The sequence below is a fragment of the Podarcis tiliguerta genome (assembly GCF_965153285.1).
Source record: "Podarcis tiliguerta genome assembly, chromosome: 9".
NCBI classification, from domain to species: Eukaryota; Metazoa; Chordata; class Lepidosauria; order Squamata; family Lacertidae; genus Podarcis; species Podarcis tiliguerta.
In genome coordinates, this window is record NC_139542.1 from 64,981,489 (window position 1) to 65,053,577 (window position 72,089).

At 43.9% G+C, this 72,089-nt stretch overlaps 1 protein-coding gene across 1 annotated transcript; it reads left to right on the forward strand.

The window, feature by feature from the left end:
* Window positions 1-7,088: 7,088 nt before the first annotated feature.
* Window positions 7,089-38,182, forward strand: LGI2 (leucine rich repeat LGI family member 2). The gene is made up of 8 exons (XM_083458327.1): window positions 7,089-7,514; window positions 8,533-8,604; window positions 13,321-13,392; window positions 17,115-17,186; window positions 18,939-19,010; window positions 22,984-23,153; window positions 28,456-28,620; window positions 36,038-38,182. Exons 1-8 carry the CDS (start codon window positions 7,339-7,341, stop codon window positions 36,853-36,855), a joined length of 1,617 nt encoding a protein of 538 aa, XP_083314453.1. The 5' UTR covers window positions 7,089-7,338; the 3' UTR covers window positions 36,856-38,182.
* Window positions 38,183-72,089: the final 33,907 nt, after the last annotated feature.

The following is a 72,089-nucleotide window of genomic DNA, read 5'->3' on the forward strand; positions in this document are numbered from 1 at the left end:
GGAGAAGGAAGCCCCTACAGGACTTTTCTTCCAGTGAACACTATCCTGGTAGAAATACAGACCCATGGAGGTGTCTTCTCCTACTGGCTTAATCAGCAGCCTTGGGATCAATTTCGACTGGGAAAACAGCATGGAAGGAAAGGTTAAAGTTCTGCAGAATGTTTCCTCCCCAGAATTCAAAGAGGTGAGGTAGCTGTAGCTGCTATATTGTTAAGTTCCAGTCTGAATGGTTTCGTGTGGTTTTTAACTGTAACTATTTTATCTGTATATACTGTATTTTCTGGCGTATAAGACTACTTTTTAACCCAGGGGAAAAAGTCAGGGGTCGTCTTATACGCCGGCTACAGCAGCAGCTCCTGCAGCAACTCTCTCCCCCCCCCCCCAAAGGATAAAACAAGAGCAAATCAGAGGACACCAAGCTCTCTAGATGAAGCAGAAATACGCTTGAAAATTGGCCCCAGAAGCCCCCGGCCACTGGGAAGTGGAGCGGATTTCCGAGCCGGACTGGAGACTGGTTTTTTAAATTTTTATTTGGTGTGCGTTGAAAGAGGGGTAGTCTTATACGGCGAGTATATCCCAAACTCTATATTTTAACTGGAAAAGTTGGGGGGGGGGTCGTCTTATATGCCCAGGCACCTTACACGCCGGAAAATACGGTAATTGTGTATGCTATTGTGGTAACCTGCCCTGGGACCCTAAGGTGGGCAGGTAAGAAATACTGTAAACAAATAAATAAATGGCAGAATGAAAATAAAAAAGATGGGTATGCGCTCAATGCTTCTGTCATGTCTAGTCTGGCCTTCACTTTTGTTACAGAACCGAAAAGACAAAATAGATGAAAGAAGAAGAGTTTGGATTTGATATCCCGCTTTATCACTACCCAAAGGTGTCTCAAAGCAGCCAACAATCTCCTGTCCCTTCCTCCCCCACAACAAACACTCTGTGAGGTGAGCGGGGCTGAGAGACTTCAGAGAAGTGTGACTAGCCCAAGGTCACCCAGCAGCAGCATGTGGAGGAGCGGAGATGCGAACCCGGTTCCCCAGATTACGAGTCTACCACTCTTAACCACTACACCACACTGGCTCGAAAGGACTGAAAATGAAATGGGAAATATGATAGCGCCATCATATAAATGCATGGTGCAGCCATATTTAAAGCATTTTGGTTGCACTCTCATAAAATGTATATAAAACTTCCAAAGGTCCAAAAAGTGCAGCAAAAGATGATAATAAAGGATCACCAACAGGACAACCGATAAAGAATATGAGGAAGAGTGAGATCATTTGTGGCTTCTTGGTCTAAAAAAGAAGACAATAAACCAGGCACACAATGAAAGAGGTCTGCAAAATGATGAATAAATAGAGAGGAATCATTCCCATTCACAATATTAGAACTTGACGTCATCTAGTGAAATTGATTGACAGTAAAGTTCTCAGCAGATGACAGTTAAGTACTTTTTTTGTGTGATACAGGATTAACTTATGAATTAATTGCCACAAGATGTCATTATGACTGCCGCTAAAAAGGCTCTTATATAAACCAGATAAATGCACTAATTATTATAGTTTAAAATGACAGCTCCACATTTACAGTGACCTCCACCCTGTCCTTTGGCTGGGCACTTTTGGAAACAACGCACGTAACCTGAAAGAACTTGATATCGTCCAGAGAGGTAATTTCTACATTTCCTATAAATTTTCAGTAACTGTGAAGAAATCAACAGAAGTATTTTAAAGCACCATTAAGGTATTACGGCTGCTTAGCTCCTGGTTGTGGGATGAACTGCCTTGTGACAGTTTAAAGATGAACAATATATCATGAGCTACAACCTAGTCCTGGGATTCTTGGCATAGGGAAACCTTGGTACCATGCGCACAGAGCAGCCATTACAGCACCGTTAGCTGTGGTGCAGAGGTGCATGCCAGGATAGTTTTGGCTCGCCAGGAAGTCCATCCTAGCCTGCAAGGTCATTTCACCCCCAAACCTCAATTTCCTGTATTGATGGCAGTGTGCCTTTGAAGACCAGTTGCTGGAAATCATGAACGGGGAGAATGCTTTTGCACTCAAGGTCAACATGCAAGCTTCATTCTCATAGGCATCTAGTTGGTCACTGTGACAACAGGATGCTGGACTAGATCTGGTCTGATCCAGCAGGGCTCTTTGTATGTTCAGACCGTGTGAGTCAGTGGGCTGGGTGTTCATCAGTATGCAGATGACACCCTGCTCTACCTCTCTTTTAAATCAGAACCAGTGAAGGCGGTGAAGGTCCTGTGTGAGTGCCTGGAGGTGGTTGGAGGATGGATGGCGGCTAACAGATTGAGGTTGAATCCTGACAAGACAGAAGTACTGCTTTGGGGGACAGGAGGCGGGCGGGTGTAGAGGACTCCCTGGTCCTGAATGGGGTAACTGTGCCCCTGAAGGACCAGGTGCGCAGCCTGGGAGTCATTCTGGACTCACAGCTGTCCATGGAGGCACAGGTCAATTCTGTATCCAGGGCAGCTGTCTACCAGCTCCATCTGGTACGCAAGCTGAGACCCTACCTGCCTGCACACTGTCTCATCAGAGTGGTGCATGCTCTGGTTATCTCCTGCTTGGACTACTGCAATGCGCTCTATGTGGGGCTACCTTTGAAGGTGACCCGGAAACTACAATTAATCCAGAATGTGGCAGCTAGACTGGTGACTGGGAGCAGCCACAGAGACCACATAACACTGGTCTTGAAAGACCTACATTGGCTCCCAGCACGTTTCCGAGCACAATTCAAAGTGTTGGTGCTGACCTTTAAAGCCCTAAACGGCCTCGGTCCAGTATACCTAAAGGAGCGTCTCCACCCGCATCGTTCTGCCCGGACACTGAGATCCAGCACCGAGGGCCTTCTGGCGGTTCCCTCATTGCAAGAAGTGAGGTTACAGGGAACCAGGCAGAGGGCCTTCTCGGTAGTGGTGCCCGCCCTGTGGAACGCCCTCCCTTCAGATGTGAAGGAAATAAGCAGCTATCTTCTCTTTAAAAGACATCTGAAGGCAGCCCTGTTTAGGGAAGTTTTTAATATTTAATGCTGTATTGTTTTGAACACTTGATTGGAAGCCGCCCAGAGTGGCTGGGGAAACTCAGCCAGATGGGTGGGGTATAAATAAATTATTTACCATTATTATTATTATTATTATTATTATTATTATTATTATTATTACTACCCTGATGTGTGGAGTGGACTGCACTGGGGGAATTGTGATTGTAACCGTAGACTCACTCACCTTGGAGCAAATCCCATTGAACTCAATGGGATTAACTGTAGAGTAAGAGATGTCTGGGACTGCTGTTTCCAGAACACTGCAGGGCATGCAGATCAAGTCATGTGCTGTTCCTCCACCTGGATGGATCTCCTCAGGAAGGTGGGACCTGAATCAATTGCATTCAAGTTACAAGAAAGTTAGATTACAACTAAATATATCAGGAAGAACTTTCTGACAGCAAGAACTGTTTGATAGTGGAACAGTCTCCCTTGGGAGGTGGCGAACTCTTGTTTCCTTGGAGGTTTTAAAGCAGAGGTTGGATGGCATAGCTGTGTTGCTTGGCTGCGTTGCTCACCCAGTAAGGAGTCTAAGAACGACTGGGGGGTGGAGCTTGCATGCCTTGTGCTGATCAAATCAGCCGTGTTGCCTGGGGACTCGCCTTTGCTCAGCGCTTCCCAGCGGAGAGGTGACGGTGGTTTTCCTTGCTGCATCCCCTTTGCCGGGTTGCTGCGCTGTGGGAACCACTGCTTGAGGCTTCGTTTGGCTGCTGGCTGGGCTTTCTGCCTTTGGCTTGGAGGGGCTCAGAAGTCAAACATACCTGTGCTCTGAAAATCCCTTATTTTGGCTACTGATCCCTTACTTTCAAGGCTGCTGGTCCCTTATATTCAAATCTGTAAGTTGGATGGCCGTCTGTCATGGATGCTTTGATTGAAATTCCTGCATCGCAGGGGGTTGTACTAGATAAAACTCAGGGTCTCGTCTAACTCTACAATTGTATGATTCTACAACATGTTTCTCAACATGTCATTTGAAATGAACACTAAAGAAGGATAGAACTTTTTTTATGTACGCCACAACAGCAGCAAGAATACTCATCGCAAAGTATTGGAAGACACAAGATCTACCCACCCGGGAAGAATGGCAGATGAAGCTGATGGACTATATGGAAATGGCGGAAATGACTGGCAGAATCCGAGACCAGGGAGAAGAGTCGGTGGAAGAAGATTGGAAAAAATGTAAAGTATATTTACAGAAATATTGCAAAATTAATGAATGTTAGAAGAATATTGGAATGAAGTTATATGGTCTTAACAGAAGTGTTATTAAGAATTATATAAAAATTGATTGTTAATGGGCTAAAGTGGAAAATTTAAAGTTAAACTGTGTTAAGATAAATTATAGAACAAAAATTGAGAAAGAGGGAAAGGATTTGCTGAACCAGCTAATTTGAACTAGAATACAAAAAAGGGAGGCGTGAGGAAGTCGAGGAAACAAGCATATGAAAGATAAAGAAATGAAATTTGGATGTGTTTTTAAATGTTTTTGTTTTTTCCTGTTGTTTTGCTGTATTGTTTTTTTCCCCTATTTTTGATGTATTGTTGGTTAATTTTTTTTACTGTTTCTTTTTTACTCTTTTTCTTTCTGTAACTATTAAATACCTAATAAATATTATTATATTAAAAAAGAAATGAACATTACCTGATGAAGTCTTTAAGAGGACTCACCATCATTCACACGCAAGTCCCCCTTGGAACTTACACCTCTTCCAGCTCAGGCAAAGAAATAATGATTATGGATTTGTCATAATTTGAGATATCTGTCTGTAACAAGCAAAGATTTGCCTTGGTTTATAATTTTCTGTGAAATTAGCAGGGTTTCCCCTCCCCCCCAACTGGAACTCAATGGAACTCGGTTCCGGCACCTCTAAGGTGGATGCTATGGGAGGTGTTCATGGTGAGTTTCGGCACCATTTTTTTTATAGAAAAATAGCATTGGAAATTAGATTTGTCTGTCTGAACAAACTTGAATCAAAAATATGTACAGTGGTACCTCGGGTTAAGTACCTAATTTGTTCTGGAGGTCCGTTCTTAACCTGAAAAGGTTCTTAACCTGAGGTACCACTTTAGCTAATGGGGCCTCCTGCTGCTGCCACACCACCGGAGCACAATTTCTGTTCTCATCCTGAAGCAAAGTTCTTAACCCGAGGTACTATTTCCGGGTTAGCGGAGTCTGTAACCTGAAGCGTATGTAACCTGAGGTATCACTGTAGTAGTGAGAAAGGCTTTTGCAGGCAAAATAAAGAATAGCAGCAAGCATACTCAAGAGGGAGAACGAATGAGTAAGGCTTTGCATTGATATAATGAACAATGTTTGCCAAGAATAATCTGAAATCTGATATTGCTGTGTAGATTATTATCTATCAATAAATCAATAATAATAATAATACTTTATTTATGCCCCACCCATCTGGCTGGGTTTCCCCAGCCACTCTAGGCAGCTTCCAGAATATTAAAATACAATCTATCATGTCATTTACATTCCATCCTTCTTCCAAGAAACTCAAGGTGTTGTACATGGCATCCCCAGTCCAATTTTATCCTCACAACAGACCTGTAAGGTAGGTTTGATCAAGTGGGACTGACTGGGCCAATATCACACTGTGAGCTTTGTTGCTGAGGAGGAATTTGAACCCATGTTTCCCAGATCTGAATCTAACACTTTTCCTCACCCAAGTCCATTTAATAAGAGCCTGCAATAGATACTGGCCATTAATGGATATTTGCCTGCTGTAATAAATATTGGCCTGTTTCTCTGCTTCATGTTGAGTAATAATAAATAAAACCACACCTGGAGTACCACAATTTAAGAAGAATATTGACAAGCTGGAATATGTGCAGAGGAGGACGACCAAGATGATCGAGCGACCAAGATGGAAACCAAGCCATAAGGGTATGTTTAGCCCAGAAAAGAAGAGACTGAGAGGTGTTATAATTGCCTTTTTGAAGTATCTAAGTATCCTGAGAGACGCGGGTGGCGCTGTGGGTTAAACCACAGAGCCTAGGACTTGCCAATCAGAAGGTCAGCGGTTTGAATCCCCGTGACGGGGTGAGCTCCCGTTGCTTGGTCCCTGCTCCTGCCAACCTAGCAGTTCAAAAGCACATCCAAGTGCGAGTATATAAATAGGTACCACTCCGGCGGGAAGGTAAACGGCGTTTCCATGCGCTGCTCTGGTTTTCCAGAAGCGGCTTAGTCATGCTGGCCACATGACCCGGAAGCTGTACGCCGGCTCCCTTGGCCATTAAAGCGAGAAGAGCGCCGCAACCCCAGAGCCAGGCTGTCATGTGGAGGAAGCGTGTTTTCTCCTGCTTCGGAGGCTAGAACCCAATCCAATGGATTCAAATTAAAAGAAAGGCGATTCCGACCAGGAAGAACTTTCTGACCGTAAGAGCTGTTTGACAGCGAAATGGACTCTCTTGGAAGGTGGTGGACTCTCATTCACTGGAGGTTTTTAAGCAGAGGCTAGATGGCCATTTGTCATGTAATTGAGATTCCTACAAACATGAGTCTGACCAAACTGCGGGAGGCCTTGGAAGACAGGAGTGCCTGGCGTGCTCTGGTCCATGGGGTCACAAAGAGTCAGACACAACTAAATGACTAAACAACAACAACAACAACTTTGAATAGGTACCTGTATAAATATAGGTATCATCATCATCATCATCATCATCCCCCACCGTTTGGGCAGCCCTCACTGCGCTATGGGAAGCCGCCCAGAATCCCCCCCCTGCCCCCTTGCTATGGGAATTCGCCCCATAACCCCACCAATGAGATGGACCTTTTTTAAGAACTATTGACTGGGCTGGATGAGGTTGTAAGGCGGGGGGGGGGGGGGTATGGGAAACTCCGATGGAGAGGATGGGCTCCTTGCCTCCGATTGCGCAGGGTCGGTGGGTAGCCGGCGATTTCTTAAAACTCTCCTTTGGCTGAATTATTCATGAGACCAAAAAAGAAAGAAAGAAAAGCAGAAGAAGGGGGGGGGGGAGGATGAGGAGCTGGGGGGGGGGTGGGGAGCGGGAGGCCTCGGCGCTGATGTCAGTCCGGAGGAAGGAGCCTGAGAGCACAGCAGGATCCTGGGCGCTGCTTCCAGTGCTGCAGAGAGGGAGAGAGAGGGGGCAGCTTCAGGGTGCAGCATGCTGCCTGGCTCCCGTTCCAGCCTCTCCAGTAGCAGCGGCGGCGGCGGCGGCGGCTGCATTGCTCGGGCCACGAGCGCAGCAGGGCCAAAGGGGGACCACGCGGCGGAGGCGGCGGCGGCGGCCGAGGGCGCACGATGGCTGGCTGGCTGGGCAGCGGCTGTCTCTGGCTCCTGGCGCTGGCGTGCCTTCTGCAGCGCGCCCAGGTGAGGAAGCCGGTGCGGTGTCCCGCCATCTGCAGCTGCACCAAAGAGTCCATCATTTGCGTCGGAGCGGCGGCGGTGCCGCGGAGCCCCGGAGACATCAGCTCCTTGTAAGTCGAGCCAAGAAGGGTGATGGGTGGGTGGCTGGCGCGCAACGCAGCGCACGGATGGCACCAGACCTTCCCTTCTGGGGCGGCGCGCGTGCATGCTTTACTTGAGATTCCTGCATTGCAGGGGGTTGGGCTGGATGACCCTCGGGGGTCTCCCCCCCCCCTTCCGACACTCACTCCGCGATTCTAGGATTCTGACGTTCAGAGGGTGTTAGGAAAAGCGCAGCACCAAACTTGCCCCCTCCGGCTGCTCCGTGCAAACAGGGCGCATGGGAAGGGAGGCGCCCGCCTGGCGTTTCCGGAGATGCCTGCGCGGTAGCTCAGCCGGGAGATGTTGTTTTAGGGCTAGCAGAAGATGCTGCAGCAGCAGGCAGTTCCAGAGATGACAAAAGACTGGAGAGGGGCGGGTGATGCGGGAGAAAAGGCCCAGCGTATAAAACTCAAAGAATTGGGGAGATGCAGCGAGTAAGTGGCCATGTTCTCACTAGAGGAGAAGAAATGATTTTCAGCTGGTCTTAACTATCTTGGAACAAATAGGATTCAGGGTCCTGGAAGTTAAGAGTGAGTTCACTGCCTTTGGTAATGTAGGACTTTTCAACTTGCCTCGCTTTAAAATCTGCTGGGCTTCAACAGCCTTCAGTTCTGTTTCACTCACTGATTGCTTCTGTTCAGTCATATGTCATCTGTATCTACAGCTATAGCACAAAGGCACACAGATATTACAATGCATATATATAATAGGTAGGAAAATAAATCCATAATATAAGGGGACGAAGAAAGCAGATCCCGATTCACTTTTCAGACAGAGGCAGTCAAATGCACACAATATTTTGGATTAATTGATAAATACGGTGAAAGGAGACCATAGAAAACTTCCGGAGGAGCAGGTTAAGAACTGTAAGGAAGGTCATGGAAAAGCTGTTAAGAAAGAGAGTCATAATGATGATGGTAATAATCAAATAAGAAAAAAGTGTTGTAATTAGTTCCTATGGATTTTCCCTTGTATTTTCCCCCTCAGGAGCCTGGTAAATGGAACATTTTCTGAAATAAAAGAGAGAATGTTTTCACATTTGCCTTCCCTACAGTTGCTGTAAGTATTAAATTTTAATTTTTATTTATAAAAAGAGATGATCAAAGCTCTTGCCTGCGAAGAGGCATCCTGGGACTTTGAAATAACTGTTTCCAAATCACAGACTGAGACCCACGATTGGTGAATGTTAATTTCTAAAACCAAGTAAAGAGCTGAGGAGTCATTGCTTTGAAAGGAAATGAAAGGTTAGTGCAGAATCCAAAATAAATTGACATGCGATTGTAAAGCTTATTCTGAAATCCAGTTTCTTTTTTTTTTAGAGGTGCCCATTACAAACACTTCTCTTGTTTGACATTCGTTGGAAGGATTATGCTAAAATATTGGAAGGAAATTCTGCTCCAACAGCAATGCTACATTGTTGAGAAACACCAAAAGAAACTGGATTCTTAAACCCCCCCCCCCACCACAAGCAACACCTTTTTAGTATACCTACTTAACAGCTTCCTTCTTATATCTCTGCCATAGCAGTATAATTCCCTATTTGGTTCCTTCCATATCCAAGTTGGCACGAGTATGCTTAATTCCCACCACGCTTTCGAATCGCAATACACATTGTTGTCTCAAACTTCTTGGGCCTTCCTTTCATCTGAGAAAGAGAAGGTGCCTCCCAGGCTCTCAGTCGTGGGTGGAAAGGAGACAAGAGCTTGCTTGATGGCTTGGCAGTTGCCAAAATCTACACCCCACGCTGTAATTTTATCTTGGTTTGGGAATTGTTGGTGAAGTTGACTAAACAGCAGCCGTGCTGTCTGTCCTGCCCACCCACTCTTAACAACCAAGGCAGATGACCTGGTGAACCAGCCACAAAACTTGCATGGCCCACAGACTAGAAAACAGGTCATGTATATGCTTCCAATTCTCTAGATGACTCTCTTGGGAGCAATGCAGTGAACTGCCAAGCCATGCAATCAATGCGCTGTGTTACACAACAGTTAACAAAGGGGATAGGCTGAGATTATTGTTGCGAACTGTGAAGATCAGCATCTTAACCTTCCTGTACGATACTAGGCAATGCCCTTCAGGTTATAAGTAATTGTGGTTGACTTTCGTCTGACTGTACTGAAACTTTTGTAATCCTTATCCATTTGATGATTTGCGGTTGCTGTAATATTTGCACTCCTGTTTTGTGATAACTGTATTTTTGTGCGTGTTTAACCAATAAAATGTAGAACTTTATCAGCACAGCGCAGGCTGCAAGCACCAGCACATGCTCGTGATGCCATCAATTTGTGCTGACGTCAGTCGGCTTCTAGACAGACCTAGAAAGGTCTGAAAACACCTGCTGTTATCTGCTGGAGCCTTCTTATGAATTATAGTCCATCTCCCCGTATATAGTGCCCAGTTCCACCCAAACTGGAACTAGGAAATCCGGTCAAAATTTCAGCTTTGGAAAGAATTCAATGGTCAGGGTAGAAATTAATGGTAACTGTGGAAAAGTGACAATTTATCCTTAGAGTTTGTTGGTTCCACAAGCACCTCTGTCCTAGCCTGTCCCTCTGTGGACTTTTGGTCTACAGTTGCTTTACACCAGGAAGAGAGCTGGATTATACCCATCTGAGGATAAGGATGGCACCACCCATCTTTGCTTCCCTTTCCCTTGAAAGCAGAGAGAAGCCCCTAGAAATGTGTTTATGGCCTGAAAGGTGGGAGAGTCCCTGTAGATTTGCAGTGTAGGGTGGTGCTGTGGGCTAAACCACAGAGCCTAGGACTTGCCAATCAGAAGGTCGGTGGTTTGAATCCCTGTGACGGGGTGAGCTCCCGTTGCTCGGTCCCTGCTCCTGCCAACCTAGCAGTTCAAAAGCACCTCAAAGTGCAAGTAGATAAATAGGTACCGCTCTGGCGGGAAGGTAAACGGCGTTTCCATGCGCTGCTCTGGTTTGCCAGAAACGGCTTAGTCATGCTGGCCACATGACCCAGAAGCTGTACGCCGGCTCCCTCGGCCAATAAAGCGAGATGAGCGCCGCAACCCCAGAGTCGGCCACGACTGGACCTAATGGTCAGGGGTCCTATTACCTTTACCTTACAGAGTTGTGGTGCAATTCTGTTCTTTTATGCATTTCTGCTGCACTGGGCTCACTAGGATGAGCTACTCTTTTCTAGTAGTCATAGATTCTGTTCCTCTTATTCTGCTATCCAAGAGCACCTCTAACCCCCTTTTTTAATCCAATAGCGTCATGTCTTGCCACTCTGCTCTTCCAAGGCGGTCCTGGCTTGTTCTATCGAGGTTCTGAGAGCATTTTCCATACAAATCATTATATCAACATTCATATTAATATTTTCTATGGTTATTAAACGATGACCATATTTTGGCATTGATTTTTTTTTGGTACTGTTTTACTCAGCTCTCTTTTTAAACTATAAAACATTAAACGACACTATAGGAATCCAAGTCAGCAGAAATGCTAAATGAATGTTTGACAGTGATGTAGAACTGTGACTAATCTATCAATCAACCAACCAACCCTTTCAATGCATTCCATCGTGGCTTCCCAACACTCTGCCACACCCCAGTGTGGTAAAGAAACAGAACCCAGGGTACAGCTGTGCAGGCAGAAGGGGGAGGCAGAACACCCAGTGAGGTGGCCATAATCCATCATTCAGCTGAGTTGACCTCTCCCTCCTCCAGCTGCCACCACAAGGCTACCTAAGGACCATCTTGCCCTGAAAGGGGGTGGGGGGTGGGAAGACAGAACAGCCTGGTGAGCTGCCCAAATTTTATCTCCTGGTGTTCCAGCTAAAGTGGTTTCTCCCCAAACCGCCAGTCCATGGCTACACAAAAAACATCTTGCCCTAGGATAGGAGAGATCTAACTATATCCTAAATAAATAAAATAAAATCCTATATATAAAATACAGTCATACTTCGGGTTGAAGTAGCTTTGGGTTGAGTGTTTTCAGGTTGCGCTCCGTGGCGACCCGGAAGTAATGGAATGTGTTACCTCCAGGTTTCGCCGCATGCACAGACGCTCAAAATGACGTCATGCGCATGCGCGGAAGCGGCGAATTGCAACCTGCGCAGACGCAGGTTGTGTTTGCTTCAGGATGCGAACGGGGCTCTGGAACGGATCCTGTTCGCATCCAGAGGTACCACTGTAAGTGCCTATCACTCATTCCTATAGGGGGAAGTAAATCACTGCACTTGACGACAACATTCTGGTGGGCCACCAACATCCCCAGTCCCCCTAATATTGAGGTGACCTAGCTATCACATACAAGGCACATCCTGGAAGGGAGCAAGGCTCCACTTTCTCCACTTCCTGCCATTCACAAAGTTGAAAGATTTAGGACAGGGAAAAGGGAAGTATTTCTTCATGGAGCACAGAAGGCAGTGGTAGCCACCAAATCGTATGGTTTTAGAAGGGAATTGGACAAATTCATGGAGGATAACTCTACCGGTGGCTACTAGCCAGAATGGCTGTGCTCTACCTACACTGTGAGGGGCAGTATCCTTCTGAATACTAGTTGCTGGAAACCACAGAAGGGGAGACTTTACTTTGAAAAAATTAGAGTGTTCAAAGCAGGCCAGTCACCAGAATACTCCAGCTAGGAAAAATGGAATAGGACTCTGGTTCTATTTCGTTGGTTTTCGGAACTGGGGCCATGATTAAGTGGGACGGCCGGGGGCATTCATATTGTGCCGCTAGAGGTGAAATTCTTGGACGAACCAGAGCAAAAGCATTTGCCAAGAATGTTTCCATTAATCAAGAACGAAAGTCGGAGGTTCGAAGACGATCAGATACCGTCGTAGTTCCAACCATAAACGATGCCGACTAGCGATCCGGTGGCGTTATTCCCATAACATACCTTTGTTGATATCTACAGGAGCCTGGCTAAAGGAACATTAAAGACTGAATCTTCCTTTTGGACTCAATTTGAATGAGTTTTCTGTTTGTGGCTTCTGCAGTAGATCTTGTACATAGCTCTCTCAATTTTTGGATTATTAATAGAAGATTTAGAACGTAGAATGGTTTGGTAGCATTTTGTGTGCCGCTTATGTGCTGCTTACTTTATACTGGCCTTCCTACTCATGGGCTTCCGACAGGTAGCTGGCTGGTCGCTGTGTGCTGGACTAGATGGAACATTGGCCTGATCCAGTAGGCTCTTAGTTCTTATTTCCTACTACCTACAGAGTTGGGACGCGGGTGGCACTGTGGGTTAAACCACAGAGCCTAGGACTTGCTGATCAGAAGGTCGGCAGTTCGAATCCCCGTGACGGGGTGAGCTCCCGTTGCTCGGTCCCTGCTCCTGCCAACCTAGCAGTTCGAAAGCACATCAAAGTGCAAGTAGATCAATAGGTACCACTCTGGCGGGAAGGTAAACGGCGTTTCCGTGTGCTGCTCTGGTTCGCCAGAAGCGGCTTAGTCATGCTGGCCACATGGCCCGGAAGCTGTACACCGGCTCCCTCGGCCAATAAAGCGAGATGAGTGCCGCAACCCCAGAGTCGGTCGTGACTGGACCTAATGGTCAGGGGTCCCTTTACCTTTTACTACCTACAGAGTCATATTTGATAACAAAGCAATGCGTGCTTTGTTGCACCAAAGCAGGGTGAGAGAGTATTAAACGCTCATTGATGACTTGTTAATGGTTCTTTTTATATGCATTCTGAAGAAACTGACTAAGGGAAATTCAGCTTTGTCTAGCATTTCTTCACAGTGCTTTAAATTGTATGGTGGCCTTTTAAAAACATCCCCCCTCTTAATGTTTCTATTCCGTTTTTTAGACTGCTGAATTCTAACTCATTTACTATCATACGGGATGATGCCTTTGGGGGTCTGTTCCATCTCGAGTACTTGTAAGTTTCTTCTTTTTGTTTAATGTAGTAAACTAAGATTTCTGAAATGGATGATGCTACTCTGATGATTTACCGGTACACTGTCACTGAAGGGAATGTTCCTTTTCTCTAGATGACATTACATGTTGTGATTCAGGCGGGGCAAGTGAATGCATGTGAACGTTCTCATCTTTCTGCTTTCCACTGCAAGATATAATGTGCATACTAGGAGCTAATACAATTCCCCAGCTGGAGATGCCTGGGCTCCAGAAACAGGGAGCTCTTGTGCATTTCTCCTCAGGAAATGTACATGAATTCCCATTTAGCACATGGCAACTTGCAGTGGAAAGCTGATGTGCAATATTGCTTGCCTTTTTCTTTCTTCAGCACTTAACGTCTAATTATTTCCAGAGGGCTAGCTATGCTTGTCTGTTTCAGCAAAACCAACAGTCTTGCGGCACCTTCAAGTTTGCTCGTCTTTAAGGTGCCACACAGCTCTTTGTCGTTAAGCACCGTATAAGGTTTGCACAAAACTGGAGAAGTTATAGCTTACTTTGAACGTGTATTTTGTGTTACGTTTCATGTGTTAAGGGTCAGGACTCCACACACTGCAAAGGGACTTTGAATTGTCTTTTCACAAACAACAGGCCCCCTGCCACCGATGCCACATTGGAAACTGCTTTTAAAACTGAAGGGACTTTCAAAAGCAGATTGTGGTAGGGCATGGGGTGGGGTGTCTGCTGTTGTTTTTAAAAAAACCCACTGATCATGTTCAAGCCCTTTGGTGTGCCTGAAGTAGCTCTTTGGATCCCAGCCAACATGATAATGATTAAGAGCTGGTGATAAATTGGGCACCTCATTCCAGCTGAGACGTATTGTGTGTGGACTCAATAGGAGAGCATTTAAAGCTCACGAAATGTGCCGAATTACTGTGAGTTGAATGAGGGAGTTTCACAGAAAAATGGGGAATTTGACCCAAACAAATATATGTTTTCTAAGCACAGTCATAAAGGGACGCGGGTGGCGCTGTGGTCTAAACCACTGAGCCTCTTGGGCTTGCCGAGCAGAAGGTTGGCGGTTCGAATCCCTGCGACGGGATGAACTCCCGCAGCTTGGTCCCTGCTCCTGCCAACCTAGCAGTTCAAAAGCACATCAAAGTACAAGTAGATAAATAGGTACCGCTCCGGCGGGAAGGTAAACGGCGTTTCCATGCGCTGCTCTGGTTCGCCAGAAGCAGCTTAGTCATGTTGGCCACATGACCCGGAAGCTGTCTGCGGACAAACGCCGGCTCCCTCGGCCTATAGAGCAAGATGAGCGCTGCAACCCCAGAGTCATCCGCAACTGGACCTCACAGTCAGGGATACCTTTACCTAAGTGCAGTCATGTGCTCTGTTGCATTCCGATCATGCATTTCCCCCTCTGTGCCATAGAATTAATGTCAAAAGTAGCAAATAAGGAAGACAGGAATAACTACAGCCCTTAATATTACCACTGTATAGTACTGTTGCTGTTTACATTAAAAAAATGGAAACACAGCCTCAGCTGTGGTGTGTCATCAGCCAACACAGTGGTGCCTTGGGTTACAGATGCTTCAGGTTACATACGCTTCAGTTTACAGACTCCGCTAACCCAGAAATAGTGCTTCAGGTTAAGAACTTTGCTTCAGGATAAGAACAGAAATCTTGTTCTGGCGGCGCGGCAGCAGCCGCAGCAGGAGGCCCCATTAGCTAGAGTGGTGCTTCAGGTTACGAACAGTTTCAGGTTAAGAACGGACATCCGGAACGAATTAAGTACTTAACCCGAGGTACCACTGTACTTACTTCAGTAGCCTCTTAGAACCAGGTGTCTTCCGATTAAACAAAAAAGTGACTCCCCACTTTCTCAATGACCTCCTTTTCATTCTATATCCTAACCACAAAATCAAAATGCTCACATGCATATATCTCATGCTGCTTCAGGAGGCCAATCCATATTACATATGGTTTTGATTAAGTTAATGCCATGATGACAGGGCAGGGTTATAGATTGGGTGCAAAAAGCAAATGTAGTCCCTCTGCCCAAACTTGATTTATACTGTTCCTCCATAACAAAGATCCAACCCAATTCATATTTTAAATGTGCCAAACCCCTGGTTTTATGCCGAATAGTCTTAATTTGCTGCTGGGTTGTTGTTTTTTTTATAAGAAATCGATTTTAGTGACGTAGCCTACTTTAGCTGTGCTTTACACATTTTAGAAGTTCTTTGTATGGTGCTTTGAGTTTACTTAATAAAAAAAAGTAAGGTATAAATGTTGAAATCAGTAAGTCCTTTTCAGTTCTACTGATTTCAGAAGGAGAGATAATGACATGGTTTAATATCTCCCATTGGAACCAACAGTGGCGTAGCGTGGGTTGTCAGCACTCGGGGCAAGGCAAGTAATTTGCGCCCCCAAACCCGTGGATTTTAGCAGGGAGCAGAGAGCTGCGAGTGCGAGTGCGCCCCCCCCAGATGTTGCGCCCGGTGCGGCCGGCCCCACCTGCACCCCCCACACTACGCCACTGGGAACCAGTGGGACTTAAAAGTTCTGGATCATGAATTTCCTTTTATATTGGTTCTAGAATTTTGCAGCTTCAACTCAGGAGAGTGGGGTTACAAATGTGTGAAGAAATCTAACAGCACAAGCCTATGCATGCTTGCTAAGAAGTATGTCCCATAATATTCACTGGGGGTTACTCTCTAGGTGTCCACAGGAGTACAGCTGGGAAGGCAATGTATTCCTTGTGCTGCGAGCTCCTGGTTGCCTTCACTTCTTTTGCACCTAGTGCCTCTTAAAAAATTATGTTTACAGTTTTCTTCCAAAAACAAAAATGTGGCCAAATGTTTGTGCATTGAAACAACACCAGTCCAACATGGTGATGTTATGAACGTAGGCCAAGTGGCAAAGAGTTAGCCACTGTCTAGTTGGGGCTATTTAAGCAGTATATATGTGTGGAACGCGGGTGGCGCTGTGGGTTAAACCGCAGAGCCTAGGACTTGCCGATCAGAAGGTCGGCGGTTCGAATCCCTGAGACGGGGTGAGCTCCCGTTGCTCGGTCCCTGCTCCTGCCAACCTAGCAGTTCAAAAGCACATCAAAGTGCAAGTAGATAAATAGGTACCGCTCTGGCGGGAAGGTAAACGGCATTTTCGTGGGCTGCTCTGGTTCGCCAGAAGTGGCTTAGTCATGCTGGCCACATGACCCAGAAGCTGTACGCTGCTCCCTTGGCCAGTAAAGCGAGATGAGCACCGCAACCCCAGAGTCGGCCACGACTGGACCTAATGGTCAGGGGTCCCTTTACCTTTACTTATGTCTGACTCACAGGGACAGTTGTTACATGATAAGCAATAAAATCATATTACAGCCTGACCCAAAGTCTAGCAAGAGCCCTGCTGCTCACACAAAGCTCCTGAGGGTGACTTTCGTGTGTGCACTGAAATGAGCAGTTTGGTTAATGGAGGCTTTTGTTAATCAGACCACAGCAGACACATAAGCCAAGAAAAGTGGAATAATTGGTGCTATTTTTATAGAAAAAGAGGTGCCGGAACTCACGGCAATGGCACCCACATGAGAGGTGCCGGAATAGAGTTCCAGCGAGTTCTATCTGGGGAAAAAGCCCTGGGAATAATGCTGTTCACCTTTTATTCAGTATTTGCTTTTGTTCTTCTACCAGATGAACTGAAACATTCTCTTTAACGTGTGTCTTTCAATCAAATCTTTCTGCATAGATTTATTGAAGGAAACAAGGTAGAAACCATTTCAAGAAACGCATTTCGTGGCCTTCGAGATTTGACACACCTGTAAGTCTTTTAATGCTACTTTGAATTATTTATATCTTGCCCCAAACTAGATTTTCCAGTACCTGCACTGTAGGTACAGCTATGGTATATTTCTCACTTCACTGCATAAGCCGCAGTGGGCTATGCAAAAATGTGAAACAAGAAATGTTCTAGCCCTCATTGTTGGATAAAGTCATTTTTATTTTTTTGTTAAGACTAAAGAATCAAATGAACCTAGAATAGGTGATAGGAGGCAATGTATTCTGTGTTCTTCATGTGCTCTACAAAACACATAGATTGCAATCACCTCATGGTTTACATATGAAGAGAAACCATAGCTGTCAACGTTTCCCCTTTTTTAAGGGAAATTCCCTTATTCCGAATAGGATTCCTCACAAGAAAAGGGAAAAGTTGACAATTATGAAGAGAAACACATTGTGTGGAGTCAATTTTAGGGTTGTTTCTTTCATGGTAAATAATTATTAGTGTCATAAGACAATGTCTGAATATTTCATGGCTGGTTCAAAATATAAACTATTTTGTAATGTGGGGAGTAAACTTGTCAGATTTTGCCTGGCATTTAGCAACATCATTAAGCATCAGCTGGGGGCTCTGCACTGGTCAAGAGGGTCAGGGTTGGGGGTGGGTTCAGGGGTCTCCGACTCACCAACCCAGAGCACCAGAAATTGCAAATCAACATGATAATTTTACATAGCCTTATCTGCATCTTCCAACATATGCACAAGGCAACATGTACCGTATTTTTTGCTCCGTAAGATGCACCTGACCATCGGATGCACCTAGTTTTTTGAGGGGGAATGCAAGAGAAAAAAAATTCTTTAAAGGGAGCGCTGAGCAGAGCCTGTATGCATCCCAGGCTCTGCTCAGCGCTCCCTTTCACGAGCTGCGAGAGCGTGTGTGCGGCACTTACAGGCTTTTCCCCAAGGAGGAAGAAGGGCAGCCCCCCCGCGCAGCTCTTTAAGGGGAGCGCGGCTCTTGCAGGCTTTTCCGAGAGGTGGGGTAAGGGACTGAGGAGCTGCCCTCTGTCCCTTCCCCCACCTCCTGCAAAAGCCAGGGATAGCCGTGTGAAGCCTCCTCAGGGCTGTGGAATGAAGGCTCCCTGTGCCCTGAAGAGGCTTCGCTCCATAAGATGCACACACATTTCCCCTTACTTTTTAGGAGGGAAAAGGTGGGTCTTATAGAGCGAAAAATACGGTATGTCTAATTACTTGCCCTCCTCTTCATTTCTGGACCCAGTGAGAAGCAGGAAGAGCCATAATGGCTGCTCAGGGGCTTAATGAGGCAGCCAATGAGCATTTCTTGTTGAAAGCAGGAAGAACTTGTTCCTAAAGTTGATTGTGTGAGGGAGGCTGGGCATGTGGCCTAGAAGGAGCGAATGCAAATTCAGCAGGCTCATTACTGTACTTAAAATATGTAATTCTATATGCAACCTTTGTAGGTGTACTTTCTTCATCCTAAGCCACAAAAACAGAACGAAATCTGTTTGATGGCACCTTGAAACTAGTTTTTGCAAAGCTTGTCATTACAAACTTATAAACAAGAGCCGCAACGTTCTATTCTCATGAATTAAGTCAGGAGTGTTAAGGTTTCCATTAACGTTCAAGGGTTTTACGTAATTCATTCATAATCCTATTAGTCATTGTCAACATTGGGAATTGGGCATCGTCCAACGGTTAACATTAGCTAAGTGCTGCTCTATTTAGTGATTATCATCTCTTCAACTATTTTAACACCTAACTTTACTTTTTCCAGTTCTTTGGCCAATAACCAGATTAAAGCTTTGCCAAGGGATGTCTTCAGTGATTTAGATTCTCTGATTGAACTGTAAGTAAAGCCAACCAAACCATTTGTGTTGTTGTTATTGCAAGCCTGTCCTTGTGTGGGTTTCTAAACTCTGAGTTTGGAATTTGGAATATTGAGATTTTTGTAGTTTGAACTGATTCTGAAAATAAATACGTCAACTGGCACTTGGTAGCCTGAGTCCAGATTGCCAAGTGAAATATTTTTCATTACCTTTTTGCTAATGATAGCAATAGTCATGGTAATTAATTCTTCTGCATGGGTGCTTTATCTAACATTTGGATGCATGTGACCACCCACTTTTAAATTATATATTGCTAAGTAAATATATATGTTCTCAAGTAACATGTGCATCACTTGAGTTGCCATCTCTTAATTATTCAACACTTGATGACTGAAAGCTGAATATATGAAATGACCCCACGAAAAGAATGTGCCCTTATCCGACACAAAGAAATGTGTGCAAACTAGAGGCATTTGCACATTTTACTGACTCAAAAGCCCACCAAACTTTTTTCAGATCTCACTAGACACCTTAGAATTCCAGCCCATTGACAGCATTTCCAGTGTACTTCTGGGCCAAATTTGATGTTAAATTGAATTACTTTGTTACTTCATATTTATTTTAAACCAAAAGCAGTACAGTGGTACTTAATTCGTTCCGGAGATCTGTACTTAACCAGAAACTGTTCTTAACCTGAAGCACCACTTTGGCTAATGGGGCCTCCTGCTGCCACCACACCGCCGGAAAACGATTTCTGTTCTCATCCTGAAGCAAAGTTCCTAACCCGAGGTACTATTTCTGGGTTAGCGGAGTCCGTAACCTGAAGCGTATGTAACCTGAAGCGTATGTAACCCGAGGTACCACTGTATTGACAAGCTGCCACGCACGACTGAAGAAGGGCATGTAGAGATAGGCTGCTTAACTCTTGCCTTCATGCTATCTTTCAACTCAATTTTTTTTTTATAATAATATTTGTTAGAAATTTAATAGTTACAAAAAGAAAAAAAAGAAAAAACATTAAAGAATTTAACAAACAATACATCAAAGATAAAAACAAAAACAAAAAACCAATACATCAAAACGACAAAAAAACCAAAAAACATTTAAAAAACACACATCCAATTTCCATTTCTTTGCCTTTCATTTACTTGTTTCATCGACCTCCTCACACCTCCCTTTTTTTGTATTCTAGTTCAATTTAGCTATTTCAGCAAATCCTTTCCATCTTTCTCAATCTTTTTTTTGTTCTATAATTTGTCTAACACAATCTAACTTTAAATTTTCCACTTTAGTCCATTAACAATCAGTTTTTACTTAATTCTTTATAACATTTCTGCTAAAACCATGTAACTTCATTCCAGCATTCTTCTAACATTCATTAATTTTGCAGTATTTCTTCAACTCAAAATTGCCCACCTTGCAAGGAGAAAGATATGGGGACCCTTCATCTTTTCACCCAGGCATGGGAAAGTAGCTGGGCGTGTATGTGGACAAAATGCAGGAATGGAAAGGGTTTAGCAGCCCCCGTCCCCCTCCAGCTGATCTTCGGTTCTCCATTCCAGTCTCTGAGAGAAACAAATAAGGAAGGAGGGTTGGAAAAGAGACCCACAGAAATCTAGTATAGTTGACTGACTTGGTTTCGAAAAAGTGTAAGTGAATCAGGGATGCAATCCTCACAGCCATATTCTGTCTCCAGTGTCACACCAGTCACAATGCCCTAGTTTAAGTGCTTATTCAACAGTGCATTTTTGTGAAAGTGCAGGTATACTAAAAGCCACATTCAGCAGTAACCTTTTAGAGATCTGCTTGGGAGGAGGCTCTGCTCCAAAATTTTAAATGTACTCCAAGGTTTCTTTGCGTGGTCTAGGTTTTTTTTAAATGTCGATAGAAATGCTTGTGATATTTTGTGGTTTATGCAAGAACAGCTGGCACGATGGGGCAGGGAAGTACGATGGTGGAGGCTGGGGCTCTGCGGGCGCCCCACCCTGATAAACAGCAGTGATGCTGGTGTAATAATAATAATAATAATAATTTATTATTTGTACCCCGCCCATCTGGCTGGGTTTCCCCAGCCACTCTGGGCGGCTTCCAACAAAGATGAAAAATACACTAAAATGTCACATATTAAAAACTTCCCTGAACAGGGCTGCCTTCAGATGTCTTCTGAATGTCAGGTAGTTGTTTATCGCTTTGACATCTGATGGGAGGGCGTTCCACAGGGCGGGCGCCACTACCGAGAAGGCCCTCTGCCTGGTTCCCTGTAGCTTTGCTTCTCGCAGTGAGGGAACCGCCAGAAGGCCCTCAGAGCTGGACCTCAGTGTCCGGGCAGAACAATGTCAGAAAAGCAACAATGTCCCGCTACACCAGCCGCTCCTGGGTTTCTGCCACCTAATACAGTGGTACCTCGGGTTACATACGCTTCAGGTTACATACGCTTCAGGTTACATACGCTTCAGGTTACATATGCTTCAGGTTACAGACTCCGCTAACCCAGAAATAGTACCTCGGGTTAAGAACTTTACCTCAAGATGAGAACAGAAATCGCTGCTGCTCCAGCAGCGCGGCAGCAGCAGGAGACCCCATTAGCTAAAGTGGTGCTTCAGGTTAAGAACAGTTTCAGGTTAAGAACGGACCTCCAGAACGAATTAAACACTTAACCTGAGGTACCACTGTATTACCAAAAAGCATAACGCAGGAGGAAATAAATAAATGACTCTCCCATACAGGAAATCTATATTGCATTTACAGTGGTACCTCGGGTTACAAATGCTTCAGGTTACAGACGCTTCAGGTTACAGACTCTGCTAACCCAGAAATAGTACCTCGGGTTAAGAACTTTACCTCAGGATGAGAACAGAAATCGCGCGGTGGTGGTGCGGCGGCAGTAGCGGGAGGCCCCATTAGCTAAAGTGGTGCTTCAGGTTAAGAACAGTTTCAGGTTAAGAATGGACCTCCAGAATGAATTAAGTTCTTAACCCGAGGTACCACTGTACAGTGCTGCCGCACCGCCAAAGCACGATTTCTCTCCTCATCCTGAAGCAAAGTTCGTAACCTGAAGCACTACAGTGGTACCTCGGGTTACATACGCTTCAGGTTACATACACATTAGATTACAGACTCCACTAACCCAGAAATATTACCTCAGGTTAAGAACTTTGCTTCAGGATGAGAACAGAAATTGTGCTCCAGCGGCGCAGCAGCAGCAGGAAGCCCCATTAGCTAAAGTGGTGCTTCAGGTTAAGAACAGTTTCAGGTTAAGAACGGACCTCCAGAACGAATTAAGTACTTAACCCGAGGTATCACTGTATTTCTGGGTTAGCAGAGTCTGTAACCTGAAGTGTATGTAACCTGAAGTGTATGTAACCCGAGGTACCACTGTACTAGATAGATAGATAGATAGATAGATAGATAGATAGATAGATAGATGATAGACAGATAGATAGGGCAACATGCATGCTGTCAATCATCTCACCCACATTTTACATTTACCACAACCCTGTGAGGTAGCTGACACTGAGAGAGAAAGTCCAAGGTTGCCCATATAAGAGTTCATCGGAGGAAGTGGGTAATAAAAATATGGTAACCTTCAGCTACCAATATAATAATCCTTGGAAAGTATTATATTAGATCTCCTAAATAATGGGAAACGATTGTTCCACCAAATTAATAAGTGTGTTCTTTAGGTTATGCACAATATACTTTGTGACAGCTTGTATTCACAGATATATTTACAGCATAGAGTTATCTCAACAAATTTGCAGCATGTTACCATCTAATATGTATTTTTCCTGCACAAAATCCATTCATTTTAACCTCCCCACCCCATGTAGAAAACAGGGTTTGTGGGCTGTCAACATTTTGACCAGAATCAGTTTTGAACTGTTCTAATGTTCTTTGAATTAAATATTACAAGTAACTTGAAGAAATATTTGACTGTTGGCTCAATAACAACCTTTTCAAATCTGTTTATTTATTTTTTATGTGTCCTTTTAGAGATTTAAGGGGAAATAAGTTTGAATGTGACTGCAAAGCCAAGTGGTTGTTTTTGTGGTTAAAGATGACCAATTCCACGGTTTCTGATGTCCTGTGTGTTGGTCCAGCAGAATTTCAGGACAAGAAGTTAAATGATGTCTCAAGTTTTGATGATGAATGCACCACTACAGGTATATTTTTTAGCAAATGAATAATGAGAAGTCTGAGCTATGCAAGTCCACGAACCAAGAACGCTGATAAGGTGTTCTGTTAGCATTGACACAAATATCCTATTTTAAATTGTCCCATTTTATTATTTACATGGAAAGTGATGACAGATTAGTTAAAAAGCTGATCCTTATTTCTCAAAAATCCACTCCTTTGTGTATAAAATGCTCTCCTTCTTCCTAATTCTTAATCTTCTACATCCCTGCTTCCTGATACCTTCTGTTCCGTTGTTTTTCTGAAACACTTACTAGTAAGGCCTAGTAAGCCTTACTTCTGATTAAACATACGTGGTATTGTTAAAATGGATTTGTCTTCCTGGATCTGCTCAGACAAAGGAAGGTAAGACAAGACTAATGGTAGAATTAAAGGTTATGGACAACATAGCTCTGTTGGCAAAAACCATGATCTAGTGTCTCATTCCCAGTAGATGACACAATTACCCTGTGTCACCACTTCACCACAACTGTATATTTTCCCTCTCTTGCTAGTGGCAGCTAATGTAGAGAAGCGGAGTGGGGAAACAGTTTAGGGACCGCATGCTGTGCGATGCGTCTCGCTCAGGGCACAGGGGAGAACTAAATATAGACAGTGATGTTTTCAACACCAGCCCTGTGTCCTTCTGTCGCATCTAGTTCAACTTTAAGTTCTCCGTTTTCCTATAATGAACCTGGATTCAAAGAATGGGCAGCTTTTTCTCCCTGCGCGTGAAGTCAAAGCTTCAAGTGCCATTTAATACTTAATAATAGTAATAATAATAAAGGGACGTGGGTGGCGCTGTGGGTTAAACCACAGAGCCTAGGACTTGCTGATCAGAAGGTCAGCGGTTCGATTCCCCATGACGGGGTGAGCTCCCATTGCTCAGTCCCTGCTCCTGCCAACCTAGCAGTTTGAAAGCACAAAGTGCAAGTAGATAAATAGGTACCGCTCCAGCGGGAAGGTAAACGGCGTTTCCGTGCGCTGCTCTGGTTCGCCAGAAGCAGCTTTGTCATGCTGGCCACATGACCGGAAGCTGTACGCCGGCTCCCTCGGCCAATAAAGCGAGATGAGTGCCAAAACCCCAGAGTTGGTCACGACTGGACCTAATGGTCAGGGGTCCCTTTACCTTTACTACTACTACTAATAATAATTTATTTGTACCCCGCTGGGTTTCCCCAGCCACTCTGGGCGGCTTCCAACAAAAGATTAAAAATACATTGATTAAAAACTTCCCTAAACAGGGCTGCCTTCAGATGTCCTCTAAATGTCAGGTAGTTGTTTAACTCTTTGATTGTGTGCAGCAGGCACACAAACCCACAATAACTCCTGAGTGTGGGGATCCTCCTCTCTTTCACCTGCAGGCATGTCTCTTTTAATATTCTGATATCAGCAATAGTCGAATAGCAGAGACATCACCTTGCCAACAAAGGTCCATATAATTAAAGCTATGGTGTTCCCAGTAGTGATGTATGGAAGTGAGAGCTGGACCATAAAGAAGGCTGATCGCCGAAGAATTGACGCTTTTGATTTCTGGTGCTGGAGGAGACTCTTGAGAGTCCCATGGACCGCAAGAAGATCAAACGCATCCATTCTGAAGGAAATCAGCCCTGAGTGCTCACTGGAAGGACAGATCCTGAAGCTGAGGCTCCAGTACTTTGGCCACCTCATGAGAAGAGAAGACTCCCTGGAAAAGACCCTGATGCTAGGAAAGATGGAGGGCACAAGGAGAAGGGGATGACAGAGGACGAGATGGTTGGACAGTGTTCTAGAAGCTACGAACATGAGTTTAACCACACTGTGGAAGGCAGTGGAAGACAGGAGTGCCTGGCGTGCTCTGGTCCATGGGGTCACGAAGAGGCGGACACGACTAAACGACTAAACAACAAAGAATAGCAGCATCCCCCCCCCCCATAGAATAGTAGGAGAAGGAAATTCTTGGCAAGTCATTCACATACCTTGGACATCAAAAAAACTCTCCCTGCCCCCCCCCATTTGTTCAGGTTTCATAATGGCAAAGGGCTTTGTGCTCTCCAGCATTACAAGAGCAAACTGTCAGAGCTGAGAAATCTTGTTTAGGGGGCGATATAAAAGTAGATTAGTCTTACTATAAACTCCCAAGACAAAATGCGAAATGCAAGTAAGGAGGCAGGAAGATTTAAGCACTCAGTGGGAAATCTTAAGAGTGCCAGAAAATGTACCAAAAGTAAAGACTGAAATAAACTGACATCAAAATGAGAAAGGATTGAAATTTCCCTGGAGTGTATGAAGAAAAAGTGTATATGCATAGGCAAAGCCTGTTGCTATTGGTATGTCTTTACTTTTTGTAGAGGACCATGGTTTGTTGTTGTTTAGTTGTTTAGTCGTGTCCGACTCTTCTGATTTCCTTAAAAATGGATAGGTTTGATCTTCTTGCAGTCCATGGGACTCTCAAGAGTCTCCTCCAGCACCATAATTCAAAAGCATCAATTCTTTGGCGATCAGCCTTCTTTATGGTCAAGCTCTCACTTCCACACATCACTACCGGGAAAACCATAGCTCTAACTATACGGACCTTTGTTGGCAAGGTGATGTCTCTGCTTTTTAAGGACCATGCTTAGGCCATGCAATTATTATCAGTGGTGTATCAACAATGGTAAACTAACTGTTGCGTGTTTAGTAGAGTTACAGCTTCTGTCATTTACTTCTCCAGAAGTGTGTAGTGATTATTTTGAGGTTAGTGGGGGATGTGCCTAAATACTGGTGACTGTTAGATTTCACATGATGGTGTGAAGATTCTTTACTAACAGGGGTCTTCTGCATTGACCGGTCAACATGCCTAGTCTTCCAAGTGCTGTTCAGGTGTATGTACAGGTAGACAATGTCCACCAGAAAGTATGTATACTGGTATGTCAACATCAATAGGAGATTGGGCCTGGCTGTTGCGCAGAACTGACACAAAAGCCGTGCTTATTCGCTGAACCATGTTTGAAACATTTCTGATACTTTCACATTCTCTAGCATTTGCTGACTGTTATCTTCACTCACCAGACCATGTGTAAAATTCCCTGTTGATGCTGTCAGTTGGTGCACATTCTCCTAGTGCCTTCCTGTGAATGTGCACAATCATCTGTGTTCAGTGGCGTAGCGTGGGTTGTCAGCACCCGGGGCAAGGCAAGTAATTTGCGCCCCCCCCACTGCACTGTCCCCCCCCCAGATAGTCCCTCGCTCTCTCTCTGCACCGCACCGCACGCCTGGCACCCTCCCCTCCACAGTGGGCGGCGACCCGGCGGCTCGGATCAGATTCGCACAGCCAGCACTGCAGTGAGAGAGTGTGAGTGAGGCAGGTAGGGGCAGAGAGCTGCGAGTGCGAGCGCCCCCCCCCCAGATGTTGCGCCCGGCCCCCCCTGCACCCCTGCTACGCCACTGCCTGTGTTTATATACATTCACCAATTCATTGATGCTGCATACCTAGTTTGAGGCCGTAGTTAAGATCATGTTCTGTGAGTTGCGATTCTCTGGTTCAAGACCTGACTCAACCATGTGGGATGTCTTTAAGCAAGTAACTATCTCTCACCGAAGGGGCGCGGGTGGCGCTGTGGGTTAAACCACAGAGCATAAGACGTGCCGATCAGAAGGTTGGCGGTTTGAATCCCCACAATGGGGTGAGCTCTCGTTGCTCAGTCCCAGCTCCTGCCAATCTAGCAATTTGAAAGCATGTCAAAGTGCAAGTAGATAAATAGGTACCACTCAGGTCGGAAGGTAAACGGCGTTCCCGTGTGCTGCTCTGGTTCGCCAGAAGTGGCTTAGTCATGCTGGCCACATGACCTGGAAGCTGTATGCCGGCTCCCTCGGCCAGTAAAGCGAGATGAGTGCCGCAACCCCAGAGTCGGTCACGATTGGACCTAATGGTCAGGGGTCCCTTTACCTTTACCTCTCACCACCACTACTGCTCATGGGCATAATATATTGGCCTACTATGCTGTTAGGATTATGGAAAATGTGGGGAAAGTAGTATCTAAATACTAAAAAAAATATTGTTTATATTTACTCCATGTATTGTAACCTGTAAATACCACACAGCAAACTACAGGCTGGTGGCTTGTAGTCTTTGGTGGGTTGAAACTTGCATAGTAACTGACCAAAGGCTTTTTGAACATGGTAGTCAGAGGGGCATCATCCAGCCACACAGCTGATCAACAGCTACACATGAGAATGTTGGATAAAATCAGCGAAATGTGTTCTAGTTTTCAAAACAACTGCAGGAGAAGGAAAATGCTGAGAAAGCAAAGCAATTCTATTAGTGAAGGAACAATCTGACGGCCCACCTCTAGAAAGGAAATGCATTTTTTAATAGAGTGTTCCAGCAGTGTAAAGTGACATTCTTTAGAATCCATACTGTGAAACAAATTGCTGGGATGCCCTCCTTTGCTACTGACTTCTGTCATTTCAGAGCAAACTGGATACATCATTTAAGACTTTCCTTTTCAGAGTCCCCCCACAAAAGGGCAGGACCATCTGTATATATTAGTTAATTCAAAATTTCAAACTTTAAGACTTACAAGATACTGTAGGTATAAGAAACCAGAAGAGGCACAGAGGAGATAGTCACAGAAAGGCACAGTGTGTGGAAACATGTGTCTTTTAGCACATAATATATCACTGGAGTTAAGACCAAAATTATGTAGGACATTGTCAGACTCATGTCTTTAACTGTGGTCTGCTTCTGATCAGGTGAAAGTGACTTCAAGTGAAAAAAAGGAGTAAGGTAAAGGTAAAGGGACCCCTGACCGCTAAGTCCAGCAGTGGCCGACTCTGGGGTTGTGCCGCTCATCTCGCTTTATTAGCCGAGGAAGCCAGCATACAGCTTCCAAGTCATGTGGCCAGCATAACTAAGCCGCTTCTGGCGAACCAGAGCAGCACACAGAAACACTGTTTACCTTCCTGCCGGAGCGGTACCTATTTATCTACTTGCACTTTGACATGCTTTCGAACTGCTAGGTTGGCAGGAGCTGGGACCGAGCAACGGGAGCTCACCCCATCACGGGGATTCAAACCGCCGACCTTCTGATCGGCAAGTCCTAGGCTCTGTGGTTTAACCCACAGCGCCACCCGCGTCCCCCCCCAAGGAGTACATGGGTTTAAATTCATACTTCATTCTGCTGTCCCCCCCCCCGAAGACTGTTCCCCAAAGTAATTTTTCCAAGCCAGGGTTTTCCAGAGAGAAATCAGCACAACGTGTCTGTTTTATGTTTTCTGCCATGTTCAGTTGTAACATTTTTGTTGTTTTTAATTAGAAACATTTCTTTTCAGATTTTGTGGTTCATCAGATTTTACCCTACCAGTCAGTTTCAGTGGACACATACCACTCAAACAATGACGTGTATGTCGCCATTGCCCAGCCCAGCATGGAAAATTGCATGGTGCTAGAATGGGATCACATTGAGAAGAACTTCAGGAGTTATGACAACATTACTGGTAAAAATGAACACATAATTCTTATTTGTTATATTACTTAATTGATTATCAGTGTCTTTTTTTTTAAGTATCTGAGTATCAGGAAAAAATGCATATTGAAAAGAATATCTCTTGCTGATCTCTGCTGAATTTAGGTTGGATCCATTTAAAAATAAAAAAATAGTTTAGTCTAGTTCACTAACAAAATGGTTATCATTATGAAGGATAGAATATGAGTTCATATATTGCAGGATCCTCAGAGGGTCACAAGATGCCACACTCTAGTTTGACCAAGAAATGGAATGCAAAGCAGAGCCATGCAGCAATAAGTAAACTTGATTCTTCAGTATGGAGTACAGTAACACTATAGACCAAAGCAGATGAAATGTTAGAGATCAAATCTCTTTTAACTCTTAAAAAAACAAAAAGCAACCCTCAGCATCAGAGGTGGGGGGATTAAATTCAAACCTTGGAACTTAGATAGGGGGTATTAACCTTGCCATACTTTTTCCCAATATAGGGGGGCGGGGCTTCCAGACTCTCACTATTTTGGGGTGAGATTCAATCATATACTGGCAAATTCAGGGTATGCAATTAAAGTTGATGGGCATTTTTATGCAACAACCCAGCTTGACCCAAATACTGGATATATATTTTTGCTCTAAAGGAAGCGATACAAAGATACACTGGACAGTGTGCTTGATTTGACACAATGTCATCTGACCTCCCTATAAGCAAATTAGAACGAATGCTCATCAGATAGCCAATGTCATCTAATCTCCCTGCAATTAGAGGTGGTGCCATCATAGTCTTAGAGAGACAGCCCCAAATATTGTTGTTTGGCCCTGCCCAGATCAACCAAGCATTCTTTGCCCCCTCTTACCTTGAGTCCTCCTCCTGAAGGTTTGAGCTGGGTGTTTTTTTGGTCTCCAACCAAATCTTCATGTTCCCTCATACAAACACTTTGCTCGCACCTGTGATGAGATAAGGCAAGAGCAGCAACAAAATTGTTGCTTAGAATTGTAGAGTTGGAAGGGACCTTGAGGATCTGTGCAGGTCCCGGGGGGGGGGGGGGTTACCGTGCGGCGTGGTCCGTGTCCAGTCCAAGGCTGAAGAGGGGTCCAAGACAGGGAGTCAGACGTGGTCAGGAACTCTGGCAGAACAGCAGGACAGGGTGCTGGCAGGAACAGATAACCCACAATGTTGCTCCCACAACTTGGGACTGGGGCTGGCCGGCTTTTATCTGCCCCGAGGCATAGGGCAGCCCCGGTCCACAGGTGATTCACCTCTCCTGGCCTGGAGGCGAGCACTCCTCCTGTGAGAACTTAGTTCCCTCCGCCTCTCTGCCCTGAGCCTCTGCAGCTCAGGAGAGGCTGGAGGGTTACTGGACCCAGAGGCAACCTCACCTTCCCTTAACAGGGCTGGGAGAGGAGCACCTGCAGGCAATGGGTCCTTGATCACCTCCAGAGCCAGAGCGGATTCAACTGGTGTCTGCTTCTGAGGATCTGGCACAGGTGAGGGCCCTTCAGGTTCAAGCCCCTGCCCCGGCTCAGCCGGCCCTTGAGGCCAGGACTCCTGTGCAGGCTGGGATTCCTCAGGTTCAGCCTCTGAATCGGATTCCCAGGCCACCACAGGATCATCTAGTCGAACCACCTGCAATGCAGGAATATGCAGCTGTCCTATACGGGGACTGAACCTGTAGCCATGGCATTATCAGCACCACGCTCTAACCAACTGAGCTATCCAGGCTGATGTGCTTGAGAAAAATGAATCACAAACCTTTGTAATGAAAGATGTTCCACTGCATTTATTCATTGACTTCTCTCACTTCATAGGATTCTATCAATTTGGCAAGTAGGAATCCACAATGGCCAACTCAAAATGTTAGTCAATCACTTCCTGCCCCTTTCTTCCTCCCATTTCCACCTTAAGACATGGTGATGATGTTCTCTTCAAATCTTCTCCTTCCCTTCCCATTCTGTTCTCCCTCTTTACACATGACAGCTCAAAACAAGCACTGCTCCATGTTACTAGTTGCTAGATAATAAATGACAGTATGATGCCTATTGAACTGCATTAGGTCTGATTATGATAAACAGGCCCGTTAGCATGCAAGAAACTGTTCCAATTCACTGTCATTCCCCATGCTCTTGGGGACACCTCTGCCAAAAAATCTAGACTCTGAACTAAAGTAGGGAGGTCTGAACTGATCTATCCTTTCATGTCTTAACTAGACTTTAGGGCAGAGATGGGGGAAATTGGAACTCATGAGCAACCTTCTGGGAGCCTTATGCCAGTAGAGAGTGGGACCAGAGGCAAAAGTAGATGGAGCAATGGGTGTGTACAGTACAGCAGGCAACACAAATGTCATGGGTTTACACACACACACACACACACACACACACACACACACACTCCTCTTCATCCTCTATCATCCTCTATCCAAGGAAGCAATAAGTATTATTGCTGTTTAAGGACAGATTTCAGCCAAGCCAAATACTCATTTCGGGACATTTAAAGCGTTCCTGACACCAATGATTAAAAACAATCATGGACATATTGTCACGGTTGCTTCATTTGCTGGGCATTTACCGTATTTTTCGCTCTATAGGACACACTTTTTCCCCTCCAAAAATTAAGGGGAAATGTGTGTGCGTCCTATGGAGCGAATGCAGGCTCCTTGGCTTCAGCGATAGCAACGCGAAGCCTCCAAAGTGCAGAGGGAGCGCTCCCTCCGCGCTCCAGAGGCTTCGCGTTGCTTTGGCTGAAGCAAGACTCTCCTGGCTTCAGCAGAGAGGGAGAGCTGCGCAGCGCCCCTTCAGCAAAGCGGGAGGAGAAATGGAAGCGGCTCCGTTTCTCCTGCCGCTTCACTGAAGGGGCGCTGAGCAGAGAGGGGGAGAATTTTTTTTTCTTGTTCTCCCCCTCTAAAACAAGGTGCGTCCTATGGTCGGGTACGTCCTATAGAGCGAAAAATACGGTAGGCGTTCCATGCATGGTTTGCTACAGTTCAAGCAAGTGGAGTGCTGTAGGATTTCATGAGAGTCTGAAAGAGGAGCTGAGCCTTTTGAAAATGGATGGGATTGAAACAACATGCCCGGTTTTTATGAACACTGACTCTGTAAAACTCCTTAAGGCAATGTGCCCTTTGGTAGAGGCGGAAGACTCAGCCAAAGCATTAATGGAAGGAAGACTTACTAATCAGAAAATGATTTTTCTTCCACGGTGGGCCAAATTTCACCAACTTATGAAGTGTTTGCCAGAACGTGCTTACAATACTGTCATGAATGCCGCCATGTTGTTTCAAATTATTTAAATGATTAAACGATTGGTTAATTCCACAATATGATGGGGGGGGGGGAGGATGGCTATAGTAAGGGGTGTAGCTCAGGGCTATATAGAGAGATTTGAGGGTGGCATTCAGTTCCCCATCCCTTCTTTAGGAGACTGTTGGGACACATCCTTTAGAAGGGTGGATCCCTTATTGCCCTGCAAGGTCAGGGTCTTCACAGGATGGGGGAGTGAAGAAGCATCTGGATCTCTTCAGGATCATTTTAGGTGAGCTGGTCAAGCCAAGGCATCTGACCAAAGGAGTGAGACAACACGGCAAGCCAGAGAAACAGGCTGATTTTTGTTCCTGTGGGCAGGTGAGGAAAATGTAACATGAGAAGCAGGTAGTAGGAACTAGAATCTTATAATAACTACGCAGTTAGGAATACACTGAGGCAAAGCAGACCCTGTCAGCTGTGCTCCGTATTTGCTGTGTTCTGCAGAGCAAGTCAGCTAACAGAAAATGGAGGTTTGACTGGGGACAAATGGCAATAACCAGTTGCACTGGGCATGGGATGGTGCAAGGCCAGTAAAGCTGATTTGGCACAAGAAGGAGGCCTGTAGTTTTAGACACAGCCCATTTATTTACATACTACATATGACAAACTCAGAATGCATTATGCTCAAAGCAATTCACAAAGTAGACAGTTTAAGATCAGTGTTTCATAAGTAAACAGAATACGCTGCAATATACCATATACATTTTAGCAATTACAATTTATTTATAACATATCAAAACAAACCAACGTGTCAGTTAACAGTATCCGGTACCATTAATACTAGCATTGTACCCAAATTAAGGCACCTAGCAATAAGAAAGCTTACCCACACCAAACTAACAGCTAAAAAGGAGAAAAATAATACAAACAAAGTCAAACTACTCTTTTTTATTATTATTACTGAGAAGCAAAGCAGCTAGTAAGCCTGATCTTTATGAAAGCTGTTGCAACAGGGTGCTCCCCACACATGCCTGAGAGAGGAGGAGAACCCTGAACCATACGCACAAGCCCTTATATAGACTTTTGAACTGCTTACCCTGGAGCCCCAAACCACCCCTCCATACATCATAAATACATCACAGAAGGGGTGTAGCCCAAGGCCACCTCCAGTACATCATACATACATCAGAAGGGACGGTCTAAAACAGAATCCTGAGTGTGTTGTTTATCTCCTGTCTGCCTGAGTGTGTTGTTTATCTCCTGTTACCTGATTGGATTACCTGGGCATCCTGGCCACTCTTTTGTTATGATAACTACCGGTACTCAGTTCCTGAATCCAGGCCACAGGCTCACCCTATTCCAGGGGTCAGCAAGGCTTATCGGGCACGCCAGATCACTCCCACAGAGATCCTCCGTGGGCTGGGCCAGCACAGCGCAATGGCAGAAATAGCATCTGCGCATGTCTGCGGTGCTGGAAATTGCTTCTGCGCATGCCCAGGCGGCGGAAAGCGCGCATGCGCAGAAGCGATTTCCAGAGCCGCAGAAGAGAGTCCCTGCGCTGCGCTAAGTCGAACTACTCTTAGCCTCTAACCAGGCATGCTACATCACTATGCACAAATGCAACCGAGATGTCCCAATTAAAAGGAACACTTTTTCCAGATGAGACCCCCTCCCCTCATTTGACCCCACCTCTAGCTTTGAAAGAGAAGGCACAATGACCACAAGGCACTTCAGACAACCCACCCTGTTATAGAAGGAAGCCCTTTTCTCACCAGGTTCCTGTATCCTGAACCAAAACTCACCCTCATGGAAAAACTCTGGTTCTAGACAGCACACCACCAGAAGAGGCAAGATGGAGAAAACTTCTCCCCTGCCCAAGGTCCTCACTGGGCTGTATTAGATGGTCTAGCTCAGTGTTTCCCAACCTTGGGCCTCCAGCTGTTTTCGAACTACAATTCCCATCATCCCTGACCACTGGTCTTGCTAGCTGAGGATTATGGGAGTTGTAGTCCAAAAACAGCTGGAGGCCCAAGGTTGGGAAATGCTGGTCTAGCTCACCCTCACAGTGGTTTTGCTCCCAGAAGATCTGTGGTCTTAGCCTGACAAAGAGGTTTTTAAGAGGTTGACATTGCAATCCTATGAATGTCTACTCAGAAGTAAAACCCATTGAGTTCATGAGACTTATTCACAGGTAAGTGTCCAAGATTGCAGCCAAGGAATTGTTCAGCACTGCCTGTTTGGTGATTCTCAGCGCATATTTTCGCTGACCTTTCACTTGAAACTATCGCACTTGAAAAAAACAAATGCAAAACATCATGTTTGTTGTTTGTTCAAGTTAGTCAATTTATGGTGTTTAGGTGAAATTAGGTAAAAAAATGTTGGGTGTTGTAGAAAGATGATGTTCCCCTTAGCAAGGACAGGAAGTAGGTTGCTGTATGGATAGGGCATTTTTAGGGTCAAATCAAGTCTATTTCAGCATGGTTGATTCTTACAAAGAGTAGAAAGGGCTTTCTTTGTTGATCAGCAGCAGACACCCAAGGTTCATAGAATCATAGAATCATAGAGTCCAACCCCCTGCCAAGCAGGAAACACCATCAGAGCACTCCTGACATATGGCTGTCAGGCCTCTGCTTAAAGACCTCCAAAGAAGGAGACTCCACCACACTCCTTGGCAGCAAATTCCACTGTCGAACAGCTCTTCCTGTCAGGAAGTTCTTCCTAATGTTTAGGTGGAATCTTCTTTATTGTAGTTTCGATCCATTGCTCCGTGTCCGCTTTTCTGGAGCAGCAGAAAACAACCTTTCTCCCTCCTCTATGTGACATCCTTTTATATATTTGAACATGGCTATCATATCACCCCTTAACCTCCTCTTCTCCAGGCTAAACATGCCCAGCTCCCTTAGCCGTTCCTCATAAGGCATCGTTTCCAGGCCTTTGACCTGGAAAGGCTACTATGCCGATTTTAAAATCTGTAAATGTAGCAGTCCTTTCATTCAGTAGCTCTGCACCAGTCACAAATGCTCTTATGCTCTCCAATATGTGTTTCCAAGACTGCTTTGGTGGATGCCTCCAGTCACAACATTTACTGGAAGGACCAGCAAAAATTATTTAAATGAGCTAACAACAGGAGGGGTCCATAAATATGACTGGCAGAGTTGACTCCAGTATTCCTTGTTTGGGACTTCAAGAATCACATGGGTTGGGATATAGCCTGGTGAACTATCATCAATTGGGTTTGCTCAGGCTACGGCTCCCTGTACAGCAGATGGGAAACTGTGGTCCTTCAGTTTTCAGGCTACAATTCCAAGATCCCTGAACGTTGGCCATGTTGGCTGGGAATGATGGAGGGCCACAGGTTCACCATCCTTCCTCTACAGGCACAGAAGTTACTCCTTTTTTGCTGTAAGTATTAGGAATCTGGCCTCTTGCCTTTACCCAATCAACAGAGGAATAATTTGACCTTCCTGCATTACAGGCTCTGGCTACCAGCTCAAGCTAGAGAGTTTTCTAAGAACCTTAGCTTGATTGCCTAGATCAGAGATGAGGAGTCTGTAGCCCTCCAGATGATGACAGACTCCAGTTCCCATCAGCATAATGACTGATGGTCAGAGATTATGGGAGTTGTACTCCAGCAACATTGTAAAGATCTATCTTTTTGCCCTGGCTTTCACTGACCCTTAAGATTGTTTTTGTTTTAATTCCCAGAACTGCTGTTTTAGATGCATTTATACTACTGTTACACTGCTGATTTTATGTTGTATTCTTGTTTTAATGATGTACACCAAGTAGATAATAGTTTTAAAATATTAAGTGGTTTATAAATGCTTTTAAATAAATGAATAAATAAAACAAATGGAGGGCCTGCTTTAGATTTCGATATAGCTGTCTAGAGTATCATACTGACCCAAACATTTCTCCAGTATTGAAGTTTTTAGCCCTACCAACAATGTACTCCATAGGGTCCTCTTTAATGTTGACAGTGGTGCATTTCAGATCTTCAGAGGCAAGGTTAATATGGTATTCTCAGTAGAAAGAAACATGGTCTCTTCATAACTGTCTTGACTGCCTGGATTATGTTGGTTCCATTCAAAAACAATGATGAATTGCTCAATATATTGTGTAAAAGATTTAATTGTACTCTGCTGATATTGCTACTTTGTTTGAGCCAACAGGTCAGTCCATAGTGGGATGCAAAGCTATCTTGATTGATGATCAGGTTTTTGTGGTGGTGGCTCAGCTTTTCGGTGGCTCACACATTTATAAGTATGAGGAAGGCTGGACAAAGTTTGTCAAATTCCAGGACATAGAAGTTTCCCGCATTTCAAAGCCGAATGACATAGAACTCTTTCAGATAGAGAGTGAAACCTTTTTTGTCATCGCAGATAGCTCAAAAGCTGGTCTGACGACAATTTATAAATGGAACAACAAGGGATTTTACTCTTACCAGTCCTTGCATGAATGGTTCCGGGACACAGATGCTGAGTTTGTTGATATAGATGGAAAATCTCATCTAATCCTGTCAAGCCGCTCACAGATTCCCATTATCCTTCAATGGAACAAAAATTCCAGAAAGTTCCTCCCACACAGTGAGATATCTAACATGGAAGATGTGTTGGCTGTGAAAAGCTTTCGAATACAGGACAACCTCTACCTCTCACTTACAAGATTTATAGGCGACTCCAGAGTCATGATGTGGAATAGCAAACAGTTTGTGGAAATCCAAGCTCTGCCTTCCCGGGGAGCCATGACCCTTCAGCCCTTCTCCTTTAAGAATCATCACTACCTAGCCCTGGGAAGTGACTACACCTTCTCCCAAATATTCCAGTGGGATAATGAGAAGCAGCTCTTCAAAATATTCAAGGAAATCTACGTGCAGGCACCTCGTTCGTTCACAGCTGTGTCAACCGATAGAAGAGATTTTTTCTTTGCTTCCAGCTTTAAAGGCCACACGCAAATATTTGAACACATAATTGTTGACTTGAGTTTATGAAGGAGCTGTGGGAGGGAGGTGGGAGGGGGTAACTCATGTACAGTGACATTTTCACATCAAAAGGACAGATTACTCATTTTCTGAAGATAGGATGTGCCTGTGGCATTAGTCAGGAGTTTTCTGAACTTTGTAGAAGTTTGCATATTTAATCAGGGATCGCATTAACTTGGTTAAATGCATGCCATGCCCATTTTACCATTGGTAAAGACACTTTAAAGCCTATAATTACTCAGAAAAAGTGTGCAATGCATTAGAATTAATTCTAACACATCTACGACATTGATGTAAAATCGAGAATGGAGAAGGGAAAGCAAAGGAGGCAGGATAGCCGTGTGCAAAAAGAAAAGAAGAGGGAATAACTCCGGTGTGCCAATCCTCCTGTGAGCTGATCTTGGCAGAAACCATATTTACGGACTAACTCAAAAAGCTCGTTTGGGATTTGTAAAAGTTAGCATCGAGGTGAAATGCTGTTACATCTTCTTTGCTTGATGCTGGTCAAGGAAGGCTGCAAGAAAAGGAGCTCTGCTGTTTGGCCTCTAGAGCAACTGTGATAGGAGGAGCCTCTAGAGAGCCTTGTCTTTTCAATGCTCAAGTCTGATTTAGGGGAGGAGGAAAGAGTGGACATGTGATCTGTTCCCTAAATCTCTCCCAGGCGGCTAGTTCACAGCAGCTCCACATTCAGGACTTCATCTGAACTAATCCAACCCACCTCTGCTAATATTTATGGCCTGGTCACTTGTTTTGGAAGGCATATAGCTGCTGCCAACCCACACCTCTAAGATGTTTAGTAAAAGAAGCAAGTGGCATGATGCCACCACATCCAGCATTTCCATTTTTTTTAACGTTGGCTGTTCCCTCACATGGACCTGGATCTAGCCAAAGTTAAACTTTTCAAAGTACAGTTGATTTCACTGGGACAGAACTACACGTGTGCTTCATTCTCCCATTGGAAGACTTGCTGCTTATCTGTGGCAGGATCATGCCCTGTTAATTCTGCCTAATTCCTTTCATTTGCTTCCTGATTACTTTGGACAAGGCTCCCAAGATGCGACCACGAGAACTGGTGCTTTGGTAGTTTTCATGCTATTGGCCAATTTATGCTTTCAGTTTGTTTAATGCATGCTTGAGAGAATCTCCCGTGCGAAGCTCACACAATCTGAACGGCCTTTTCATTCAAATGTGGACTGCCTGATCAGGTGACAGTGCCACAGAGGTGAAGACTGCGTGCAAGAATCAGCTCAGCTTTCAGCTGTTAAACATTCCGGGATTTATTGTAAAAAGGTTTTGTTTGCATTTAGTTCCCCATATTAAAACAGTGAAATGAAAAGCTGTACTGACATTCAGTGGTTTCAGGATAATGGGGTGGCAGTGTCAGAATCCTATCATTCTTTTTGCTTACAATTTTATTGATCTCCCCCCCCCCCCGAGAAAAAAAAATGTTTATCAACAAGGACATTTGTACTAATAATCACAATGACAGCGACAACTTTAACCCAGTCCCACTGCTCAAAGACTTACAAATATAAGAAAGTTCATCATCATACACTACCAAACTAAACATCTTAATTCTATAACATAGAAGGGATCCCTGTTTTCATAAAATTTGACTCCTTTCTGAAGATTGTGAACCAGATTTTGTTATGCTTGTCTGTGCAGAGTCCATTATGGTTAGGTTTGTATTGCAATCTTGCATGTTTTCTAAACCAAAGAGCACCAGTGATAATGTTGGCAGGTTGCAAAGCAAGAGATCAGACCTTCACCTTTATAGACATTAACATACAGTGAGACAGATTGCTGTATTCCACTGCTCAGCACCATCTTCCATCTTCCTAAAGTAAATGGGTCTTCAGTTTTACCCCCTGGTAGCTGGGACGCTGGTGGCGCTGTGGGTTAAACCACAGAGCCTAGGACTTGCTGATCAGAAGGTCGGCGGTTCAAATCCCCACGACAGGGTGAGCTCCCATTGCTTGGTCCCTGCTCCTGCCAACCTAGCAGTTCGAAAGCATGTCAAAGTGCAAGTAGATAAATAGGTACCACTCCAGCAGGAAGGTAAACGGTGTTTCCGTGCACTGCTCTGGTTCACCAGAAGCGGCTTAGTCATGCTGGCCACATGACCCAGAAGCTGTACACCGGCTCCCTCGGCCAATAAAGCGAGAGGAGCGCCGCAACCCCAGAGTCGGTCACAACTGGACCTAATGGTCAGCAGTGCCTTTACCTTTAGCTAGCTGGGGAAGTAGGGTGACAACGCAAGAAGAAATATAAATTACACAGCACAGTGCCAGCAGCCCTACTTTTTGCTACAGGCAAATTTGTAATTGATGATTTGAAACCTGGCAGCCTTTACTAAAGAACACAAATTATCAGGAATATGTGCACATCATTATATCACCTTAACATGGACTTTTTCAAAAACTGTATTACGGTTCTGTTTTCATTGCAAAGGTCTGCAACTGCATTGTTTAGAAACAGAGCTTTTCAAATACCCACCACCCTTATTTTGAGCACTGTGCTTTACATAACATTTCTGCACCGTGTGAGCCAAATCCTCTTTCTGCCTACCCGTTTTAGTCAAGCCAGTGAAGCGATGGCTGTTCACATCGGTGTTAAATGAAGCACTGAAAATGTTAGCAGTAGGTCACTCCAGGCAATCCAGCTGTTAAAAAGCTATGAAGATGCCAAAACGAAGCAGCTCCAGTGCATGACTCAAGAATCAAACTTTGTTCAGCAGCATTTAAAAACAAATGCTACAGATGAGAGAATGCAGGTTGCGGCCTTCATTAATCATAATTAGAATGGACCTGCAGTGTGTGGCGGCTTTGTTGTAACCGGCTATGAGACCCTAACAAACAGGTTTCGTTTTTCACTCAGGTTATAAATCAAAGCCATCCTACCAGTTATTTGGGCCTTCTCCACACTTACTTTCCTTCTGCTCTTTCCAGGCATAGATCGCAATTTAAAGTTCCATGCCTGAGCACCTTCTCTCCCTCCCCCCCCCTTTTTTTTTTGCTTTGGAGCTTTCTCCATGAAAACCCGCTCTTTAAATCTGAATTGGAGCAAATGTCAATCTGCAGAAAACCTAATTTGATGTTTGGTCTGATCCGGCTTTTAAAAGCGGGTTCTTGCAGGGAAAGCGCAGGACAAAAAATAAAATAAAATGTTTGGACATGCAGTGTTAAAAGGTGGACCTGTCTGGAAAGAGCGGGGCCAAATATGGACAAGCCCTTTATCTCAACAGCAAAAAAGATTGTGATCAAAAATAGGCTTGGCCCAGATGATTTGACTTTCCCCCACCATAGTCTATGGGTTGGAAACCACTCTCAGAGGTTGGATACATCAATATCTGGCCTGTTACAGCAATAAATATTTTGATCAACATTCGGAGAAAACAGCAAAGAATCTTTTAACACCGTAAAGATGAGCAGATTTATTGGGAAATAAGGTAGTTCGAAAGCACGTCAAAGTGCAAGTAGATAAAAAGGTACCGCTCCGGCAGGAAGGTAAACGGCATTTCCGTGTGCTGCTCTGGTTTGCCAGAAGCGGCTTAGTCATTCTGGCCACATGACCCAGAAGCTGTATGCCGGCTTCCTCGGCCAATAAAGTGAGACGAGCGCCGTAACCCCAGAGTCGGTCACAACTGGACCTAATGGTCAGGCATCCCTTTATCTTTACCTAAGGTTTGTAGACTAGAGAACACTTTTTTCAAATGCAGTTATGAAAGCTTATGTCAACAGTCCTAGTAGTATTCAAGGTGCCATAAAGCTGTTATTTTTACTGCAGCAGACTTAAGACAGCTTCCCCTCTGGAATCCAGAGAATATTTAACAGGTTTATATCCCAGTGGAATCAAAGAGAACCAAGCAATTAATTCTTCCATTCTGTTTATTTCAATGGGCTACATATGTACCCAATTATCTCTGGATTGTAGCTGAAAATTCTCCCTCTGCGCCATTCCATTACAAATTAACTGTGAGACTTTCTGCAATACCGACAAATCAACTTAGAACCCCCTCTCTCCACAATCAACCATGCTATTGAACAGTACCTCTGGTTGACCTCAGCTTTCCAGTTCATGGAAAGGGAGTACATATGGTCCGCTCTAAAAATGGTTCCTGACTTCTGTGTTATGATACATGGCATGTGAACAAATAGGTCACAAATTACAGAATAGTATTAGATAATAATATGAAACCTGAATCCTTATATTAAAATGGAGCCTGAATTGTTTTGTGTTTGTATTTGTATTTTCCAATGCACGTTGGGAGGGATCTACCGTATTTTTCGCTCTATAAGACGCACCAGACCACAAGACGCACCTAGTTTTTGGAGGAGGAAAACAAGAAAAAAAATATTCTGAATCTCAGAAGCCAGAACAGCACGAGGGATCACTGCGCAGTGAAAGCGGCAATCCCTCTTGCTGTTCTGGCTTCTGGGATAGCTGGGCAGCCTGCATTCGCTCCATAAGACGCACACACATTTCCCCTTACTTTTTAGGAGGGAAAAAGTGAGTCTTATAGAGCAAAAAATACGGTAACTTGTAGGAGCAGTGATTTAGGACACCTTCCAGCCAAAGCTTTAGTTCTGTATTTCAGCTGGAGCAATTTCATCGTAAGCTCAAGAAATAATATGCACATGGTCTGCCCATTTTCTTCTCACAACAACGCTGTTGTGAGAGCCACTAAACTTCCAAGGCTGAGTGAAGTCCTAAACCACTACGCAAACAACTACAGTGGTACCTCGGGTTACATACAATTCAGGTTACATACTCCGCTAACCCAGAAATATTACCTCAGGTTAAGAACTTTGCTTCAGGATGAGAACAGAAATCATGCTGCAGCAGCGCAGTGGCAGTGGGAGGTCCCATTAGCGAAAGTGGTGCTTCAGGTTAAGAACAGTTTCAGGTTAAGAACAGACCTCCAGAACGAATAAAGTACTTAACCCAAGGTACCACTGTAAACCACTGGCTTAGCTCTCACTGAAATCAATGGGAATTTAACTGCCTTTCTGTAACATAGTTTCTTATGTTGCTAACTACAGCGGTACCTCGGGTTAAGTACTTAATTCGTTCCAGAGGTCTGTTCTTAACCTGAAACTGTTCTTAACCTGAAGCACCACTTTAGCTAATGGGGCCTCCCGCTGCCGCCGCGTAGCTGGAGCACGATTTCTGTTCTCATCCTGAAGCAAAGTTCTTAACCCAAGGTACTATTTCTGGGTTAGCGGAGTCTGTAACCTGAAGCGTATGTAACCTGAGGTACCACTGTATACTGGAGATAAGAAGTGTCATGTATGAGGTGTTCTCAATTCCAATAGATTTCTATACATCACTCACTTGCATAGCTGAGTCCTTCATTCAGAATACCAAATCTCCTGTAGCTGGCTATCTTTAACAGGTCTCTCCTGATTCCTTGAATGAGTCTCATGCAGCAAGATATAACAGGCACATGGGAGCTAGCCAGCGGCCTCTTTTCCATTAGTATACTCCTGTTAGAAAGCCAAAGGTATTGAACATACATCATTATAAATATATGAATGGCTACCATTTAAAGCTAGGAATTCTCAGTAAACATCTTTCATAAAGGTCTATGGCACTGTAATCCTAATCACTCTCTTGGAAATAGGCTCCATAGATTTCGTCAAATTGATTTCCGTGTGTGCAAGCTGTCTAAGCAAGGATTTACAAAGTGAGAATACATTGGCCCTGATCCAGTTCTAGTTACAGCAAACTAGATGTGCATGTTAACTGTGGCCCCAGATTAGTGATAGATCAACCAGTTCATTTCTAGTCTGTGTCAGTTTTGCACGTGTTAACCCACAAATCCATTTCGGCCCATTTCTGTATTAATCCATTAATAGTTTTAAAAAAAGAAATTCACACTAAGATTCATATTTAAATACATATTTATATATTATCGCAATTTATTTCTATATCTATTTTATCTCAAGTACACATTTTTAATGCATTTTGGTACATTTGTTGAGCTAAGAACACTACCATAAGGTTCAGAGAAATGCAAAATCCAAAGGATTCTGATCCTCATATTAGTTGGGGTGTGTGTGAGAGAGTAAAGGTAAAGGTAAAGGGACCCCTGACCATTAGGTTCAGTCGTGACTGACTCTGGGGTTGCGACGCTCATCTCGCTTTACTGGCCAAGGGAGCTGGCATACAGCTTCCGGGTCATGTGGCCAGCAGGACTAAGCCGCTTCTGGCGAACGAGAGCAGCACACGGAAACGCCATTTACCTTTCTGCCGGAGCGGTACCTATTTATCTACTTGCACTTTGACGTGATTTCGAACTGCTAGGTTGGCAAGAGCTGAGATCGAGCAACGGGAGCTCACCCCGTCGCGGGGATTCGAACCGCCAACTTTCTGATCAGCAAGTCCTAGGCTCTGTGGTTTAACCCACAGCGCCATCCATGTGTGTGAGTGTGATTGACCAAAATCAAGTTCTCCAAGCTTCCCTATCCCATTTGGGAATGTGCATTGGAAAATGCGTCAGGACATATCAAATCAATGTTGTCCAGCTACAGGATGCCAATTCAAATCTTGCCTTTGTCCTAAACTCACTAGATGGCCATAGGCCTCAGCACTTTCACAGCCAATGTGGGGTAATAGTCCCCTACCCTCCAGGATCGCTGCAACAATTCAAGATAATATGTATGATGCACTTTGTGCACTCAAAAATGCTGTACAACTGATATTGTTAATTATCATCATAATCTATTGTGGATTGACTAATAAATTCTGACAGATCTGATTATCTTCTTCTTCCAGCTGTGCATCTATACTGATTACATGCATGAAAAGCTGTTTCCATGTGTGTGATCTCTGTTGCTGGATTGGGCATAATCCAGAAAAAAGTTAGTTGCCAGAAAGGGCCACTGAAAACAAGGTTGTGGTTAACTGGGGTCTTTTTGATTCAGCACAATCCTATATGCCTGCTCAGAAGCAAGTCTCATTGATTTCAACAGGGCTTGCTCCCAAGTAAGTGTGCATAGGATTGCAGCCTTTGTTCCTATTAAATTATTGTCCAGTTGTACACACTGGGTCAGTGCATGCCTTTCCAAAACATTTACATATGAGTAAGCATTACTGGAACATTCAAATGGCTTTGTCTCCAGTAACTTCAGAAAAGTAGTGAGTTACATCAAAATGCAATTAAAATATGTATAATGAGGCCAATTACATGAAGAAACAAAGAGGAACACACACAGTAAAACAAGCCAAATTCAGTTTCAGTAATAATAGTTTCAGTAAACTAACGAAAAGGAGATGCTTTCATCCCCTTTGAAATCAACACCTGGCATCCCGTGAAGCAACCACTGAAAATTCATCCATTCCAGTGGAATTTAGGAACAGCTAAATTATTACGTCTTGCACACAAAGAATCTGCACGGAATACCACATTCGTCGCTCGGTCCCAGCGCCTGCCAACCTAGCAGTTCGAAAGCACCTCCGGGTGCAAGTAGATAAATAGGGACCGCTTACTAGCGGGAAGGTAAACGGCGTTCCGTGTGCTGCGCTGGCTCGCCAGATGCAGCTTGTCACGCTAGCCACGTGACCTGGAAATGTCTCCAGACAGCGCTGGCTCCCGGCCTCTAGAGTGAGATGAGCGCACAACCCTAGAGTCTGTCCAGACTGGCCCGTACGGGCAGGGGTACCTTTACCTTTTTATATATATATAAAACCAGGGGATACAATTGCCTAATCTCATGCAAAGATATGTACTCCATAGTCAACTGAAATAAACAGGGACAGCTACTAGCTCTGTGTAGGACTGCCCTAGAAAACTTTAGTATTTGGAAGTGATTCCTAGTGAAAATAAATAGAAATTACCTCCAAGTAAGCATGAGCTAATAATCTAGCCAAAGTGAAATGCACATGTGCCACACTGACCTTAATGGGGGAAAGTTATGGAGAGAACTGCATGCTTAACTCTCTTGTGGAAAGCAGTGAGATTTAAAAGAACTTTGCTTTGGGTGATCATTCCCCTGCTTAGGACATGCTGAGATACATTTATATCAGAGCAGGATTATTGGGAGTTGGGGGGAACAGGCTAGCTTTTCTTTTGCAATTCCCACCATTGCTAAATCAACAGTGATTTCGCTTGTGAAAGCTAAGCACACCAATAATTCTCTTATTTGGCTTGGACTTAATTCTTCCATTAGAATTAACAGGGTGCAAAAATGTTTAACTTTGGCATTCCTATGCCCTTGGTGTCTGGAAGGTAACAGAATTGTTATGTACTGAGTTGAATAGGATCCAAAATGCAGCAGTCTGATTGGTCCTAGAACAATAGGATTCAGAATGCAGCAGTTTGATTGGTCCTAGAACAATGCAGCAGTATGATTGGTTGGCAGGAACCACCCAGTCATGCTCCAGATAGAAGTGAATCCACAACCTGATTGGCTTACAGTAGAATTCCAGAATTAGCCAATCATGTGCAGCCCATTGTGTAAATAATGTATATAAAGCAGATACTTTGAGGGGACATTCATTCATTCCTCCTCACCACCACTATGAGCTGAATAAAGAGCATGAAATCACTTTGCGACTCTGAGCATATTTCAAGAATAGTACTGGCTGATGCCTGGAAGGCATTGAAATCTCAGTGGACAAAAGGAAAAGGGGCAGATAAGATGACTTCAGAGAAGAGACATTTTGATTTCTGTGACATCTTTTTTCTTAAAACACACACACAAAAAAAAAACTTTTGAATGTAAAAGAATATCCTTATTGAATAATCCACTGTTTTTCAAGCGTGAAAAGTGGAAACTACAGAAAAGACAAAAGCCCAGGCTGCAAAATGTAATTTGGTGTTGTTTGTTTGTTTGTTTAAAGAGCTTGGCTATAGGTTAATCCAAACGCAACTATTGATGCAATCCTATTCATGTCTACTCAGATGTCAGTCCCACTGAATTCAATGGGACTTACTCCCAGGTAACTGTGTACCGGATTTCAGCCGATGTTGTTACCATTGCCTGGGTTTGGAGAATGGACAATGGGAATGATCCGTGTCTAGTTAAGCACATTTAAGTCGCATTAATTTCACTGGCATACACATTTCAATCACATCAAAATCGGTGGGTCAAAAGTGTCTAGCTTTGGCTGGATCACACCCTGTAGTGTTTTAGTTTAATATCTATGCATATCTCATACTCACATTCATCTAAAACTTGTACAACTTTTGCAACGTGTACAAGGAGGAGTGGTAAAAGAACAATATGCCATTTGGCACAGTTTTTAATGTATTATGTGTAAATGAGGTCGTTTATAAAAGTGCAACACAGTTCTGTGGCAGCAATAAAAACATTTTAAGGCTGTACATACATATAGCTCTTTTATGGAAATGAGATTATTAACCTTAAATGCTACTAATGCATATGTGTACCCTGTTAGTATGTGAATAAAGTTAGCAAAACAATGGTCATGATGTCTTGTGTCTAAAAATGGCTCAAATACGCAAGGACAAGTGAATGGGAGTGGACCTCTATGGAGAATGATTTCCTTGTGACGTCAGATGTTCCTCATAATGAAGCTCTTCCTAGGGAAAACGCCAGGGTAAGTTCAAGGCAAAAAGTATGTGTGGAAGAGCCATCAGCCACTCTCCTAGCCAGTCCATCCAGGCCTTTCTCTGAAGAGTGAGAAAAAAGCCACTGGCCTTTTCTCAAAGTGAAGCAGTGAAGAGATGGGGTGGCTGCCAGAGAAACCACCAGGGCTGCCACTGCTAGTGGAGCAGCAAAGAAAGAGAAAAACATTTGAATATTAGAGAGGAGGAATTGGGAGCCATCATGGAGAAGAGGAAGGTGGTGCTGGCATCACTGGTGCCAGAAATAAAGGGATAGGGTGGGAGTGGCAGGGGGAGGAGCAGGGAAGTGGAAGCATAACATTTTGCAGTGGGGCTGGCAGACCGTAAAGTTCCTTCAACGAAGGTGTAATACGTGCATGGCTAGCACTGGTTGTAGGGCAGTACAAGTGGTCACCCCCCCCCCACAGGGCGCTGAGCCAAGGAGGTGCAAAATACTACTACTACCACTACAGTGGTACCTCGGGTTAAGTACTTAATTCGTTCCGGAGGTCCGTTCTTAACCTGAAACTGTTCTTAACCTGAAGCACCACTTTAGCTATTGGGGCCTCCTGCTGCCGCCGCACCGCCAGAGCACGATTTCTGTTCTCATCCTGAAGCAAAGTTCTTAACCTGAAATACTATTTCTGGGTTAGCGGAGTCTGTAACCTGAAGCGTATGTAACCCGAGGTACCACTGTACTACATATTTATATGCGTGCCTACTGAGAAGATCCATAAAAAGCAACTGTAGCAAAATGATTTATCGTGAAAATGAGAAATTCTGCCAAATTCTTTCCTCACTCAGAATTACCATATTACCTGCCTGTAATGGTTATAGGGGTTGCTCGTGCGTAAGCTTGTCCCAATGTCTGGCTGGGTTGCCTGAGTGAACCTTTCCTGTCCGGGCAGCCACTCGCCCGTGACCGTCTCAATCGCTGGCAGCATCCGTCAGTGGGCGTTTCTTAAACTTCTTCCAGCAAAGAAGTTCTTTGACACCCAGTCTCCGCCTACTCTCCCTGTCCGGAAGCCTTCTGCGCAAGGAGGGCATTGGCAGCAGAGGACCCCTTCTCTCCCTGCTGGTCCCTGGTAAGGAGTCATGGGACTGCCTCACCGATTCCCCCATCTCCCCCCCCTTCTCCACTGGAGCTACACTGATTCTCTCCCCCAGAAGATGGGCTGCCCCTCCCACTCCCGGGACGCTCTCTGGGATCCCTTCGGAGCTTGCTCTCTCCCTCGGACACTGATGGCAGTTCCCTGACACTGCCATATTACCAAAGCCTGTCCCTGGCAGGGTCAAATGCTCCAATCGGTACTCCAGCTGCTGAATTCTGCAACTTCCAAACCAATTGCAAGTGTAGAGCATTACAGCCATCCAATCATGAGGTTATGAATGCATGAATCAGAGTGGCTGAGCAATCCCTATGTAGGAAAAGTGCATAGTTGTTGCAGCACCTGTGGTTGATGCTCCTCACCATCAAGGTCATTTGACCTTCAATTGACAGCGTTGCTGCCAGAGCATCTCCAAATGATGTGACTGCTCTTTCAGGGGAAGTGGAAACCCGTTCATGAGAAACTTCCTTGTTCCTGGACCTGGGAATTACTTACCACAGAGTGAGTCTCCATTTTCTTTTTCTGGTCATCACTGCACCCAGGCGCCGGTGTTCAGGTCGTGTTCAGGCTTGATTCAGATGTTACAGAGAAACAGAGCAGAGTGCCATCAACATACTGCTGACACTTTGACTCAAAGCTCTTAATGACGGCTTCCAAGAGCTTCATATAGATGCTGAATAGCTTTGGGATCAAGATAGCACAAACATTTTCAACAGCCAATTTCACCGTGTTCCTTGCCCCTTGCAAGGAGGCAGAATTTTTGAAATCAAATGTTGGCAACCTTGCTTCACATGGCTACCAGTAATTGATTAAGATTATTTGACTTGTTGGGACGCGGGTGGCGCTGTGGGTTAAAGCCTCAGTGCCTAGGGCTTGCCGATCGAAAGGTCGGCGGTTCGAATCCCCGCGGCGGGGTGCGCTCCCGCTGTTCGGTCCCAGCGCCTGCCAACCTAGCAGTTCGAAAGCAGTCCCGGGTGCAAGTAGATAAATAGGGACTGCTTACTAGCGGGAAGGTAAACGGCGTTTCCGTGTGCGGCTCTGGCTCGCCAGAGCAGCGATGTCACGCTGGCCACGTGACCCGGAAGTGTCTTCGGACAGCGCTGGCCCTTGGCCTCTTTGAGTGAGATGGGCGCACAACCCTAGAGTCTGTCAAGACTGGCCCGTACGGGCAGGGGTACCTTTACCTTTACCTTTATTTGACTTGCAGACATGCCGTGACCACACAGTTTATGCATTAGATGTTGTAAATAGCCTTTTACCCAAACTTTAACCAAAAACAGGATCCATTAATTTACTAGGGAACATCTTAAAAGCTTCATTCTGGCAACAGCCCACTCAAAATTCCGGACAGAAGCACTATACTGAAAAGCACATTAGTATCCCTTTCTGTTCAGTGAAAGAAGAGAACTTCCAGGGTTTTCTGGCACTGATCTGTCCATCCATTGGCAGGTCTCCCTGTACCTGCTTTCAATTATTTACAGTCTAGAAGAAAATAATAAAAAATAACAACAAAGAGCTGAGTAGCATAGCCAGGCTGGGAAAGGGGTCACTCACCAGAGATATATGGCTGTCAAACAATGAACATTGGATCTCAAATGGCCTTCAGACAATTAAATGGTCAATATGGTGTTGGCTTCTTCTCCTCACTTCCTGGGCTGCAAAGTTTTATTAGCAGAAAATAAAAACTCTGTACTAACTCCTTCTAAGTCCTGTTGATTTCAATGGGAGTTTCAAGCATTGCATAAAGGTTGTGATGCTAAACTTATTCAGAAGCCAATTCTGTTATAATCTAAATAAACAAGCTTAGGGTTGTGTTGCAAATCTCTTCCATTGAAATCAATGGCTATGAAAGCCACAATCCTATGCACACTTTTCTGGGAGTAAGTCCCACTCCCATTGAACTTGATGGGTCCTAGGCCCAAGTAAACAATACTATTGGGCTCAAAAGTACTTAACTTTGATTGGATTGTGCCCATAATGTTTCTCCCATGTAAGTGCTTGCAGTAATGTGTTCCATATAGGAACGCCTGTATCTAATGACTGGTCTGTGCTAGCCAGAAATTTAACAGGTGCACTTGGGGGGGAAAGCTACACAATGAACATCTGCCTGCTGTGAGATTGTCAAAGATGCAAGAACCTTTCTTGAAAATCAGCTGCAACTGTAGATTTTTGTATGTACAGTGGTACCTTGGGTTACATATGCTTCACGTTACATACGCTTCAGGTTACACACTCCACTAACCCAGAAATAGTGCTTCAGGTTAAGAACTTTGCTTCAGTATAAGAACAGAAATCGTGCGGCGGCGGCGCAGCAGCAGCAGCAGGAAGCCCCATTAGCTAAAGTGGTGCTTCAGGTTAAGAACAGTTTCAGGTTAAGAACGGACCTCCGGAACAAATTAAGTACTTAACCCGAGGTACCACTGTATCTAGATTTCTTAATTAACCTCTCAAATATGGTAAATATATTATGAAGATCCTGAATCCCTTCTCACTTTCACACCTATTAACTGGAGTCCATTTGGAGTTTCAAGGTCATGCAGAAAATGAAACCTGAACCATTTGCCAGAATCGCTCTAGTCGATGCTTGTGCAAATTCTGCTAGATTCAGCGAAACTCCTCTTTTTACTCTATTGTTCCCAACATGCATCTTTGAAGGTCATTTTGCAAAGGCTTACACTGCCACATTTAAATCTAGCTTGCATTATTTTCTCATTTGCATATGTGGGCTTATCTGTCAACACATTTATTTCTATTTACTGCTCGGACATTAGTACTGGATTGTGTGAAAAATGATCATTTTCTAACTACTGCGCCTGTTTCGGTTCTTGTAACTCAGCAGTCTGAATCATCCTCCAGCTGCAGGTGCTCTCCTGCAATTTTCTCCGTTTCATTGTGGTGTGTATAAGGCCAGTGGTTAATAAAACACTTGCCATCTGCTATTATCAATAAGCTGCTGATTTTAAATGTCCATAGGATAACTGGTTAGCGGATGTGAGGAAGTTCAAAGTCCTCGGCATACTAATTGCGATAACAACCAGCCTTATAATAGCTGCTCTTCAAATCCAACCTTTGCAATAGCATGTCATACACAGGGATTAGAGCAGAGCCACTGTGCTGGTCCCGGGGGCTAACCGAGAGGCGAGGTCCGAGTCCGGTCCAAGGTCGAGGGTGCAGTATGGAGGTTGTCCATCAATGCTGGAGCTGGGTCCAAGGCGGGGAGTCGGGTGAAGTCAGGAACTCTGGCAGAAGAGCAGGACAGGGTGCAGGCAAGAACAGGCTACCAACAACGTTGCTACTGCAGCCTGGGACTGGGGCTGACTGGCTTTTATCTGCCCCGAGGCATAGGGCGGCCCCGGTCCACAGGTGCCTCGCCTCTCCTGGCCTGGAGGCGAGCACTCCTCCTGCAAGAACTTAGTTCCCTCTGCCTTTCTGCCCTGAGCCTCTGCAGCTCAGGAGAGGCTGGAGGGTTACTGGACCCAGAGGCAAGCTCAGCTTCCCCTGACGGGGCTGAGAGTGGAGCACCTGCAGGCAATGGGTCCTCCATCACCTCAGGAGCCAGAGCAGACTCAGCTGGTGCCTGCACCTGAGGGTTCAGCACAGGTGAGGACCCTTCAGGCTCGGCCCCCAGCCCCAGCTCAGCTGTTTCTGGAAGCGGGGACTCGTGTGCAGGCTGGGATTCCTCAGGTTCAGCCTCTGAGTCGAATCCCAGGCCATCACACCCATAGTTAGCAGTTCGGTGCTATGTAAATGTCAGGTGCATTGGCTCTAGGGGTTGGAGGTGTCTTCAGCCCCCTCAATATTTGTTTGAAGGGGGTTCAGCACCCCCCCCCCATGTTGAGGAAGCCTGCTGTGATGTTGCAAAGGCTGAATCGACCTGCACAGTGTCAGGAGATGCCACAGGGACCAGCCCGGCCTGGTGCAAAGTCGCACAGGCTTGCATGGTGTTGGGAAATGTGACATCACACGATGTGTGATGCCACACACGAGCAATGCAAGCTGTAGACCAGGGGTAGGCAACCTAAGGCCCGAGGGCCAGATACTGGCCCAATCACCTTCTCAATCTGGCCCACAGATGGTCCAGGAATCAGCGTGTTTTTACATGAGTAAAATGTGTCCTTTTGTTTAAAATGCATCTTTGGGTTATTTAGGGAATAATTTCTGCCCTGTTTAGGAAAGCTTTTAATGTTTGACAGACTATTGTATTTTAATATTTTGTTGGAAGCCACCTAGAGTGGCTGGGGAAATCCAGCCAGATGGGAGGGGTTGTTTTTTTATTATTATTATTATTATTATTAATTTGTGGGGCATAGGAATTTGTTCATTTTTATTCCCCCCCCAAAAAAAATATAGTCCAGCCCACCACATGGTCTGAGGGACAGTGGACCGGCCCATGGCTGGAAAAGGTTGCTGACCCCTGCTGTAGACTAACACCTAAAACGATCCCTTCAAAATCTGGCAGCCATCAGCTTATCAGTATTACTCCAAGCTGTAACAGATGCCCCAGTATTTGCTGAAGTTGTGTAGAAATTGAAGTTGTGTAGAAATAAAGCTATACTACTCTCTTTTGCCATCAGAATGTTTGTTTTGTGTGAGAGAAGATTTGGCAATTTGCTTTAGTGAAAAATACATGGAAGAAATAATCTAACCAAGCACAGAGTGGCAACTCAAAAAAATGAGTTCAAAAGGAAAATATCATCCCACTTCCTCTCTCCATCATACATAACACACCTTTGTTTGTTTATTTGTTTTGTTTCTCCTGGTGAATTTTAATTGTAAGTTGCTTTAGGAACCATATTTACTGAAAAGTGTGCACATTTATATACTTTTAAATGTTTATACATACAGTATATCAATTTTTTAAAAAATGAAGGAAGGACTCAACACTAAAGAGGTGTTTATAAAAGGGATGTTTGTAAGTGTTCAATACTCTGATAATTGTTAATAGTAAGATGATTAAGACTGCAATTCTATACACATTTATGTGGGAGTAAATCTTATGGAAGTCACTGGGGATTAAAAAAGGTAAAGGTAAAGGGACCCCTGACCATTAGGTCCAGTCGTGACCCACTCTGGGGTTGCGGCGCTCATCTCGCTCTATAGGCCAAGGGAGCCAGCGTTTGTCCGCAGACAGCTTCCGGGTCATGTGGCCAGCATGACTAAGCCGCTTCTGGCGAACCAGAGCAGCACATGGAAACGCCGTTTACCTTCCCGCCAGAGCGGTACCTATTTATCTACTTGTACTTTGACGTGCTTTCGAACTGCTAGGTTGGCAGGAGCAGGGACCAAGCAATGGGAGCTCACTCCGTTGCGGGGATTCGAACCGCCAACCTTCTGATTGGCAAGTCCTAGGCTCTGTGGTTTAACCCACAGCGCCACCCGCGTCCCATGCCTGGATTGCACTGGACTGCACATGCCTGGATTGCACTGTAATGTTGCAGCCCTAGAGGATGCATACAAATAATTTAGCTCCAATTATACATATTTAAACCATAAGTGGTTTAGAACCTTGAAAGAGATTCAAAGATGTTCTACTCAAGAGTAGACCCACTAAAATTAATGAACCTACATTAGTCATGTCCCTTTACTTCAGCAGGTCTAATCTGACAAGACTAGCACTGAATACCATGCATAGACTGGAACAGATGAAGCAGATTGTGGTCAATGAGTTTATGCCATTATAAATTTGTTAGATTTTAAGGTGCCACAGGGCTCTTTGTTGTTTTCGCTTCCAAAAAGAACCACAACACCCTCGCTGGAAATGGCTGTGTATGTTATTTGTCCATATTTGAAACTCTTACAAAAATGAGAATAACAAAATATGAATACATTATAAATATTATTTTACTTCTTTTTTTTATGCAGCAAAATTACTTCTTTTGGAGACCAGGGCAGAATATATTTTGCAGACCCGTGGCATATTTCAGAATTGCTTAGACTAACATCCCTTAGCACATTAGCCCCCTTACGGAAAGAACCATTCCTACTTTGTACAGCATATTGAGAATCCACAGTGTTTCTGTGACTAAGAGAGGGTGGCTGGTGCCTAATGAACATCCTGCGCAGTCCTATAATTAGGGGAGCAAAATAACTTGCACAGCTGCACAGGGCACAGCTGTGACATATTCTGCAAGATGGCTCCCTTGCTAACTCTGTCGCGCTGCTGTAATTTCTCTTCGCAATACTGTCTCTGCTGCTCTCGCTGCTTCCTTTGGCCGACATTTCATCGACACATTCTTACATTTCACCAAACATTTTGGTGTAGTTTTTAAACCCAGGAATGAGAACACTGAAGCATTTTATGCAGGAAAAATATACCTAAGTCACTAAGAATATAATAAGAGCCCTGCAGGATCAAACCAAATAGTCTGCCTTAGAACTTATTTATCTATTAATATATTTACACACCATGGGACGTGGGTAGCGCTGTGGGTTAAACCACAGGGCCTAGGACTTGCTGATCAGAAGGTCGGTGGTTCGAATCCCCGTGACTGGGTGAGCTCCCGTTGCTCGGTCCCTGCTCCTGCCAACCTTGCAGTTCAAAAGCACCTCAAAGTGCAAGTAGATAAATAGTTACCGCTCCGGTGGGAAGGTAAACGGCGTTTCCGTGTGCTGCTCTGGTTCGCCAGAAGTGGCTTAGTCATGCTGGCCACATGACCCGGAAGCTGTATGCCGGCTCTCTCGGCCAATAAAGCGAGATGAGTGCCCCAACCCCAGAGTCGGTCACGACTGGACCTAATGGTCAGGGGTCCCTTTACCTTATATTTACACACCACCCTTCCCCCAAATGGTAACAGGGCTGTTTACTTCACAATTTCTCTTAGCATATGCATTTTTGTACACAGTGTTCTGTTGCACTGCGAAATTCAAAGAAGTGTGCAATTCAAAGCATAGCTATCTTTCAGTTTGCATATTGTTTTGGGCGAGTGCAAATTAGGTAGGTTTGCATTAAAACGTGAACTGAACCAAATTCCTTCCCCATACCTATTAGCAAACTTGGCCACTTTACTGCTTTCCCAATGTAGTAATTAGGCTAACCAGAGTCTATACTCCCAGCTCCCTTTCAAAAATGTCTGCTATGTTGGCCACTGTCCAGTTCTCAGGTGTGGAAGCTGGTGTTGGTGACAACAAGTAAGGTGTTTTTGTTAGCAGTTTCACATCTGATTTTTTAAAGAACTCTGGGGTGGATTTCAGACCTGATGATTTGTTCATTTTTTTTATTCTGTCATTAAGGCCCAGAACTTTGTGTCTTGTCACCACAGTTTGCTTCAGTTCCTCAGGCTCTCATCCAGAGAAGGTTAGTCCATAGAATCATAGAATCATAGAGTTGGAAGAGACCACAAGGGCCATCGAGTCCAACCCCCTGCCAAGCAGGGACCTGCCCTACATCAACCACAGTGAAGACAGATGCAAAGCTTTCATTCAGCTTCTCTGCAATTTCATTTTCCTCCTTTAGCACACCTTTTACTTCATCATCCACCTTGCTAGCTGGTTTTCCTGCTTTCACGATGTTTTTAGCAATGTTATACTCTTTTTAAAAAAGTCTTATTGTCTGCTTGCATTTCTTTTGAAAAAGTTTGTGCTCCTTTTAGTTCTTATCTGGGCAAGACTTCCATCAGACTTAACACCAGTGGTTGGCCCATAGCTGTCAACTTACAGATTTGAAAATAAGGGACCAGCAGCCTCAAAAATAAGGGATCAGCAGCCAAAATAAGGGATTTTGCTTAGCTTATACAGAAACCCACCATTGATAGAGCCATGCTGCTTTGGCTGCAACTGACTGTGTTTTGCAGGGGGTTGGACTAGATGATCCTAAGGGTCTACAACTCCCACCAAAGAAGAGTGGCAGACAAAACTGATGAACGATGTCGAGTGTTGAGATGGCAAAGCTTACAGGCAGAATTAGAAACTGCCCACTTATATAGATTATAACTCTGATAGCACCGTGGTCACTATTTCCAATCAATTTACCAACACTTACATCTCACAGTGCACCCACTTACGATTAAGTCCAGGGTCACCTCACCTCTGGTCAGTTCCATGCCCAACTGTTATAAGGTGCAGTCATTTATGGTATCTAGAAATGTGACCTTTCTCATGACCAGAACCTGCCCAATACCATTAGTCAATCTAGCCCTGTATTGTTTATTTGGACGGTAGCAGGTCTCTCTGGGATCTTATCACCTGCTACCTGATGCTTGTAATTAGTGGTAACAGGGGATTGGACCTGGGAACCTCTGTGTTCAGAACATGTGCCTCACCACTGAGCTGTGGTCCATTGCTGAAAAGTGGCTAAACCAGGCTGCCATTTTTTATGTTGTATGCATTGGGATTTCAAAGTCCTCATCCTGAGAAGGGTGTGTGTGATCACGTCTCAAGCCATACAGTCATTTCCCAAGTAATACAGAAATGAAGTGGCAGCCTGAGTTTGTAGAATTCTGGATGGCACCACTTTAGATTGCAGGAAAATTATATTTTTTAACATCTTCCCGCTCAAATCATCACAAGCCTAGCACATGAATGAGTCATTTGATGTGATGGCTTACTATATCCTACAGAGTTTCTTATCTAAGGGAGTATTCAAAAATGTGACCTTGACTCTCACATGGGCTTTGAAGTTGTACAGTTCAGAACTCTCTATCATTTCCAGCCTCGTTCTGAGTAAAGTGTAGAATCGCTCTTGTATGGGAGGGGTGGGAAAGGTTTCCTCAGAAGTCTCTATTTCTTTACTGCAGCACTATGATAGGAGGCAAAAGTTACCCTTGGCAAAATTCTGGCTTCTCCCCTACTCCTCAAAGGTTTAGGAACTATCCAAGTCAGAACTTAGTAAACATTGTATTCATTAATGTGGGAAACAGCTCCAGCTATAAAGCTGGGTAGGTTGAACAGTCCTTTTGACACAAAAGGTTGGCATCAACTAGTGAGTCATGATCTCTCTATTGCTCTTTGTTTGGAATAAGAACATATATTTGGTTCCTCCTGCAGTCTCAGCAGTACAACTTGACTTTGTTGTCTAATGAGACATAGAAAGGAAAGACGTTTCTAAGCTTAACACCGTATTTAAAGATACATCTTTAAATAGAGAACAGAATCTCCTATAACAGTGTAAATCACAAAACATTTTCTTCAAGGTTCTCAGTCCCTCTAGTTCTTCCACAGAGACTTTACTTTCCTGTTTTTGTCTTCCCCACTAACACACAGTCATTTTTCTCAGTTTTAAATTTATAAGATCAGTTTCTGCAGAGGTTGTGTAATACTATACTCGAAGATGACGCCAAGAAAAAGAAAAGCAGGACAAGCTTTAAGCTATTTGCAATAAAGGCAAGAGCATTTGCTTCTTTACCCAGACATATCTCTAGCATCTACCAAGATCATGGCAAGCACTTACATTTATAAAATCATTATCATCTATGCTTGAACATAAGTCTATAGGGGCAGGTTGTTTTTTAATGGCAGACACACCCAAAATTGGTATTGTATTTTTCGCTCTATAAGACGCACTTTCCACCTCCTAAAAAGTAAGGGGAAATGTGTGTGCACAGAGAGGGAGATAATGTTTTTTTCCTTGTTCTCCCCCTCTAAAACTAGGTGCGTCTTATGGTTGGGTGCGTCTTATAGAGCGAAAAATTTACAGGAGAAAATGGGAAGTTCGAAAAGAATGTTTGGGCAGTTCAAAAACTGAAGTCATGCAAAGGTTATATTATGTTTGTTGATGTGAAAAGTGATTGATAACATGTTATCCAAGTAAGTCAAGTAGCCCAGGCTCTTCTAGAACCCCAGATTCTCCCCAAATATACCCATTTTGCCTCTCCTTGCTAAATATTTGTGCAGGAGAGAGAATGTAGGCGGGTGCTGCTTGTCACACAAGGATATGAAAAGGTGTACCTGAAAAGCTATACCTTAAATGATTTGCAAGCCCGTTCTCCTTTGAACCTGATCACTGTACCACTTAACCTCATAGGATTAGTACAGTGGTACCCCGCAAGACGAATGCCTCGGAAGACGAAAAACTCGCAAGGCGAAAGAGTTTTTCATTTTCTGAGGTGCTTTGCAAGACGGATTTCCCTAAGGGCTTGCTTCGCAAGACAAAACGGCCCTGCCTCTCATGTCATGGCGACGCGCACTGCACGCACGCACGCACGCTCGCTTCCCCGCTCCTCCGGCTCCCTCCCACCTTCCCGCTGACGGTTGGTGCCTCGCGCCGCTGCCCACCCCCCTTGTGCGCTCCCCTCAGAGAGCCGTTGCCGCCAGCGCCTCTCTCTCCCTGGAGTCGCGCTCCTGACCCCCGTTGCTCTCCAGCAGCCGCGTCGCGCGGTGCCCACAAGGCGCGGGTGAGTCTGAGGTACCGGCTGCGGCAGCTGTCCTGCTTCTCCCCGCCCCTCCCCGCCGTTCTCAGTGTTTAAATGCAGTGGTGCTTCGCAAGACGAAAAAACTCGTACAACGAAAAAACTCGCGGAACAAATTAATTTCGTCTTGCGAGGCACCACTGTATTTCCTTATTTGGTCACTGAGAAGCAACTAAAAGGAGAAGAAATTCCACTAGATATAGCTTCTCCTGCTACTGATTCAGCACTGTGGTAGGGAAAGAAAAATCACACCAGGTCTTCAACGGAGCTTTAAGAGTTTTGTAAATTTTTCTATTATAAGCTCTGGTATGGTGCTTGCCAGCTGCTCTTAGTGTGCAGTTTAAATATTCAAGTGCCTATTGTTCTCATCAGCAATTGTGCATTATGGCTGCGTGTGTGTACCACTCTGGGAAACAGTTCCTTTTCAACCGTCTCAGAGGGACTGATAAATCCCTAAAACAAGCAATGTGGATTAATTCCCAACTAGATAAGATTCCTCCAAATCCCCAAAGATAATTTGCTTGAAGCTTAATTTTCAGCCTGTTATTACATGAAGGCTTTATCTTCAACCAAAGCTGGGAGCAAAATTAAGCAAGCTGACTTTAGCCAAATAAAACGAACAGTTGAGCTAGAACCCATTGACTGCTGGTACTTGGAATACAACTCTACAGTGGAAGAGTACCTCAGCATCTATTTAGCGTGGCCACTTGAAGGTAAAGATAAAGGACCCTTGACAGTTAAGTCCAGTTGCGAACGACTCTGGGGTTGCGACGCTCATCTCGCTTTACTGGCCGGCGTTTGTCTGCAGACAGCTTCCGGGTCATGTGGCCAGCATGACTAAGCCGCTTCTGGCAAAACCAGAGCAGCACATGGAAACCGTGTTTACCTTCCCACCGGAGTGGTACCTATTTATCTACTTGCACTTTGACATGCTTTCAAACTGCTAGGTTTGCAGGACCAGGGACCGAACAACAGGAGCTCACCCCGTTGTGGGGATTTGAATCACCAACCTTCTGATCAGCAAGCCCTAGGCTTGGTTTAGACCACAGCGCCACCCACATCCCCTAGGTGGCCACTTAGGGACCTCCTAAAAAGAAGAAATTCATTATGCAGATTTGCAAAAAATAAAAATAATGCATATTGTAAGGCGGGGTAGCTAACCCTTTTAAATCCGAGAGCTGCATGAGCTATTGGCCAACCTTCAGAGGGTTGCATGGCAGTAGTGGATGTGGCCACAGCAAGTTACAGAATTCAAAGTACAGTAGCTGCATGGCAATCGTTCTATCAACACAAGCATTTCAGCTTCCAAGATGAAACAATCCTCCCCCCTGACCCGAGCTTCTTGCAGCGGAAGGGGAAGAGTTTGGGAGCCCACTCCACCCTCTAGAATCTAAGATATATATATGTAAATTAGGAAATAATTACTGTAATTTAAATAGAAATACAATGGATAGTAAGGGAAGACTGTGACCAGGTGACTGACCTGTGTGTCTGCTCAATCGGCCATTGATGGGAATTTTGGACTCGTGCGGAGCTTGATGTATGGGTACCCCCCCAAAATTTAAAATTTGGCTGTATAATTTGGAACTCATGTGATTTGAACAATGTGATGTGATTGGCCTGTTAATAAAAATTATTTCAAAAAAAAAGGAAACTTCAAAACCACTGTTTTCCTTCTTATGATTATTTATCCTGAAATGGACTACAAATATCAAATAAAATGCCTAGAAATCTCTAGCGACAAAGACCTGGTACATCTATCAGGGCAACACCAAATAATTTCCTCCATAATGTCAGTCTCATAAAAAGCTTAATTTTATTTACTAGTGCTCAAATTTTTTTTACACCTAATTCAACTGTAAGTGCTTTAAAGCTCCACTGAACACATGCTTCGCTCTCTTATATGAAATTAAATGGCCATAACTATAACAGGCATTTTACTCTTCAAAGTGCTTACCTTTAGCTGGATCGTGCTCAATAATTTGTAATAATGCATACATATTTTTATTAGAATCTAAATTATTCTGAATTGTGTTCCTTTGCTAATTTATTATACAGAAGTGTCTTTTAATTTTATTCTAATTGTTTTGGTTTCAACAAGATAATGATGATGAAACTAATATTAGGTTACAATCCTGCACATATTTATTTGGCACTAAGACAATGGAATCAGTAAAAGATGTGTAGGATTATGCTGCAAAAGCTCAAATATTATAGCATAATAGATTGGAATGCTAGAAATATAAAACAAACAATAGACTCACATTGGGCAGAGCTGCAAAAAACATTCTTTTGCATAAGCAACCTTTCATTCTGATTTTATTTTTTTGCCTATTTTAATATACAACATCTCCTATATTTAGAGGTCCGTGGGAGCTCCCTCTGGTGGATTTATTAATAGCTGAATGCTATTAATAGTCTGTTACTAGCTGGATAACAAGAGCTTGATGCCCTGATTCTTAACATATTTCTTCAGAATTAGCAGGTCAATCCGATGGTCCTTCTGTGCTGGCAGACGCTGCATCGCCATAACATCATGTGATAAAAGCAAAACAATACCAGCAGAAACAAAAGAGAATTTAGCAACTCCCACAGCATCCCTTAACAACACCTACTGTGAGACACACCGATCATGCTCTCTGCCCCCGCATAAGGCATGCACAGTCTACATCTGCCAACATGCAAGGACTCAGGGACAGGACTGTTAGTCCTATTGATTTATGTGGAGTTTCTTGCAGAATAACCGTACATTAGATTGCAGCTCACATGCATGCATAGGTACTGGGGTAAGGATGGTGAGCTAAATGTGGTTGAGGTACTGAAAAGACTCAGGGCATAGACCTATAGTACAATCTACATATACTGTAAATGCAAATGTAAGTCTGTGATATGGGCTGAGAAATCTCATCAGCGTAGTGACCTCCTGGTGTAGAAGGTATAATAGTCTCTCAAGCATAGCTGTCAACCGTCCCTTATTTGGCAGGAAACTCCCTTATCCCAGTGCCGTGTCCCACTGCTGTCCCATATTGATGATGTCCCTTAAATTTCCCGGGTTTCAAAGGAAGCAGCTCCTCTCCCTCCCTCCCTGCCGGCCAGGGAGGAGGGAGGCTCCAACTGTGTTGCTTGGATGCGTTGCTCACCCAATAAGGAGTCTAAGAACGACTGGGGGGGTGGAGCTTGCATGCATGTGCTGATCAAATCAGCCACGTTACCTGGGGAATCGCCTTTGCTCAGTGCTTCTCAGAGGAGAGGTGACGGTGGTTTTCCTTGCTGCATCCCCTTTGCCGGGTTGCTGCGCTGTGGGAACCACCGCTTGAGGCTTCATTTGGCTGTTAGCTGGGCTTTCTGCCTTTGGCTCGGAGGGGCTCAGAAGTTTAAAAATGCCTTATTTTGGCTGCTGATCCCTTATTTTCGAGGCTGCTGGTCCCTTATTTTCAAATTTGTAAGTTGACAGCTATGCTCTCAAGAAACCTGGTCCTGAGCTAGATGAAAGTTTGATTAGTCAGCTGATCAATGTCCCAACTCTTCCCAAGATAATTTGGAATTGATATGTAAGTTAGGCTTCATTTTTACAGAGGTTGGGGTTTTTAAACACTTACATCGTAAGTGTAACATAAAACATTCTATTTTCCCTCTGAGTCCTTTGCTTAGTGGACATATTTTAACCTAAAAAGAGGAGGGTGGGGATGAAATATTTCAAAACAACTTTTGACATTGCCACACAGCAAAAAAACAGAGGTCATTTCTACTGGCATCCCTGTAAGCTTGTTTCTGTACAGACAACATCATCAGTTCAAGAGCACGCCAGAGAGCTGTCTGCAATCTGCAGTTTCAGGAGATGTAATGTTCTGGAAGGCAAGTGGAATTTGGGACCACAGCTTATTTGCCTTGCCTTCTCTTCTTCCACTTCCCAACCCTGAACAAAAAGGCTGTTCAGTATTAACAATACAGCAAATTTAAAATGAAATCCTTGAAAGAACTCGAATTCTTTGTGCAAAACAAAATGGAGGCATAACAAGAAAACTAACATCAGTGTTTGCATCAAGTAGATATGAGTAGAAGATATATGCATCTGATCTTTGAAGAGTTTATGAGGAAACCATTTTTAACTTAGCAAATGCACAGTCTCTTTCTATGCTATGGGAAGTGGAAAACTTTGGAAGCAGCTTAGAAAGGGATGTTTTAAAGGCCTTTACTTTGCTATATATTGTGGGATTTTAAATCTCTGCTGCTCTTCTCTCACCAAAGAGTACTTGCCCCAAACCTGGATCTAGGCATCCAAGGAAATTCTGCTTTTATATACCTAACAAAAAACCAACAGTCATCTGGTCCAAGTCTAGTTTTAAAAAGTTGTCCATCAGCTGTTATTGGCACCTGGAAAGCAGACTGAACAGGAACAAAGGTCACCCGATTACAATATTCCCCATTAAGGTGAGATATGTTTTATTTAAATTATCGTAATTATGTCAAAAAGTATTTAGAAATTTTATTTACTTAGTAAATTTCCATCCTGCCCATTGTATTTCCTGATCCCAGGTCAGTGGAGGCAGGGAGAGAGATTGCAAACATAAAAAACGGTGATACGATGCATAAAAATAAAAACAAGGAACAGTTAAATTAGTGATCAGTCAATGAAGATTCACATTAATACCAATAAAATCTGTAAGAAAGTTGCATATTTTTTTCACCAGCATATTAAGGTTTGGGCAGATAAAAAAAGCTTTTAAGCAGACACTGTGAACCGCCCTGAGACCTGAGGGTATGAGGCGGTATACAAATTTAATTAATAATAATAATAATAATAATAATAATAATAATAATGAATGGGAGACTATGGAACTCCCAAAGGAAGGGTGTTTCACATTCAGGGTGCCACCACAAAGAAATTCAATTTTTGAGTGGCTGTATAATGCACATAAAAGGGACGCGGGTGGCGCTGTGGGTTAAACCACAGAGCCTAGGACTTGCCAAACAGAAGGTTGGCAGTTTGAATCCCCGCAACGGGGTGAGCTCCCGTTGCTTGGTCCCTGCTCCTGTCAACCTAGCAGTTTGAAAGCACATCAAAGTCCAAGTAGATAAATAGGTACCGCTCCGGCGGGAAGGTAAACAGTGTTTCCGTGCGCTGCTCTTGTTCGCCAGAAGCGGCTTAGTCATGCTGGCCACATGACCTGGAAGCTGTATGCCAGCTCCCTCGGCCAATAAAGCGAGATGAGTGCCGCAACCCCAGAGTCAGTCACGACTGGACCTAATGGTCAGGGGTCCCTTTACCTTTACTATAATGTACATGCCATGGGTGTGTGACTTTGAGAAGGGTTTATCTTTCAGATTATAGGAACCAAGCAAAACATAACAGGGAGGAACACTCCTTCATGTTTCTGAAGTTATGGTGGATCAGTAACCATGCCATTCCCATAATGTAAGATTTGACTCTCAAACTGATGGCTCAGATTGAGTCACCAGGATCCCTGGCCTCTTTATGTGGCATCAGTGCCATAACAGAGAGCATTTGGGCTGCATTCCAGCAGCATATTAGTACTGCAATAGTGCATCATCCTGTTTCTCATAATTCTTCCAACTCATTATCATGTGATAATTGCAGCTATTACTTGAATGTGTGAAGTAGCTATTAGGAACTGGCTATTGCTAATCATCCTCTCTTATCACCCAAGTTAATTATCTAATGTGAGAGGCAAGCTGGGAGTTGATAAATCCATCAATCAATCCTGGGATGAAACATAGGACAGGTTAAACCTAGAACATGATGTCAGGTGCTTTTGTTCTATTGCACTAGCAACCAATGGCTGTCTTACCATGAGCATCCACATTGGTAACATCTAGGAGTGTAGAGAAGGTGTGTTTCAGATAGCTATATACTTGTTGTTGTTGTTTAGTCATTTAGTCGTGTCCGACTCTTCGTGACCCCATGGACCAGAGTACGCCAGTCTTCTACTGCCTCCCGCAGTTTGCTCAAACTCATGCTGGTAGCTTCGAGAACACTATCCAGCCATCTCGTCCTCTGTCGTCCCCTTCTCCTTGTGCCTGTTGGGATACTGCCAGGGAGACAAAGTCTGTCATGACTCCACGTCGTCTCCGGACGTCCATTGATCTCCCGTAGACACGCAGTATCAGCAATTAGCGACACGAGTTCCAGAAATAACTTGCCACATTCCAGAGCCGTGCACGCTCTATCAGCAGATAATGCACACAGCGAAAGATGCACTCAGGAGAGCATTATTTACAAGTTTATTTCTGCATTGATCAGAACAAAGAAAAACATGACTGCCTGCTTCAGTGTTCCGGCAGAGAGAGAGAGAAACGAAAGCAAAGACACAACATAAACATCCTGTGAAACAGGAAATACACAGACTGTGACACAAACATCCTGCTCCCTTTTAAGGTGGGACGGAAATATCCTAACATTGCCCTCCATCTTTCCCAACATCAGGATCTTTTCCAGGGAGTTTTCTCTTCTCATGAGGTGGCCAAAGTACTGGAGTCTCAGCTTCAGGATCTGTCCTTCCAGTGAGCACTCAGGGCTGATTTCCTTCAGAATGGATCGGTTTGATCTTCTTGCAGTCCATGGGACTCTCAAGAGTCTCCTCCAGCACCATAATTCAAAAGCATCAATTCTTCAGCGATCAGCCTTCTTTATGGTCCAGCTCTCACTTCCATACATCACTACTGGGAAAACAATATACTATGGAACATTTAAAACAGTACATTTCCTAGTTTCAAAACCACCTTAGTAAACCCTACATAGGATACCTGTAAAGGAGGCCAGTATTATCTCAGTGTAAGAGGTAGAATGCGTAATGAGTCTGAAGTAAAAAAAATCACACACAGAAACAATTCTTAAAATCCTTATCTGAAAAGCAAAATAAGGACAAACAGAGGCTGATTCTAGTTAACAGGGACAGTTGGAGCATGTAACGGGCAAATGGTTGGAGCATATGACAGGGCTGCATACGTACAGTAGTAAACACTAGGATGGCACGTCCTCATATAACAGTGCAATCCCATGGGGTAGATCCACACCACACATTTAAAGCACTTCCAACACACCTTTAAAGCACTGGACTTCTCCCAAAGAATCCTGAGAACTGTAGTTTGTTAAGGGTTCTTAATAATTGTTCTTAATAATCCCATGGACTGCAAGAAGATCAAACCTATCCATTCTTACGGAAATCAGCCCTGAGTGCTCACTGGAAGGACAGATCCTGAAGCTGAGGCTCCAATACTTCGGCCACCGCATGAGAAGAGAAGACTCCCTAGAAAAGACCCTGATGTTCGGAAAGATGGAGGGCACGAGGAGAAGGGGACGACAGAGAATGAGATGGCTGGACAGTGTTCTCGAAGCTACCAACATGAATTTGACCAAACTGTGGGAGGCAGTGGAAGACAGGAGTGCCTGGCGTGCTCTGGTCCATGGAGTCATGAAGAGTCGGACACGACTAAACGACCAAACAACAACAATAATTGTAGCTCTGTGCAGGGGGGAAATACAGCTCCTAGGATTCTTGGGCTTTACTTCATGTGCTTTAAATGTGTGGTAGATGTAATTTAAGTGTGAATCTGCCCCATATATATTCAGAAGTCCTATTGAATTTAGTGTGCCTTACTCCCAGTGAAGTGGAGCTGATTGCAGCCAAATATTCTAGACTTAACTTATGGCACATTCTTGACTTGTGGCTGGTCACTGTTGGCATTTACAAGCTCTGAACGACCTTCTGTATCTCTATTTGCTGGTTAGAAGAAATAATTATTTGAAAAGATAACATTGCCACCCTCTTTTCTACCTGGGTCCCACACTGATGTAAGTTTCTTCAGGATTCACGTCACATATTTATTTGATGTTTTGTTTTTTTAAAAGGCATATGCTCCCTTTTCACATACTTTCAAAAAAGTAAAAATTGTAAATGTTCAACATACTGCGACAAATCACAGTAAACAACCAAACAGTGCCCTTTATCACAGCAGGGATACCAGAGTTATTTAGCTTGAAAACTCTAACAGCATGTAGTGTCTCTAACGTTCCAAAAATATAAATATTGCCAATGACAGCTTTCGTTTGCAACCAATTCCACAAACTGGAAACATAAAATTGCCCCCCCCCAACACCTTTAAGGAGGTAGGTATGTGAAGCTCATAATATAGGCCATATGCTGAATGAACAAAATGTTTTATTGGCCTCAAACCTGGAAAGGAAACAAATTATGTATCTAATCAAACCTCAGAAAAACCAATAAGCAAACTGAAACCCAGGTATCCTGCAAAATTTGTACTTTTTTCTGTTGCTGTTCTTGCGTAGGATCTCTAAGGTAGACATCCAACAACATGCAAATGGACTTCCAGTCATGCAATGACTTTTACCCTTGCAGTCCCAATTCCCCCGGTCTGTGCCAGATGATCCCCCTGGCTGCCTAGAGCAGATTTGGGGGTGGGGCTTCGGAGGAAAGAAAGGTGCACTGTGTTGCATGAACAGAAGTCTATTCTGCAGGTGACAACACTGGATTTCACCTTATGTCATTTCCCTTTTAATAACCCTCCCTTGCCTTTCTGCCCTTCTCCACAAGTTCTTATGGTTCATCATTTATATCAATGAACTTTTTGTTCCTTCTCAAGAGCACCCTCTTAAGCACCCTCTTAACATTTTTATGGTTCCTTATCGCGTTCAGAACAAGTTTGGACTTGCTGTCACTTCTAACGCACTGGCAGATTTCTCTGCCAAGATGGGCCTTAAATCCACTCTTCTCCTCCCCAGACTTGTGTTAGATTTACAGAACTTGCTTAAATGACATCTATGAAGATGACACAAGTCTGCTTTCTCTGTACACTTTTATTTGTTGTTGTTTAGTCGTTTAGTCGTGTCTGACTCTTCGTGACCCCATGGACCAGAGCACGCCAGGCACTTCTGTCTTCCACTGCCTCCCCCAGTTTAGTCAAACTCATGCTGGTAGCTTTGAGAACACTGTCCAACCATCTTGTCCTCTGTCGTCCCCTTCTCCTTGTACCCTCCATCTTTCCCAACATCAGGGTCTTTTCCAGGGAGTCTTCTCTTCTCATGAGGTGGCCAAAGTATTGGAGTCTCAGCTTCAGGATCTGTCCTTCCAGTGAGCACTCAGGGCTGATTTCCTTAAGAATGGATAGGTTTGATCTTCTTGCAGTGTGAGTCAGTGTGGTGTAGTGGTTAAGAGCGGTAGTCTCGTAATCTGGGGAACTGGGTTCGCGTCTCCGCTCCTCCACATGCAGCTGCTGGGTGACCTTGGGCCAGTCACACTTCTTTGAAGTCTCTCAGCCCCACTCACCTCACAGAGTGTTTGCTGTGGGGGAGGAAGGGAAAGGAGAATGTTAGCCGCTTTGAGACTCCTTAAAGGGAGTGAAAGGTGGGATATCAAATCCAAACTCTTCTTTTTCTTCAGTCCATGGGACTCTCAAGAGTCTCCTCCAGCACCATAATTCAAAAGCATCAATTCTTTGGCGATCAGCCTTCTTTATGGTCCAGCTCTCACTTCCGTACATCACTACTGGGAAAATTTGATCAGTAATATAAAAGTGTACTTTTCCCAGTACACTTTTATACTACTGATCAAATTGATTTGGTATCTTGGTCTTCATTACATTTTAAACTTTCATCTAATCAACTAACTGAATTTTAGCTGCAGCTATATACATCCTGTACAGCGCAATAATTTGGCCACATTGTGAATGGCTGTGCCGTCATTCATCCCTGTGTCGCTTCATGCCAGCAGTAAAGCAATCCACCATCTTCTAATGCATTACAGTGAACGTTTATACAACTATTACACCTTGCAGGGCTTCAATATTTTTTCTTTAAGAGGCCTGGCGTCTATACAGAGCACAGCAGACTGTCAAGTGACTTCTATGGTTGTCAGAAAGATACCTAGAACCAGCAACCCCGACTTCTACATTTTGATGTTAATGGAGGAAAAGATAATGGAAACATTTATAAAGAAGAAGATTGCAATTCAGTTAAGGTTATGATTTAGTAGGGAGTCGGTCAGCATGAACCAGTTAAATGAAGATCATGTGTGACAAATGTATTAGGGTCATTTCTACACATTATTGAATGGTTAAGATGAAGCCATCAGTATAATTCATCCAGGTTTCAGGAAAGCATTTGTTAATATGACTACACCGTGAGATGGATTTACAAGGTCAGGCAGAAGAGGATAGGGGACAACATCTGAAATGGAATATAAATTGGTTTAGACATAAGAAGCAGATGGTGTCAGTAAGACGTAAGAATTCATGGTGCAGAAAGGTAGGATATGCATGAATAAAAATACAGAGCATCGCATGATTCATCTGTTGTGCTGGGAAGGTAGAAACAGACAGAGCTGCAGAGCACCTGAACCAAGCACTTTCACAGAGTGACTGACTCAAAACTATTGTGGCAATGCAAATTTGTCATACAGGAATCCCATGTACTCAACATACTAGCTTCCTCAATAGGCAGAGGGAAATTGCCTAAACTTCACAGGTTATTAACCACTTCTACCTGCTCTTTAGCACCATCTGTGCACCTGATTAAATACCAAATGGAAATAAATGCATCATAAGTGCAGGTCAAAATTAGAACATAAGTGCAGAGAACAATACACTTTTCTATAAACAGCATTCATCTGCATGATAAATGTGGCTTTAATTTTAACTATACTAATTAATATATCAAATCAATATTCAAGGCACTTCACATTCAAGAATACAATAGTCTTTGCAACAGCTCTGTAAGGCCGGCCAATAGAAGCATCCAGTAATGCAAGGCAGGCTGAATATGTGTGTAATAGCCTGGAAGAGGAGAAGGAAGAGGAGTTTCAATGGCTTATTGAAAAATTAAGAGCTCTAGATCTTTCAAGCAGAGCTCTTTTCCATAATCCGAATCCATATGATATCTCAAATTCTGTTACAAAGTAAGAGAATGATGGTCAAACTAGACAATATGCTAAATGCATAGATGCTGCATAAAATGGCAACCACATGTTTGGCTCCCCATTTTATCACTCCATGATGTCTAACAGACCTTATTGCACTAAACTAGTTTATTCATTGATGAGCCATCACAGCACAACCCACCTAGGGTGCAACAGTAGTTGACTGTGCACGTAGATAGAAGTGATGAATATTCATCTTAAGGGTTTGCACTGGTGTAGACAGGTCATTTGCGCAACATCATTGGGTTTTTTGCTTCCCTGAATGGATTAGGACAGGATTACCTGAAAGGCTGCCTATGCAAAATATCAATCTCTCTTACTGCCTTAAGATCAGCTTCAGAAGCTCTGCTTAGATGCGCACCAACAAAGACAATTAGGGTTGATGGGCAGAAGGAACAGTGTCTTCTTGGTGAAGAACCCCCAGTTATTGAACTCAATTCTGCATGTTATGCAGGCTCAATCACTTGCTGTCTTTAAAGGAGACTTAAAGACCTACTCTTTCTACTGTTGCTTTTATCAGATACAGTGGTACCTCGGGTTACATACGCTTCAGGTTACATATGCTCCAGGTTACAGACTCTGCTAACCCAGAAATAGCGCTTCAGGTTAAGAACTTTGCTTCAGGATGAGAACAGAAATTGTGCTCCAGTGGCGCGGCGGCAGCAGGAGGCCCCATTAGCTAAAGTGGTGCTTCAGGTTAAGAACAGTTTCAGGTTAAGAACGGACCTCCAGAACAAATTAAGTACTTAACCCGAGGTACCACTGTAGTCTATTGGTGTGTCCAGTTTTTGCTATGGCCATGTCTTGCTGTTAGCTGGTGCTACTTTTAGTAGTATTTTGTGCTTTTAGTTATAATGAAATGCTTGCTTTTATTTAGTTTTAAATTTGTATTATATATTATATTATATTATATTATATTATATTATATTATATTATATTGGTTTGGTGTATATTGTTGTCAAACATTTTCTTTGAAAAATATTATATAAATCTAAAAAATAAAAAAAAATACTCTTGCATTCTTCATGTGGTTCCACAAGTGGATTTTCTGGCAATATTGTTTTAAACATATGTACTTTTATACGTTATTTAGTCTGCCAAGATTGATTAGGGCTGAAGAGTTTGAAATGAATTTGTGCCTCCATTATAATTGCATTGAACAACAAGATTTGCATTCCAAAATGACAAAGTCATTTATGTTTATGAAAGACAAGACATGGATTATGATTCTAAGATCACAGATACGAGTGGTATTTGTTTACAACTATTTTAAACTAATATGGACAATCCACAGCTCCTATTCATTCCAGTAGATTGTGAGCAGGATAGGAATACCATCCCAACGTATTAGCAACAATGAACCAGCAACCAATTAGGCTGGTTGGTGACATGATTATTTTCCACACCGCCCTTTTGTACAAGTGACTGGTGACTGGGAGTGGCCGCCGAGACCACATAACACCGGTCTTGAAAGACCTACATTGGCTCCCAGTATGTTTCCGAGCACAATTCAAAGTGTTGGTGTTGATCTTTAAAGCCCTAAACGGCCTCGGCCCAGTATACCTGAAGGAGCGTCTCCACCCCCATCGTTCAAGGGGGGAAAATAGTGAAGCATATTTTGTACCAAAGGTTCAACGCTGCCACAGTTCCTGAGAAGCTTTCCAGAGCTCCTGCCAATTCTCAGCTCCATTGATTTCAGTGGGGAATCCATCAATTTATTCCAGCTGCGACCCATTAGTATAATTGAAACAAACCATTTTGTCATACTAGTGTTACAAAGTTTCTCTCTAATTGATTTTGATTATTTTAAAGCCCCACGATTGATTACTAACAAACTAAAAATTTGCACATGGGTACTGCCGAATGCAGCATTACATTTCAACCATGCAATGATAAATGCGGATGCTTTGAGCATGAAATTCCTTAATGGGACCACCCTTCACAGGAGACCATCTCGTTTAGTATCTAGAGAGAGGAAGAGTCTATATTCAGACAATATAAGGAGGGCAAGAACCCAGAGAGAAGATGGCTTCTGAGTTCCAAGTAATGAGAGAAATCCTAAGGTGGCAGAGACCAGTTTTGGTTCTGAAATAAAACAAGTCACAAAAAATTGTTTTTACATTATAATTTAATTAATTTTAACTATTATCTGTCACATGCTTTTGATGGGACGCGGGTGGCGCTGTGGGTTAAACCACAGAGCCTAGGACTTGCTGATCAGAAGGCTGGTGGTTCGAATCCCCGCAATGGGGTGAGCTCCCGTTGCTCGGTCCCTGGTCCTGCCAGCCTAGCAGTTCGTCAAAGCACGTCAAAGTGCAAGTAGATAAATAGGTACTGCTCCAGCAGGAAGGTAAACGGTGTTTCCGTGCGCTGCTTGGGTTCACCAGAAGCGGCTTAGTCATGCTGGCCACATGACCTGGAAGCTGTACGCCGGCTCCCTCGGCCAATAAAGCAAGATGAGAGCCGCAACCCCAGAGTCGGTCACGACTGGACCTAATGGTCAGGGGTCCCTTTACCTTTACTTCACATGCTTTTAGTTATCAGTGTTTTATCCATATTGGCTTTAATTTTTGTAAGCCGCTTTGAATCCTAGTTCCCGGGAAAAGTGGAAGACTGTATAAAAATAAAAATAATAATAATGATTATCTCCACTTTTGAATTCCATAACTGTATTTCTATATGTTCTAGGTCTTTTTAAAAATCAAAGCATAAATAAATAAATATGTCTAGCTGCATAATACTATGTAGAGGACTACAAAGTATCAGGCTCTCTTCATAATGGCACCATTTTTGACATGACAAGACAAACATGGCACTATACCTCACTTATGTCAATAGATGATATTATTGATGATCTAGATATGTTACCTCAACAAACGAAACAGGTCATAATTGTCAACCATCACTTATGACTTGCAATCAACAGCTAGGTAAATGTCACCAAACTTCAAATATGCAATGCAAAAAATATAGGCATAAGGCATGTTAATATTTTTTTTACTTTACACTCTGATCTCAGATTCATTAATCCTACTTCATTTCTCAGGTCTGTGTATGTGTGTGTAGATGCGCACACACACACACACACACACACATTTAATATTCAAACAAATAAGTTCACTAAATTTATGTGCAGTAAGATAACAGGATTAAAATGAGCCACCTTTCTTCTACTGAAGAGCACTACTGAGGAAGCTAAAGCCTCAGAGAATAAAAATAATTGGAAGTGATCATAAATAGAGATAACTGAAGTAAAATACAACCTTGC

Coding starts and splice junctions, on each gene's coding strand:
- LGI2 (XM_083458327.1), top strand. CDS start 7,339: ATGGCTGGCTGGCTGGGCAGCGGCTGTCTCTGGCTCCTGGCGCTGGCG. Junction 7,515..8,532: donor CCCGGAGACATCAGCTCCTT/GTAAGTCGAGCC, acceptor TTTCCCCCTCAG/GAGCCTGGTAAATGGAACAT. Junction 19,011..22,983: donor TTAGATTCTCTGATTGAACT/GTAAGTAAAGCC, acceptor GTGTCCTTTTAG/AGATTTAAGGGGAAATAAGT.